At 39.6% G+C, this 51,243-nt stretch overlaps 1 protein-coding gene across 1 annotated transcript; it reads left to right on the forward strand.

Moving 5' to 3' along the window:
• Positions 1 to 440: 440 nt before the first annotated feature.
• wars2 (tryptophanyl tRNA synthetase 2, mitochondrial) lies at positions 441 to 45,707 on the forward strand. Its single transcript, XM_031755554.2, has 7 exons — positions 441 to 478; positions 17,915 to 18,047; positions 33,496 to 33,756; positions 36,285 to 36,365; positions 38,948 to 39,030; positions 41,547 to 41,665; positions 44,909 to 45,707. The coding sequence occupies exons 2-7, from the start codon at positions 17,943 to 17,945 to the stop codon at positions 45,355 to 45,357; spliced, it is 1,098 nt and encodes a 365-aa protein (XP_031611414.1). The 5' UTR covers positions 441 to 478; positions 17,915 to 17,942; the 3' UTR covers positions 45,358 to 45,707.
• Positions 45,708 to 51,243: the final 5,536 nt, after the last annotated feature.

A 51,243-nucleotide genomic window follows, 5' to 3' on the forward strand; every position in this document is an offset into this window, starting at 1 on the left:
TTTTTGCTCCTCAGCCTTGATTAGCGCAGAATCCAGAGATGCAAGAGTATGCTGCTGATGCACAGATGTGGTGTCACTCCAACGCACCTTCTCTAGAGGATAAACCTCCTGCCTCTCGTCTCTCCCCATATGGATTTCCTTATGATATTCAATCCTCAGGCTGGGAACCCATTATGGGCTGATCAGCGCGCATCATTTCCATTAATGTAGCTTGCTCTCTTTCGTTCACCCGTAAACTGTGGTGCGATCTTTGGGAGTCATTACCCCCTAGCTCTTGCAGGGAAGTTATGGATAGTTAACCTCATTCATGGACCTTAATTGTGTCTTCTTGTCTTTTTAGCTTAGAGTGGGCGACGATGTTCGCTGCAAGATCTCTCCGGCAGGCGGCGACCTCTGCATGAGGAAAAAAAATTGTTGGTGTTTTGGAATTTAAGATCAGCTCTCCCTCTGTGTCCCATTTTCATCACTGTAGCAATCAGTAAGTATGTATATATATATGTATATATATGTATGTATAGAGCTAGAGAGATAAATTGTGCAGAGGAAAAAACAAGATGACATTTGCAGCAGGGACAAAAGGTTCTTATGGTTAGTGGTTAGAGGACACATGGTCGATAGAGGTTTCATGGCTATCTGGTAGCAAGGAGATGACTCAGCTGGGAGAAGAGTCTCCTGCTTGTTTATGAAAGGTTAGGCAGCTCTGGAATCTGCATCCAGAAGCTTCAAAATTCAAAAACAGCATAATCATTAATGCCCCGTGAGGTTTGTTCAAAGCAAATGTGTTATTTCCCAGTGTATGTACTAGAAAACTACAGTACCTTAATATGAGTAGAGAATACAACACAATACTCACCAATCCTTGTTTTTGCAATTATAAGCTGTGTAAAACATGTTGTGGTTAGCACCGAACAGCAGAAAGCCAGTTAGTGAGTATTTAGCAGCTTAAACATCCAATTGTCTCCGGGATTGTGTTGAGCAAATACAGACTTTAAAGCCAAATCAGTACTGGACTTGCCATTTGGTCCGAAGCATCACTCTGAATAACGGCTAACGGCCTTGTTATGCGTGTATTAAAAAGCAGCTAGTCAGACTTTTATCTTGTGAAATTAGGTTATTTTGAATTTTTCATTTGCAGCTCATTTTTTGCTGCCCCCTTGTGGAAACAGCATAAAGCTTACGGGTTTAAATAAAACTGTTGCTTCTAAAGTTAAATAAAAGTTGTCTTTTATTTTTAATTTATGCAAGTAATAGGAATGTTAATTTAATGTTAGGGTTTTAGTAGAAAACAGGGCAAAAAATTTGGGGGTAATTTTTCTTCGTCGAGCTAAAGTTATATGAAAACACCTGCGGCTTCAGAGCAGTCACACCATGTTGACTACTGACAGATTTGTAGATGAACATGTGTTTGCAGTTTTCTGATATACAAATGTGCAGCTAAATGCAAAAGCAAACGTGCATCACTGGTGACTTTGTAGCTGGAATTTTGCAACTATTTACAAGGACCACTTAGGAGCCAGTGAAGTCTCCGGTCATTCAGTCATTCCAAACTTGACCACACAAGTGTCCTCTGCCCGACTCGCGCCTGGAAAAATACACTCCAGCAACATGTGCTCGATTCCTGTCTTGACCTGATTCCTGTCAAATTTCTTTCACTCCTCGTGTTCTTCTCTTTGTGGCAATAAAAACTCATAAAATGTTGCAGAGAATGGGCTGCCCGCTGTCACTTTTCCAAAAGACTTAATTAAAATAAAACTATGAGGAGTTAGTGCACATTTTTCATTCTCCTGCTCCCAGGCAGGAATAAATCATTGTCTTTAATGACAGATTGGTGTATGATTTAGGCAAATATATGATGTGACAGTGAGCTGTTTTGAACCTACAGTACGTGAGCTGAAGCACAGGAGGATGAAGCTGGAAATATAATTATGATTAATGCGAGTGGGTGCGAGACCGGTGAGTTTGGACAGTAAGCAGAGGCTCGTCAGTCTGCCCCCGGATGGTTGCGGGTGTGAATCCCTTGTTGCTGAGGCCGGTGAAGGCAGATGAATAAACCCAGCGGAGGAATGTTGTGGCTGGACACAGGCAGCAGAATATCTCATTAGAAGAAAGATCTGCAGTTTTGAACATGTGGAATTATGTGGAATGGACATTTTAGAAGGTTTAGAAAGTGCACTTGTTATGACCATCAGATTTTAAGTGACAGTAGTGAAAGGTGCTTACTTGCGCCTTCATCTGCAGTCATATTCACATTTTTCACGTCCATTATTCCAGTGCAAGCTTAATTATGCCACTGGTAACTGTAAAATAAGTAAGCAGAAAATTGAATGCTCTAGCTCTAATTATAGACCGCAGCTACATTTTCTGTCTTGTCTTCTGGGGTCTGTGGGTCATTAGGGAGGACGAACTGAAGAGATTTTTTTAAAATTTACTCTACTGTTTACTGAGTGCAAAGGCATGCATGTTTAAATGGTGTTTGACAAAACTGCCGTATACACTCACTGCTCATGAAATATAGCTTGCTAGTACCAGGTTGGAACCTTAATTCTTCATGGCACACTCCCAACAAGGTGCTGGTGCTTCCTCTGAGATTTTGGTGTTTTTTATTGTTATTTTGAAGCCTCTGATTGCACACACAACTTTTCATTATCCCTTAAATATGGTGGCCCTGAGAGGCCAAACGGACTGCAAGTTAAGAAAACACTAGCAGTAAGAAAAACGCTGCAAAAGCACACGAAACACAGCGGAAATAGGAACAAAGAAAACAGAAATAGGAAAAACAAATACATAAATAGGAAAAATGAAAACGGAAAAAGAAAAAACAGATTTCCAAAAGCACAAGGGAAGTGTTTCTGGGGAGACAATAACCCGACGGACCAGTTGCAGGAACCAAAATATGCTAAGAATTGCGCTGGGAGAGACTTAAAAGAAGTGGAGGATCGATCGGTTTTGTGAGGAAAGAAAAGATGAGAGGTCAGTGTGTTAGCCTGACTATTAGCCTAAAAATCCGTCATCAGTATTATATGAATCATGAGGTTAAAACACACTTACCTGGCATATTTTGGTTCCTGCACCTGGTCCGTCGGGTTATTGTCTCCCCAGAAACACTTCCCTTGTGCTTTTGGAAATCTGTTTTTTCCTATTTCTGTCTTCTTTTTTCCTATTTCCATTTTCATTTTTCCTATTTCCGCTGTGTTTTTTGTGCTTTTGCAGCGTTTTTCGTATTGCTGGTGTTTTCTTAAGTTGCAGTCCGTTTGGCCTCTCAGGGCCACCATACTAAAATAACAAAGAAATGTACGAGATTACAGAAAAGTTTCCCTTTTCACTGGAACTTTTCAGTCATTTAATTGTATTTAACTATTACGTAATTATCTTGGGACGTCAATAAGAAAAGTTAGAAAACTTGTGAAAATACTTAAAAGATCAAAATTTTTTGATCTCCAATCCAGAGGTTGGATTGGAGTCTGGGCAGGTTCTTGACACCCCTGCTCGAGACTTCACTTTCATGGGCTTCACTTTTTCTAAGATCATGAGGAATTGTATTCTTCTCTTACTCTACTGTGTATTGTTAAGCAGCTATTGTTATTCTGCAGACATTGGTTTTGGTTGCATACAACAATAGCTGATCTACAACAGTCACTCAGAAAAGTAAAAAAGAAAAACCCAAACAAAACATAAAAAGAGGATGACACTAACTCAAAGTTCAGGATGAAGGTCTGCAATTGAGAAGCTGCTTGAGAGAGAATAGAGAGACAAATGCGAGGAGGTTCCTGGTGACTGACCTATAATTTTACAGATGAGGAACATCTTCCTGTCACACCATCTCTTCTTAATCATGTATCTGCTCATAAACATGTCAGCTGAGAGGCACTCGTGTCTCCGGTCATGGCAGCAAGACATTACTCAGGTCTTTTCAAGTCTTTGGATGTTGTTTCCAGATGAGACCACGAAGATAATGCCACAGACTCAAAAATAATGCTATATTACATCTGTAATTGCTAGTTGGCAGATGCGATCTAAATGCTGAAAATCTTTCTTTGTGCACATGTTTTGCTCGCTCCTGTGCTCGCCGCGCAACAGCTGGAGCCAGGAGCGAGATACACAGGCTGTAATAACTATAACACTGAAGAGTCATTTATCATTTATTTATCATTAATTGGCACTAAGGAGGATACTGATTCAGATGAGGTGATATCCTTTGTGTGTCAGTTACTCTTAAGAGTGCTTTTTACTGACTGTGGTGTGAAGAGGTTGATCCCATCTTGCAAAATAAAGGTCCTTAACTTGTTTTGTTTTTTATATCTATGACTATAAAATCGTACAGAACACCTTAGCCCTAGTCAGTAGCCAGTTTTTTCATTTTAAATGTGGCGTTTAAAGGAGTAAACTTTCAAAAGTCTAAAAAGTCATTTCTCCCGATTAGCAAATGCCGTGTTACAAACCATAATAATCTTAGTCCATCCAGTCATCTATTGGTAAAACCCCAACATACAGGCAATGAGCTGGGGCATACAAGTAGTATGAGGTACCATGAGGTACTGTTGGTTTGCAGTAACTAACAGTACCTCATGGATGGTAAATCTATCAAAGCATACGATGCACAAGCATGTTTGCAAAATTGCTTTCTGCACAATTTTCATTCCCCATTACCTATATTTAGGTACCGGAAGAAACAGAGATTTTATTAGCATCAAATAAACACAACATTGCTCTGTAAACTCTATAAAAAAATCTTTATAATATTAATAGAAGTTTTTATTATTTCTTTTTTCATGTCTTGGGCTTTTAGAGCTCTCATTCATGCATTTATCACCTCTTGGCTTGACTACTGCTGCTCGCCTCTTTCTGTCATAAACCAAATGTCACTCTCTCACCTCGTGCTAGTTTAGAAAAGCAGCAGTTAAGCTTCTCACTGGTTTTAGCAGATGCCATCACATCATCAAAATCCTGGCTACTCCCCATCCGCTCCCTGTTGGTTTAAGAATTAATTTTAAGATTTTACTGATCACTTTTAAAGCACATCTGGGTCTGGTCCTAAGCTATGTAACAGAAGTGTTGTTGAGCCAGTTCACAGCCTTACGTCCTCAGGTGGGGCTCTTCTGGCTGTTCCATAGTGGAGGTGTAAATCTAAAGGTGAGTGTGCTTTTGCCATCAGCTTTAAAAGAACCTGTCTGAGGAGATCCAGTCATGTGAAAATAAAGTTTCCCCAGGACTCTGCACAGTTTTTAGAAATGTACACCTTTATTGTTTATAGGAATTAAGAGGGAAAGTAGCATCCACGTGCTGCTAATCACATGCACTGACTCATGAGCAGTGTGAGCACCTCTGTAAAAGCAGAAATTTTGACAGTTTGTTGGTCTACAGCAACGTGGGTGGATGTCCCAGTAAATTCACCACAAGGTCAGACTGAGCACAGAAAGCCCGAGAGCTACAGCTCAGACTGTACAGGCCTCAGATAGCATGTTAAAAGTTAAAGTTTATGACAGCACAAGTATGTGTTGCTTGGAAGGGTTGCCAAGGGAAAGGTTGTTCTTTCTACAAAGAGTATGGCAACATGTATAAGTTTTGTGAAAAACTTGTGAATTTTTGAGACAGTGTCCTTGGGATGGAGATCTTTGACCATACTGCACAGCGTCACGTTTGAAGAAGGCTAAACACAGCATATCAGCACGAACACTTCTTACCAGCTGTCAAGCACAGCGGTGGAGAAGTGATGATCTGATCTCATTTTGCAGCCACAGGAACCGGGCACCTTGGAGTGATTGAGTCTAGCTGTGAATGCCAAAGTATTCTGGAGTCCAAGTATTTGAGTCATGCAACAGGACAATGATCTCAAGCACAGCAGCTAATAAATAAGCTATTGAATCATAGAGTGTACATAGTTTTTCAGAGGAATACATGAGTTCTGTGAGAACTTTCTTTTTCGCATGACTTTAATGCTCGCAGTATTTTAGTGGTACTAATACTTTACTGACATTTTGCTATTTATTTAATTTTTGGCCTCGCTCTTTGACTTTCTGTTATAATTTATCCAGCTGTCACTTTGTAAACCCAGTTTTTTAAGTATGCAATCCAAATAATGTTAATAATATTTAGGCTCTTCAAGCTTGTTGCTTATTTCATACTAGTAAAACCTGACCCAAAATTAATTTTGGCTGGATCCCTGGGAATAATACAAATCATACATGCTTTACTACATTCTGTACCTACACACCACACACACAATCAGAGGCTTAAGGCTGATATACAGCAGTTGGAACATGCGGATACACATTTATATTTTTCTCATTTCACTATCCTTACAAATCTTACCATTACACAAACACTCATTGTTTTCAGCACAGTTTTTTGAGTCCTGAGTCCATATTAATAAAATATAAACGTCAACCTCACAGGAAACTTGAACTGTTTTGCATTACACTTCCAACAATTTTAATGGTGTAGATGCACATTAAACATATTACATGAATGAGTTTCCAATACAGGAACCTGTTTGGAGGCACCTTTCATGCTTGATGTTTGATATACAGCCTCAAATGAGGAAGTAATACTTTCCCAGCCGTTTAACTATAAAATTTTAAGTCTCCCACAGAGCAACTGAAGTGATGTAACTAGTAGTAACAGTAGTTCTCACCAAGACAAGTAAATTTATTTGACATTTCAAAGATCTCTGCACTGCAGCTTCTTTAGTTGTAGAGCACCGGTCTGGCTTCAGTTTGTAAAATGACACATTTAGAGCTTATTTCCTGAACTATATGGGGCAAATATTCACACATCGTCATGACACTATTTTTACAGCATGCTTCCATACTGACATTAGAAACATTACTCAAATGTGGTTTCACGTTTGGATTCCCTAAAATTTTTTCAGAAAAAAAGCCCTCCTTTCCCTTGGGAATTCTATAGGAGCCCTGGAATATCTCATTGGATATCAGCACTCAAACACAGTTCAGTGCACAATCAGAGGCAAACACACTCCCAGATGAGCGCACTGACTGCCGTATTGCGGCAAAGTTTCTGTTTTGCACAGTGAACGCGATAGCGGTCGGGCTGAAATGCAAATGAAAATGAGCGGCTACGGGGAGACAACGGGTGCTTCCAGCTGTATGTAAAACAATCCTCCGTCACACATGCTGGAGATCTGACTTGCTGACAGCGGTGATGAGGCTTTGGAACAGATATTACACATCTATTACACATGTGAGCAGACCCATATACATGCATTAAAGCACGCACATACATATGTGGTATCACTGCGCCCGTCCTCACATATGCACACACACATGTGAGCAGACGTATATAGTGCAGGGAGGGCAGATTTGGGGATAAATAGAGAGCTGAGCTACAAACTGAGCACCACCACTACATGAAAGTATTCAACTTAAAAATTTAAATTATGTTTATTTTCTCCGCACTTGTCCTGAAAAAATCCAGTCAGTGGTACTTTTACGTTTTTGTGTGATTGCTAAGTGACTGTTAGGGAAACTCATGCATTTCCTGTCCAGATGTTTAACATTAAAAGTCTTAAAAAGTTAAACAGCAGCACAATCTGCCACACCTGGTTAACAACTAAATAAATAAAACCCTTGGAAAAAATAATGGAGGAAGATTATTCTTCAAAAGAACCCTTTTCCAACTGTATTTCTCCTTTATTGGTTTCACGAGACCCTTGACTTTTTACACAGAAAGTGAGTTCTCTGTGGCCACACAGACAACACTTGTCAGCAGGATGGATTTATTAGTTCAAGTGTCTTCAGGGAAAATTGTAAAACAATATTGGGCTTGTTTTGTATTATTTTATTGGTAGGGTTTATTACATAAATCATATCAAGGCTGCTTTCATAATCCACTGGCCATTATATTGTCACACTTGAGGTTTTAATAGCCATATTGCAACCTCTCATCATAAAAAGAAAGCAGCTGAAACAAAAGTAAATACACTGAACCCCTCTTTGCTTATGGCATAAAAATACTGAAATACATTTATGGTTATTACATTTGTGTATGCAAATACACATGTGTGCGTATCATGTATACCAGTGTGCACTCAGTTTTCTATGTTTTAATTTAATATTTGGTATCTTACAAATTTAAAAAAAGAGCCTTTTTAGTTCACATTACTACACTTACACATTTTCTTTTTTCCTTACACAGGTATTTGTATATATACACATATATATTTCCAGAATAATACTCTGTATACACTTGTATATTGGATTTTCATCAGGTTTTAGTGTACTTTCCTGCAAGAGCAAAAGCCCGCCTACAGGGCAAAACAAGGCATTCTTCCTCAGCCTGCCAGTAATTTTGTTTCCCTGCCAGGTTTGTTTAGCCAAATTGCCAGATAGTAGTCAGATGCACTAACAACTGGCCACAGATTAACGTGTGTCACTGCATGTTGGCGCACTTCTCCTGACCGTGTTATACAAGTAGGTTGGTTAAACCAAACCGTCCTCTACAGCAACTCAGATTAAAGTATTATGGTGGAAGTATGTTTTGATTAGATTTGATTCACTCAGACGTCACAGTGCAGTCTTCACATTACACATGTAAGATTCCTTACAACCCAGATAACTCAAAAACGTGGATCAGTTCACTGTGGTGACCCTGTGGGAAATATGGTAGTGACTGGAAGTGCTTTTAGATTTGATAAAAATAAAGACTTTAGTGTATCTCACACATCTAGATTACACATTTATAGAAGTGTGCATTTGTATGGTTTGATCACGACCACACTTAAAAAGATAGTGAATATTGCTAAAGTTGAGCATCATTCATTTTAGTTCAGTTTTATTTAAATAGAGCCAAATCATGACAACAGTCGCCTAAAGGTGCTTTATATCGTAAAGACCCTACAACAATAGAGAAAACCCCAACAATCAGACGCCGTGTTCTGAGTAAACAAAGCAATATTAAGACCTTTTTTTCTTTTCCTAAATATTTTCTAACCTGACAGTCCTGTGCTGCAGCTCTATTTCTACCCACCCCCCCAAAATTCTTTGACTTACCTTCAGCTCTTGCTAACCTGCACTGACTCTGAATTAAAGTTTAAAGTGTCACAAATATAAACAATCTCCCCCCAAAGGCCAGTTTTACAAACAGCAGTGTGCGAGCTGTAAATTTCTTGCATCTATTAGTTCATGTGAAGCAGCTCTCTGATCCAACGTACAGACTGTTTGACATCTGTATGTAGAGCAAATACCATTGACCTTTCCTTCGCTCTTTCCTGCGTTTAAATGAGAGTAAATTAGGTGTCATAATGTTGCGGCTGCTTTTAGTGGCTGCTGAGAAAACACCCAGACAGACGCAGGCACAAAGACAAACACACATATTTGTACACACATGTGTGCTATTATTATTAGGGCAGACAGTTTATTCAGCACTCCAACTGTTAATCAGTCATTAAGTTCAAGGGGAAGCAGGCTATGCATGCGCACAACTACATGAATAACAACGTCACATTTAGATATCTGGATTTTTTTTTCTTTTGCCAAGTATGACTTTATCCTTTTAGCCAACTGCTGATGTTTATGTGTGTTAGTTTCACACCTTTCCTAAATGACGTCATTCAAACGTGGTTATATTGCACAAACAAACAGATGTATTTTAAATGGCTGAGATGGGGGTTTTTTTGCACACAGAGGGGCATCCCACTGACAAATGATGCAATTTAACTTCATGTTGTGAAGGAAGGAAAAGATGACAAAAAGCCGAGGCATCTGATTTTGGGATCAGTCTTGAGGAATTACACTGCCGGGAAAACAAGGAACTGTCATTTAAATTGACTTTGTCTGCCTGAGTTGCATTTTCTTTGGTGGGCTGTTTTGAAAAAATGGGGAGGGGGGTCATATCCAAAGAAACCATCATTATTTTTCACTTCATACGGAATAAATGAGCGCTGTCAGGCTGACTAATGACTGGGTCTCTGCTGCGGTGGAATCAAGAGAAGATCTCATCGTACCGGTGTCAGTCATTCTGTGATCGAGTCCAGCGCTGATGGATTGTAGGATCTGGCTCTGATTTTATGCTACACTGGCATCCACTCATCCCCTGATCCCTTTGTTATTTTGGAAACGGGTAATAAACACACATGCAAGTAGACGCTGTATGCCAACTCACACTCGTGCACTCGTTCCTGCTCTGCACTCTACATCATTTTCTATATTTTTCTACAATCTCAGCTCAGTCAGACTTCTCGAAACTCAAAAACAATAAATAAATAATAACATCAAGAAGGGCTAAAATGGCATGAAGTATGAATGCATGTATGCTCTGCCTCCTGAAATGGTCACTGTTCAGACAGAGCAGATGCTTTTTGTTGTGACTTTTATTTTGTGCGACTTGGCTATGATCACTTTTAATGGAAGGAAGATCTTCCATATGAGAAAAAGCAAATCCCATATGGGAAATGTGGCTATAATTCTGAGAAGCATTTATAAAAGCACTCGTGGGGGATTTGTTTTATTCAGCAGTGTCAAATATGGGTGCCTCTAGTATTCATTTATTTATCAGTTGATTGATAAATACCAAATTCTGCTTTTTCATGGTAGAAAATTGCAAAAAATAAACACCTGATGTAGCAAATATTTTATTTTATTTTACCTGCAAAATAAGGAGTAAAGATGTCAAAAAGAAAAATTAAGTAAACTTGTAGTATTTGCCTCAAATCAGAAGTAGCAAGAAACTAAAATAAAGTACAGGTACCTCAACTTATGATTTAATTTTTTTTCCCTTTATTTTTTAATGGACACTTTATGCTCATTTTTTCAACATCATTTTATCCATGGATATGACTTGAGTCACCTTGCATGATACACAATTAAATATATTTTATCTCAAACTGAGCCTGAGCTGCTGTCTGAAGCTGCTGTTTTTAGCCCCTGCCTCTCCTGACTGGATGCCCCTTTGCAAACACAAGGTTTGAGCTTTACAGCGCAGAACTTGATTAAATGTATTTACTTTTCATCACTGTCTTACAGAGTTGTCTGTTTACAGAGTGTTGCTTTCAATATATTGCAGTTTATGTATACTCAAACACCTACTCTAAAATTTGAATTCAATAAGTAATTAACACTAACTCTATGTCAGCAAATGTTTATGATCAGCTTAGGTACACGAGCAAATTAAAACTCACACATGAACATGGAGATTAGTTTCAGGTGTGATTTACTCAAGTGAAAGACTTGTTTAGGGTATTTGGATTTGGACAAACAAACAAAAAACTCTAAAAGTACCTCTGAATATTCTGATAATATTCAGATCATTGCCAACCTTTTCCTCTGTCTTACTTGCGTACTTTACTGAGACGCCCTTTGATCTCATTCAGTTCTGTGTTTCACCCCGTCTGCCCCCCTGCTCCTGTCCTGTCAGCGCTACAACAGGCAGCGAGAAAAGGTGCTGAAACAGACTGCCTCCCTGTGGGACCTCGACACCCCCACTACAACACACACACACACACACACACACACACACACACACACACACACACACACACACACACACACACACACACACACCTAATTGTACAATTAACAGGGATGACAGTAAAATTATTCAACACATATATCTTGTCATTTATTTTGATGGTGATTCACAATTCCCTCATATGTGATTTCATATGTGACTAGTGTTTCTCTGTACAGCTTTTAAGATAGTAAACAGGCAGGCTTTTATTTTTTAAATTTTATTTAGCACGTTTGTACTCTCCCTGAACTTTATACAACTTGGATGCATCGGAGAGCAACTTGGGTTTAGTTTCTTGCCCAAGGATATTTGGCATGCAGACCGGAGGGATCAAACCACCAACCTTCCGATTAGTAGATGCCTGCTGAACATTCCTCTGGTACCCTATTTAAGTAAGTCTCAGTGCATGTGCGTGATCAGAACATTTTATTCTGCTTTCTAGTTTATCGTGTGTGTTTTCTTCATGTGTGGGATATGCCAGTTTTTAATTTTCGAAAAGTTCCTTATCTTTGCTTCTTCCCTTGCATCTCTTTTGCACTGACATCACGTAAGCATTTCGGACACCTGGACTCTTTCTGCACTGTGTGCTGTTATTCAAGAATGTTCAGAACAGTTTTTTTTCCTTCGAACAAGCTGAATTAAATCAAGTCTGACAGTCAAAGCTACTTTTTTATAGTGATTATGAAGGGTTACTATAAATACTTTTTTTTTGAGTGACAACATTGTGTTAAATAATCTTATCAACCTCATGGAAAAGTGCTGATAGTTTACTGTCCACATTTTTTTTCCAGGGGGAGGGTGGGTCACTGTATAGAGAAAGAGAGAGAGAATGCAGAGAGCTGACAAATGCTCCCTCTTTCTCATATGCACAGTCACACAGAATGGTAATGAAATCCAGATCCTCCTTAGGGAAGCAAACATTGCTTTACACAAAATACTTTGTCCTGAATGTTTATTATGCTTGCCGAGGCTTCCCACTCGGAGCCGGTGAGGGAAGGACGCTGCAGGCTGTGTGCGGTCAGGCCGACATTTCAATCACTGACACATTCTCTGTGCTTCTTATTATTGTGCTTAGTTATTATTATTATTATAATCCCTCCAGCCAAATTCTATCATTCCAGTGTTCAGCCAGTGCTGTAGCTGATTCTCATCCATCTCTCTGCTTGCTCTTTTCTTCTTTTTTTTCTAAGTTTGTAATTCTGCCCAATAGTCATCTGTCCCTAAAGTGTTGGCCTGCTCAACTTTTGTTTGTCATTTTGTCGTCCATTTCTCTATTTGTCCATCCATCCATCCATCCTTCCACCCACTTGGGTGGTGGACATCCTGTGGACTCTAAATACCTATAATGTCAGAGGGGAGATCCTGTCTTTCAGCGTCAGGTTCACAAGCCCAGGGAACACACACACACACACACACACACACACACACACACACACACACACACACACACACACACACACACACACACACACACACATCTTGTGCCGCTCACTCAGCAGCCCACCACCCTCCAATCACGCCTTGCCCTGCTGTATTATTACAGGTGGAGTGTCGGTCGCCACCAGCTGGACTTTCCTACCGACATCTCTCCTCAGCTCAGGGTGGCTGCTGCTGAGAGGAGTGTGTGTGTGTGTGTGTGTGTGTGTGTGATAGACGTTGTACCATTTGTTTACATGTTCAGTAATGAATAGATGCTGTATGTATCCCAAAGACTCTCCTTACAAGCGTGGCCTTTCTTTAACGAGACACGAGTATAAAATACGGAGAAATCAAGAAGGTGAAGATAGGGAGCAGGAGGAGAAGAGATAGTGAGATTAGAAAAAAGTGAAGAGGATGTGCGCACAACATTAAACAAAAAAAAAAGAAAAATGATTTAAGATGTGAAGTTAAGGTGGCAGAAAACCAGCAACAGCAGGAGGTGCAGGGAACCAGGCAAGAATGAAAAATGAATTGTGATGATTTGTGATGAAAGCACAAAGTCTTCACTCGTCACCTGGACAGCTTCCCTTCTGAAGATCAGACTGCAGATTTACTTTCCCCCCCTCTGCTTTGATTTAAGTAACACATACACACTAAACACAGTATGAAGTGATTAATATCTATGGGTTGGATGATTAATGCTCAGGCCTCAAAAAATGTGTTATTGTCAAACAAATGCTACAGATTCAGGTTGTCTGATACCAGGCTGAAGCAGTAACTCTAGCTGCAGGAACACAATGTGTCTCTAGCCTCTATTTACACAATTTTTATTTTTTAAATATGAATACAAATATTAAAAAGACAATATAAACAAAATTAGAAAATGAGAGATTATCTATAGGTTGAAAGTGCAACTCACTCCGATCCTTGCATTTCTTTTCAGGCAAAAACTATTTGCTAGAAGAAAAATGTAAACAACTGAATAAAAACCTAGAGTGGCTTTAAATTGTCATTTTACATTCATAAATATTTTGTCTCATTTGTATGATATTCGTTTTTTAAAATTAAAATCAATTCCATAACTCCATTTGTTTTTATTTAAATCAGGGGTATCAAACATAAGGCCTGGGGGCCATTTTGGTCTGGCAAAGACTCCAATCTGTCCCACTAGGGGGCTTTGCGAAATGTGGTGGATGGGATACATTTTGGCCTAATTTCATGTGTTTTACAGCTTTTTCCCACTGATAAAGACCTCCCCTTTATTCATTCATACCACAACAAAGTAATTAAGTACAGTAGCAGGGTCATTAAATTGTTTATCTATCTACAAGTGCAATTTCTTTATTTACAGTAGGCGGGGGAAAGATATTCTAGTCCGGCCCAGGTAAGATCACAGTGGGCTGCATGTGGCCCAGACTGTAAAACGAGTTTGACATCCCTGATTTAAACTGTTGAATGAAATGTAATTCATATAATTAAATGCAATTTAGTTTCCGTCGTATTACACGTACAATGTCTTTGTGCTACAGAAAGCAACAGTTTATTAGTTGATGATTTAGTCCAAAGTGCAAAGCAGACCACAGATTGGCTACCTGAGTCAGCATGTGACCTGAGGAGGGTCTTGATGCGCTGTCAGTCCAGCTTTAGTGTCCAGTCTGCAGGCACTGTTGCTTTATCCAGTTTTATGACTCGTGCTATTTCAATTTTCTACTTACATGCTTAACGATCAAATTAAAACACAACAAATGTGGATCCATTTTTTCTTACCCCGAGGGCCCCAGAATAGGCTAATCTGACCTTCAAAGACTATGCTGCTAGGATTTATTATTATTGACTTCTGCAGGCATTAAATGTGTGTCAGTTTATCTCTACCATGCTGATTAGCGCTACATGTGGTTTTACCCAGATAATTTATTTATGAGAGTCAAAGAAGCAAAAAAACCAGAGGAACTCCCTTTTAAAGAGAAAAAAGTGGAGGAGGCAGAGAGAAGGAAGAGAGGATAGACCTCTACTGGGTGGCCATGAAACAGGAGCTGAAGTTTTCTGCACAAATACACACACACACACACACACACACACACCCACACACCAGCAGGCATGCAAACCCATCTCAGTGTTTGCTCCGCCAAGCCAGATCTCCCATCGCCTAGGTATGAGAGAAAACAAAGACCCATGTCCGTAAATCTGATGGACCAAAGAGCTCGGCCTCAGCGCCTCGGGAAATAATAATGAATATGGAATGATAGTCTGTATTTTGTACTGCAAATGCAACCAGATGCAAAAGGTGGATGGGAAAAAAAATCAAGAGCAGATGTTTGAGAAATAAGAGGTCTCAGCGACTGTGAGCAGCCAGTGTGCCCTGCAAACATAATGTAACCTTAGCCAGCGTGCAGAATAATCACTTATAGTATGTGTATCACCACTTTGTAATGAGGGAAGCTATAGAGGAGTTCTGCAGCTGCTCCCTGCAGTTGTTACAGAAGCAGGCAGACACAACAGCACCCAATTAACATAGAGATGTCAGACAATGAGGAAAGCACATATGTCTGTCACATTTCTATAGCCTACTGTATATGTGGTGGTGGGAAAGGTTGTAATTGCATATCTTTCTCTTCCATAAGCTGCAAAGGCACAGACATGCAAATACTGTAGCTCTGCACAGGCAGCTGGTGCACACAGGAAGGTCTTGTGTTGTTCTCAGTTGGAAGACTCAGTGATTTTCTCATATATTGTAATTTTTTTTTGTTTTTTAAAAATGTCTGTTAGATCTCTGTTTTATTAGAGGTAAGAGCGAATGAGCTTTTTCATTCAAGAAACAGGCCTCAAGTGAAAAAGCTGAACTCTGATGATATGGTTATACCTCTCAGTGATACAGTCTGATTTCTGAAATGAAACTGGTTGATAATAATAACAAAATTTCTTTTTTTCTAAGGGAAGGAAACTGTAGTTTTTTAATAAGTAAGAGATTCCTGATATGTTGAGTAATTGGATGCACACTTACTCCCTTCAAACCAACAGCTAATTACATGAAGTCCTCTTTCATTGCTTTGTTGGCTGTCAGACAAACATTTAGTAATGAGAAGTAGTGTTAAGAAATGAAAGTGTTTTTGAGAAAAAAAGAACAATATAAAGTTAAAAACAGATGGTGGAAAGATGATGCTTTAAAATTAAAAACTGCTGGAATTTAAATGAAAAGCATAAAAAGGCAGCATGAAATAATATCACAATGAACTGCACTGAAATATTTCACTATTCTTTTTTAGGTAACACTTTAGAAAACATCTAGGGGCGTAGCTCCCCTGCAGTTAAATCGAATTGAAGTTTATTTGAAATTACAATGTAACTTTATTTACCTGCTCATAGTTAAAGGTAACTACACTAGAATATGGGGCTAACAAACAAAGAATTAATTATACTGCAAGTAACTTTAAGTAATGTGTAAATAATTTTAGGTAGTGCACTTTTAATGGTGTAATTTTAAGTAGTGTTTAGTTTCAAACAAACTATATATCCCCATCTTACATTGTAAATATGATGTAGTTTTCAGAGCAGGGACCTTGTTATCATGTGGAGTATAATGAAGTCTTTGTTCATATCTCATGTCAAGCCATAAGCACATGGTATTTATTTTTCTTCTAAATTGGAAAGCAGTCCTTATCACATTTATATTGGTAAAATAAAAGGACAGTTGAACAGCAAAGCATCTGTCATGCACATGAACATAATAAATATTGGCTAAAGATGTGAAAAATAATAATGTAAAGACTTCATAACATGGCCCACACTCCAAGAAGTACCCTATACATAAGATGCAAGATGGGGAAATATTGTTTATGTTTCCACAAAATTACCATGAAATTTTGCATAATTAAAATTACTTACGCAGTACTTGAAATGACTTACAGTATCATTTCTGTCTCCTCTCCTGTGAAATACCCAGAAGTTGGGCACTGCTCATATTACTCGTGCACTAGTTAAATTTACATACACTGCTACTTAAAATGACTAATGTTACACCTAAAATTGCTCACAGAATAATTTGTGTTACACTGCAGTTATTTCATTTTTATAATTGTTTCATTTTACGTACCTTTTTAGGTTCAATGAAACAGTACATAGTAATAAAAAAATTAATTAGGGGAATTATAACCTTAGATGTCGGCCATATTATAACATGTTACCATTTATATAATAGTGAAAATTTTGGGTTCTGCTAACTTGGCCACTGTTGTGTGGAGAAACCCTCAAGCAGTACTCAGTAATGGAAATATGCACATGCACTTTCCCCACTGGTATCACTGGACAAGAGTCTTATTTACCTTAAAATGCCCAATGTCACAGGATCAGACTATGGATGCTGCAGTGACTAAACTCAGTTGGGTACATTTGCTCAAGTAATTGGTAAAGTGTAGTTTTAATTTAGTATACTTTATTTAAGCATTTCTATGTTATGCTGGTTTCTTCTGCTATGCCCCTATGTATTCTTTTTGTTGTTGTTGTTGTTGTTTTTTACTTAATAAGGTATTATAAATATATTTTGATGATAAAACCTCTGCAAGCTTACTATTACTGAAGTAGTATGATTATGGCTTTTACCACAAATGCTTGCAGCCGATGGCTGCCCTCTCTGAACCTGGTTCTGTAAAAGCTCCCTTTTTGTTAAAAGGGAGCTTTTCCTTCCCACTGTTGACAATTGCTTGCTCAATAGAAAGTGTCTTAAGGCAACTGTTGTGATTTGGCAACGTATAAATTAAAGCAACACATCTTAAAACGTTGCTCAGTGGAAAATGAAGTTTAAACTCTTGCTGGTGCCACTTTTCGTATAATACAGTGAGGACACAGGGCTGCATATGAGCCTTAGGTTGTGCTGAGTGTTTTCCAAACCAGTTCTGATCTCTGTTTACTTCTGATCAAATATTAGGCTCTCATATGGGCTCCACCTTCCTCCCTGGGCCGCCCGTCCTGCCACCCAATTTCAAAACTCTTATAAACGCCCTGACTCTGAATTGCCACTGTCCCTTTTGTCCTTTCACAGCCGCCGTAGTTGGAAGCTGCAATCAAAGATGGCGCTCCCCATGCGGAATAACTTGAAACATTTCCCCAGATTCATTCAGAAGTTAAACTCGCCGAAAAGGTTGCTTTGCGTAGGACTTCGTCCGGAAAACAAGGTATGCTTTGCAAGAAAGCTGTTGTAGTTATTCACGAGCTTCGTGGGTGAAAAATTCATATGCAATAAACGCTGTTCTGAGAAGAGTTTCGTTGAAAGCGATGCTTTCGGTGTTTATTTCGTGTTGAGAACTCAAAGAAGGTCAGCTAATAAATGAGTAATGCACATTAACAGGTGCATTACGCTTTGAAGCAGTTTAGATGTGCCCTAGGTGTTATGTCTGTTTCTAATAAACTCATGCACACAGTAAACATGCTCTGGTTGCTGCAGCAACACACTTGACGTGTAGTTCTTTACAAGGAAGGTGGAAAAATTCAATAGAGGTGTATTATGGCAGAGACTAGAATTTGCAGATTAGTCAGCCTCGCATATGTCCTATTTCGATCCAGTCCGTCTCATGCATGTGCACCATGAAGTGCTGTTTTGCAGACTAAAGGATGTATTCACAAATCTAACTGACATAATGCATCGAACTATGTTGGGTCACATTATCACCATTGTTTCCGTCATCAGAGATATGTCTGTGACGTTAGTCAGGTGCTTCTTATTTCTTCTTTTATTCCCGTTAAAAACACTTTCTTATTAGGTAAACTACCATAAGCTCATTAGAACCTAAACATCACTCTGATACATTGTTTTTATTATTTTTTCCTGTAGCCATGTCACTGATTTCTAAAAACTAAAAGAGAAGTATCAAAATCTGGCAATAAAACGCCAGATTCTTTATTGTGTTTACTTTATGATTAGGTGTTTGCCTATATTAAGAATTTTCTTTAGACAGGGTTCTTTTCAGGGCCTGGCAAATTTATCTTTCTAAGAGTGGAGTTCTCAGAGTCTGCTGATTATCCTGTGGTCAAAGCTTATTTCATAAGGAGCTCATGCCTTTGCTGTTGTTGCACCAAAACTCTGTAATAACCTCATAAGGGACCTGAGATAAGCTTCAACTGTGGCTGTTTTTAAATTTGAAATTAATTTGGGTTATTTCATGTAAACACTGTGAGTGAATGTAGTGTCAGATTTTTGGAACCTGTTTATTCTGTTTTATATTAATGTAAAGCTCTTTGGCTTTAAATCTGGTTTAGGAATAACATTTTCTTACTTATTTAAACAATTGAAAACAACGTGTTCAGCTACTGACAGAAGGTACAAATAATGACCTGTAAATGAGTGGCTGGACACCCACCTTTACCTGATGTATTACCGAACAAAAGCAGGTGCAGCAGACTTGTGTAACAAAGCTAATGTCAGTAACTACATCATCTTCTAGCATGTTTATAACCCATTTCTCTTTTTCACTCGTCTCCATAATCTTCCTGTAGCCACTTTGATCTTTTGCTTATACCGAGGCTGCTGGCTTGCAGCTGGCCCTGAGCTCTGGTTAGCTTTAGCCACCTTTCCTTTGTTAGCTTCTTTAAAATACCCACGTTCAGCTGGGTCGGGCTGATTTGAGTATATGATTAGGTTTGTTGTTAGCAATATTTTTGTGGTGGATTACTTTGCCAAGCTGTGTGTCTTTACTTACAGCGGAGAGCTTTCATGCTAATGACATACTACTGTGTCACTGTACACAGTATGAAGTATGAAAAGTACTGACACTCGTTTTGGCACAATGATTATATGACACTCTTTAGTCGGCGCTATCAGATTTCTTCTTGTTCAAAAGAAGAAAAATACTCGTACTTTTTGTTGCACTCAGGATGAAAATAAAGACAGATGATATTAAATTCAGGTTCCACACCCTGGAAATGCATATTCTCACTGAAGCCTCATGAATACATGTTAAAAAAAACAACTATTCTTTAAACTGCTGAAATGTAAAGTTTGTAGCAATTTTCCATGGCACTGACCAATAGATTCAACTTAATAAGTTTATCATTATTATTATTGTTGTTGTGTTTTGTTTTTTAAGTTGATTAATTCAACTAGTTTTAGAATTTCCAAATTCAGAATTAGACCCATTCTGGAAAAATTACGGGAATTCTGGAAATCAATCTAAAGTGATTAAAATGATGTGCAGTGTGACTATAACTGGCTGGGATGAAGCTAATGTGCATCTGGAAAACTGCTGACGATGTGGGAAAATGTTCTGATCTCTTCTGAACCTGGAACGCCTCATTACACCTTATGTTTATTTTTATTCTGTGCAAGAATTCAATCATCCAATATTCTTCCTTTGGCTGGAGGAATATTGGAGGCTGGGGCCGTAGTTTGGAACTTATGGGTGTAGCCAGCTGACATTTGATCCTAGACTTTCTTTTTCTTTGAGTCAGTTTACAGTCAGGCTGTTAATGCATGCAAATGAAGATAATTTAAATGATCATGTGACAATTGCTGATGGTTTTTACACTGCATTTTAATTTTTTGCTGTCCACATTCACTGTTTATCTGAATTGGTGGTATATAAATAGAATAAAAGTGAATTGTATTGAATGTAACTATGATTGATTCAGTCCAAGACTTCAGCCATAAATCAGACAGTTTATGTAAAGATTTAAAATATAGATCAAACTAGAACAAAACATAGTTTCACCCAGTCCCTGTTGGAAAGGCATTCTGGGAAATGGAGGAAGTAAACTGAGATCGAATTAAGCAAGCAAAACATGGTTTCACAGTTATATAAACTAATGGTGTCACAGTTTTTTTTTTCTTTTTTCTTATGAAGAGTCATTTAGTGTGATTTTGGTTTCTGCATGAGTTTGAAGATTTATTCTGTGATGTAACACGTCGTATTTGTTCACTATTTTAGTAGTTTTCATTTGCTCGTCTGGCTTGAGTTTGTTTTGCGGAGTTTATTTTCCTAGTCTGGCATGTGACATCACATCCTCAGTAGCACTCCTTAAGTGTACCTTTTTGACTTCAGTGGATTCGAGAAACACGCCTAATATAAGTCAGCTTAGGGTTTCTATCATTGTGCAGCTGCCCTTGCGAAGCAAATGATGTGTTAAGGCAAACGATGAGTCCCTTGGCACACGTAAAAACAACCAGTTTGTTTCAGAGTAACAACAATGCTAAATATTGAGTTGTTCTGGCATGACTGTGCACCTCCAAACTTCACCCATCTGCTCAAAACTCCACTGCTGGTTGATGTACGAGCTGTAACACAGAATCTGCGTTCACTGCCATCTCGTCTGTATTTTGTTAAGCCAAAGTCTCTGGAGGGGCCGGAGAAGGTGTGCGACGAGAGGGGAGGAAGGGGTGGAAAGCTGGGGGGGAACTCTGAAAGCATCACAGCAGTGCTTCATTACCAGCAATAACATCAGAAATGAAGTGTTGGTTTTCATTTGTTTTAATTTTCTCCAAATGTGGACGGCCGAGTGCAAACACGAGCGTGCTCACAATGCTCCGAGGTGTGATGTGCGTCAAACAAGATGCTCTTTTAGAGGTTTTTCTGCACTGTAAAAAGTCAGTGAGCCTCAACGGACTGACACAAAGATGAAGTGTGACCGTTTGTCAGATGCTTTTGATTTGGAGAGAAATGTTTGTCGGCTGTGGTTTGCTTTTAAATATTGGTCTCCTAGTTAGAATTCACTCTTGATGCCTGTTTGGGAAAGCAAATATCAGCGAGGAAACATCAACTTGCCAACACCAAGGCCTAAAATTAAAATGTGTTTTTGTTTTGCTTTGTTTTTTGCAGTCCTGGCTGGCTGGATGAACGAGTTAGAAATGCATGTTTTTCCCAGCTTTTTTTGGTGGTGAGAGACATTGCAGCTGAAAGGTATAAAATGTCTTAGAATGCAGTTGTGATGTCTGATTAGTGCATCAATTCCAAAATTATTTCACGAATTTTGCAGATGAACTTCTTTTTTTGTTTTAAGTCTTGAGATCAAAACTCTAGTTGTTGTCACTGCGTTGGACTGGAGCCTAACACCAGTCTTCAGAGGGAAGAGGAAACTACACAGCCTGTGTCTGGGACAGCGTGGTGATGAATTGGATGCCCATCACAGAGGCTGCGTACAAAAGGGGAAGAGCAGGGCTGTAGTTTCTAAAGAAGCTGAGATCCTTCAGTGTGTGCAACAGTCAGTACTAGGCTGTGCTGGCAGAGTAGCATTGGAGCTGTGCGATGACTGAACTGAATAAACTCATCGGGATGACTGGCTCTGCGATTGGCTGCAAACTGGACACTTTAGCAAGGTCACTTAACAAACTGTAATCCATCATGGATAATCCTGACCAACCTCTCACCGCTTGCTGGACATGCAGCAGAGAAGCTTTCTAAAGGGCTCAAGCTACATCTGTACAGTGTAACACATCTAACAGGGAATCATCTGTTTCCTCATTATAATCACTTATTTCAACTTTGCACTGTTACAACTCTTAAAACATTGTTACACTAAACCACTTTAATGCCATCGTTGTTTTTTTTCCATTACTACTTCTTCTTCATTTTTTTTTTTTTTTTACAAGAACTTTTGCAGTAAGTAAAGTATATCTATATTTTGTTTTTGTTTTTTAAATTTCATCTTGTGAGTTCCTTAACCAGGAGTCTTTCTCATTACAAGCACATGAGACGAGGTATTAGTCTTAAAAGATTTTTAAGACCGATACAGGTATTTGATGATTTAAAAATCCAAGATATTGGCCGATATTTTTTTCTTTTCTTTTCAGACATAGGAAACAAACAAATTTCCCAAATATTTGTAATGCATAATTATTTATGAGACCTTAATAAAAAATATTTTAAAATGCAGTTTAAAAATAACTAACTCGTTTACGCTTCAGGCTCTTGGATTAGCTCGTTGTCGTGTTTGTGGCGTTCCAAACACAGGGAAGCTTCAGAGCGCCCTCTGTTGGAGGAACTATGCAACATCAACAGTCATAACATGAATAAATAGTTTTCGTCCTGCATCTTTACTTTTTAATTACATTTTTTCTGTTATTGGCTGTTTTAAAAACTCAATATCGTTAATATCGGATAGCTGGTACATCAGTGGAGCTCTGTCAAACTCGATATATTTACTGTTTAGTTTTTATGTGTCTAAATTAAATAAAAAAGAGGCATTAGGTCATTTTTAATATAGTATTTATTGTCTTACACTAGCTTTTAGAGGTACTGTGATAGCTTTTTTTGTCCTCAAGAAAATAAAAACAAAAATAAAAAACAGTTCTCAGTTAAAAATAAGCAAATCTTTATATAGAAATCTTTGTATCTTTGCACTTGAGAAACTGCAGATTTGTTTGGATAGCACTGAAATATTTCTACTCTAACTCTACAGCATTATAATTACCTCACATCCTCACATCACTTGTAAATATATTTCTCCCCCATCCAGGCATCCCCAGCCTGTGCTCCCGTTATTGGTTGATATCAGTCATGTCAGCCTCCAGCTCCAGGAAAGAGGAAGTGACTTCTAATTTTTCTCTCCGTTCTCCTCGACTCCACGTTCACTTACTCGAGTGTCAGCTAAAACCATTAGAGCTGTTCCCACACCACACGGGAGGGGCCTGCGAGAGCGCGGAAACACAGTCTCTCCTTTGAGGATGTTCATTAACTGCCCTATTTATTTTCAACTGTCAGAAAAGCCCGCTAATTCTCAGCAGTCCCTCCTGTGTAATTAGGTCTGTCGTAATCATTCTGCAGCCGGGGCCCTCACTCAGATGCCGCGCACATTACCCGTTTCTTAAAGCAATCCCATATGTCAGCGTATTCGTTTGGATAATTTCATATAGCCAAGTCGAATTACAGAGTCGCTCCACAGGCGTGCCCACAGTGGTACCTGACAAATCTTACTAGTTCTTCCATGCTTCAGCTTGTGCTGAATGCAGCACTTTTTCCCAAGCTTCTGACATTTTTAATTAAAACCAAACGAGTATCTGATATTGTGCCTTCTGAGTTGCACTCAAATCGAGAGACACTGCCTTTGGAGACGGAAATGACTGCACTCTTCAGAGGTGGAGGTTCACCCTGAGTGTTACTTTAATTACATATTGTCAAATTTATGACGTGTGCGCTGGCTAGGTTTTTGCTGTCTTGTGACGCTTGCGTGTTTTTCTTTTTGAGTTCCTGTCAGTCATTTGTTTCCAGCAAGTGAAATGAAATGAAATTAAACATATCCATTGTCAACATTGAAAGGGAAGGAAATGGTTTAATGAAGCTATTTCAAATGGCTTGAACAGAGCCAAAGCATGGCAGTAAGTAGCTCTGGTATAAATGTGTTTATCTAAGAGTGAAAAAATTGCATTATAAACGAAGTTTTCCAGCTGTGCACAGCTGCTGTTCTTTGGATCGTTTTTGTAGGCAAACTGGTTTGGCTCTAGCAGAGCTGAACTTGAGCTGGGTTGTAGTCAGTGATCCTGCTTTTGGATTGATTCAACTTTTGTGAGAAGGATAAACCTTTATGATATTAAAATTAGGATGCTAAATAGTTTGCTGTGAATGGTTAGTTGGTTAAAGTGAAAGGTGAGCTGAACTTCCCCCTCCAAAAAACTGCATTGGTGTGTTTGTCTGATGCTGCCTAATTATTTGATAAATACTAATACAAAGCTGCTTTGCATTTCTAGTATTTGATTGGTCCATGAAGTTCATGGGCCCACTGTTTAGTCTGAAAGATTTGTGAACACTGTTGCATGAAAAACAGTGCTTTATGATGTCTTTACAACAGCTTCAATGTCATCTTACTCTGATTGTAGATTATTTAGTATATATGTCTGTATGTGTGTATGTGTGCTCTCTTTAATTATGGGGTGACCAGTCTGAATGAAACTTTTTCAAACACCATCACACATAAAATGATTATTAACATCTATATATTTTTAGAAAAGATGTATTATAAAAGATCATTTTTTTATTTTTGTAAATATTATGCTAATTTCCTCATCCACAGGATGGCTAGTTGAAATTACTATCTGCAGTGGAGATTTGGTTTCTACCTCTTGGTCATATAGCTGTAGATGTTACATACATCCAAGAGATGGAAGGGTTGGCGATGCAGTGGTTAGCACCATCATGTCAGAGAAAAAAGTTCTTGGGTTCAAATTTACTAGCGAGCCAGTAAATTTGGAGTTTGCGTATTCTCCCAGCTTTTTCCCACGGTCCAAAGACATACACTTAAGGTTAATTGGTGTTAGTAAATTGGCTGTAGGTGTGAAGGTGAATGTGAATTGCCTCTGTGTGTGAGGCTTGTGATAGACTAATGCCCTGTCAAGGGTGTACCCTGCCTCTCATCTCATAATAGCTAGAATGGGCTCCAACACCCCCTCCGCTATCCTGAATTGTATAAACAGAAGGAATAGATGCCTGATGACTAATTTTCATCACAAATTATCATCCCTTCAATCTTAATTTCAATTACTGCTAATCAGCTATCCCCAACCCTTCCCATTTTTTTGAGTTTCAGTGAAGTAGACGTTGTTCTGCTCTGCAGATGTGCTGTGAACTGGAGGGGAATCTAAACAGAACCTGCAGCAGCTGCAGAACTGGTTTATGTGCCATTGGCCCAAGTTCAACAAGGCTACAGAGCTATTCAGATGTCCTAGCTAACTGCTATCCAAAGCTGTGAATTGGGCATCTCATTAGAGAGGCAGCTGATCATTTCTGTGTTGTTTATTTGTCACAAAATATCTGTACTTACATTTGCGAAAGAAAACTGTTTAATTTTTTATTAATTATTTTAAGGAAGTGTGATTGTGCCCAAAAGATGCGTCCACCTGTGCATGCATCCTTCCCTCCCCTGCTGCCAACAAATCAAATGGAAGTCTGTGGGAAACACTGAGATGTGGTTAAAAATACTAAAGTATTCAAAAGTAGTCTTTTAAATTTTCGTTAGGAAGATGTTTTATTATGAGCCTTAATGTTAAATGGTGTGAAGTTTCTGCTTCTTTGGATTAACCATCTTTCACACGTGTTATGTATAATAACATCAGCACCTAATAGGACACTGTCATTGATACACTATCGGTTGTCAGTGTTTGTCACATCCCATAAACTAGAAAAGTCATTAAATGTTTAGTTTCTAATGAGCCAGATCCAAGTTTCCTGTCTTAAGTAGGCACCGGTCCTCTTGATGATCTCCCCCCAGGCTGTACAGAAGTCTGGTTTCTTCAGAAGCTGCAGACATTTAGGACTGGAGGCCGGAGCTGCCTCTGCTGCCTGGTTATTTTTGGAGCACTGTTGAGCCCTGTCTGCGGGGAGTGCTGTTTTTGAAGGGCCTCCAGTCCCATTAATCAGCCAAGGGACCCCACGGCGCGAGCGGGCCCCGAGCCCTGGCCTGCCACACTGCAGCGTTCTGTTCCTGTACCCCCGCTCTCTGCACAGTGTGAAGCTCAGAGGAACCTCATCAATCTCACCTGTCCCACACGTCAACCGCAGATTTAATCAATTGCTCCTTTTGGGCCTTCTCTTCTGCTGCCCCTCCAATCCACTCTATGGGGGGAAAAAAGGAAAAAAATGCCTTTGACTGGACTATAGTCACAGCCTGATTTTTTTTTTTTTTTTTTTTTTTTTATCATATTCCTTCCTCTAATATTTTTTCCTGTTCTTCTGTCCCCTGCTTTATCCAGCGCTCCATTTACTTTTCTTCAGTTAATTTCATCAATACACGTTCATGGTGTGTGCACATTTTCTCTGTGGTCATATGGACTTTGTTTCACGTTTGAGTGTATCCTCACATTGGCTAAACACACACATGCTTTTAAGAATAAAGGGGTGAGGATGGTGGGGAGTACAGTAAGCCCTATTTCCTGTTTGATACCTGACTGAAGTGCAGCTCTGTCGGTTGCCTGCTTTAACAGGTCCCTAAGTGAGCGAAAGACAGAGATGAAGAAAGATATGTGGGTAAAGAGGGGGGCTCTGTGTCAAAGTGTATTTCAGCATGTTGGCGTTAATGGGGTGCCTGCAGTGCCCAGGACAGAATAAGAACACTGGATCCAATGTGCAAGACACTCAGCAGGAGCGCAGCGAAAATCCTCCATCCGTGGGCCCATCTCTGTGCTCCGCAGACAGGGTTAGATCTGGGGTGCTTTGCTTGCCCACAAAGAGCTGATGGTAATTCACAGCAGGGAAAGCAGCGATGCTCCCAGAGGTGTTTTTTCTTTTTTTCAGACGTGCTGAAATTGGCGTAGTAAAAAGGTGGTGACTGTCGTACCTCCTCCTGAGCTCCACGGTGAGAGAGATATCAGTGGACCACGCCAGGACACTGAGGCTCTGATATGATGTATGAGCTCTGAAAAGCGGTCTAGAGGAGATCTGAGAAGAGAAATGAGGTGTTATGCAAGTTTTAGCTCAACCAAAACCATGGCTGTGATTAATAACATAACTAGTTCGAGACTGTCGGGTCACACTAGCTGGAAGCTACAACTGCTTGATAGCAGCAGTAGTAGTAATAATAATAATAATGATGATGATGATGATGAAGCTGTGGTCTGTTTGGGTTTTTTTATCAGATTACATAGCAGCTTTAGTGAACAAAAGTAACAAAAGCATAAATTCTGCACAGTTGGCCATTCTCACATGTAGCACAAAAGGAAATGGTCTGCGTGAAGTTCTCGCAACTGGAAATTGGTTTAGAAATTGAAGTTTGCACTCTTATGTGCGTCTGCAATGATTAATGTCTAGATAAAATAAAGGAGTGCTGGGGATGTGTAAAAACACGACTAACGTAAGACCTCAGAGAATTAGGAAATCCCAGCTTGACATGATGTGTAAAAGAGTGGGTGCTTTTCTCAGAGACTTCAGATGAGGTGTACATTTATTCTACGTTTCGAAGGTAAACAAAGTGTGATAGTATCAGCTGGAAATGTAAAAAAACAAAACAAAAAACAACGTTGCATTGCTCTCTAAGTAGGCAACCATGAAGGAGGTTTTCCACAGTGAAAACTTTTCGATCGCACTTTGTCCAGTTCAGCCTAAATGTGAGTTGGAAGCATCCAAATGTATGGCCTTTAATCTAGCAGAGGGAAATCATATATATGATTTTTTTATTTAGTGTAGATTCAAGCCCAGAGTCTGTGTATCCACTTTTATGCATCTGCTCCCACTGCTATCTGTCATTTTACACATTCCTCGTTAAGGACGTAATTTCATTGTAGCTCGCACTCAGTCAAATGATGAATCCAATATTTGTCATTTCCCAATATGCAGTTGTTCCAGTGCTGCGGAATACTTTGGAGAGAAGACGGAAATTTTCCTGGAATGAGACTTTCTATTAAACTGTGGGAAAGCAATCACTGATTTCTCCTCGTCTTCAAATGATTGGAATGAAGTGGCGCCAGTGACAGTTGTTTTCCATTTAATAATGCAGCTTGCGCGTGGGATCTAAGTCATGTTACTGTTTTTGATAGGCTGGCTGTTAGTGTTCTTTCCACTTGATGCGAGCTGTCAAATTCACATGGACAGACACCTTCACAGCTTCACTGATGTTGATGTAGGCATAGACTACACGTGCGGACATATGTCTGTTTGCACATGATCGCTATCCCTACGGATAATACCACACACGCGGACAAATGAACACATATTCCCGGAAAGGTAGTGCAAGTGTGAAAGCATGGCCTTTTTAGTGTATGTAACCTTCTAGCTGTTGGCGTTAATGTCACACACACATGGTGCGTAATGCATTTAGCATATGGCAGACGTGGATGAAGAAAGCTTTCGTCGCCTTTGCGACGGTGCGGTCTGAAAGCACCACGCTCCTGTCGGTGTAAAAATATGAGGCGAGAATGGCCAGCCTTTTCCGTGTCTGCTCCGTGTCATCAGCAGGTATTCAGCAACTATGAGAATGAGGCAGAAAGAGACAGAAATGGAAAGACAATAGAAGAAGACCGATAACACTGCTCAACAGAGGTTTGCTTGTATAAAACGGAAACTGGACAAGAAGGAAGTGTTTTATTTGTTAACTAAGAATTAACGTCTGCTGTTACTCAGACTTTTGTCTCAGTTATTTTTCTTTTTGTTTTTTGTTTTTTCTTGAATTGAGAATATGTGAGCCAGACACCATCTGTCATACTCCAGGGAGGGCGGTGTTGTAAGGCCAGCTGGCCAGAGTTCCTTCACTTTGGTGGCTGAAAGTGTTTTTTAGTTTTGTTTTTGGAATATTTCAACCCACAGAGAGTGTCTGTTCTGTTCTCAAATAAAGGAATAAACACAACACATTTGGTCCAAAATATTATTTACCTCAGAAAAAAATGATCAAAGAACACAACAAGAAGCACCCCAAGAGTGCAAAACCTCTGCCAAGGCTGCTCACTCTCTGGGCAGTATTTAGTTTTAAGGGAATGGTATTGTACATACCATACATACCATACCATACCATACCATACCACCTTTATTTATAAAGCAATTGAAGTGGACCCTTCATTTTATTTTCTTTGGTCTTCTTAAATGTACTTTGAAAAGTTTGTAGTGCAGTAAAAACAATTGCAAATTGCAGCTTTTATTATTTCCCCTGTTGAAACATATTTTAACATACAAAATGTTGAATATAAATATTTTTTAACATTTTTTCTTTGTAGATATAATACATGTATCTATTTTCAGTGTTTAGTGCAATTGCTTTAATTATTTAATAATAAATATGTGAATAAGTAAAAAAAGGTTTTGATCCCAAGTTTAATTTAATTAAAAAATTATTCAGCGAAGGCACATTGCACATGTATTTAAATGATTAAAACCTGTTACTGTAATGTACATAACAAAATTTATATTATTATTACAATCATAAGAATCATATTCTTATAAGCTGGGTACGGATCATTGTAGGGTCTACCTTACACTATAAAGCACCTTGAGGTGACTGTTGTTGTGATTTGGTGCTGTATAAATAGAACTGAATTGCTTCAGTTCTATCTATTGACTTTGTTGGAGGGGTAAAATGTGACATCATATTGTAAGAATCATAGTTTCTGAGTTTTAAGGCTTTTTCCAGTTTAGACCAATAAAATATTAAACTGACCTTGAAGGCCATTGGTGGATGTAAGATTGTAAACACGATCCCACTCTACACCCCTACAAAGTTTTATCATAATTCATTCAAAACTTTTCGAGCTACTGTGATTACAGACAGAAATACACGCTGGTAAACTCTATGAAACACATAAGCTCCGTGGCAGAGGTGATATTGTAAAATAGAATAACTTGTGATTTCTAGCATTTTGTAAATGGCCAAACTTTAGCACTATTTTATGATGGTTTCAGGTCTTTATTAATATGTTTAAATCTGGTTTAGAGTAAGAAATATATTTGATTTATCTTACTGGAAATTGTCTAACATACCACTGGGAGTCATTTAAAGATGTAAGGTCAAGCACTATACAAGTATTTCACAAGTTATTGAATTAGCTCAGGTTTAATATAGTGCGTGGCAAAAGTGTGCTTGTTGATAATATTTTATTACTGTTGGCTTTGCAGTGCAGTATTCATTACAAACATTAATTGCTTTACAGCATTTGCTGTCGCCTCTGTCATCGTGCTCCAGTTGATTTACTTACTTGCGTAGGTTACTTTCTCCTCCAAGAGCTATAGTGGCATGTGTTTAAAGACACTTTCCTCAGACCAAAAGTAACACAGAGGTGTCTGGCGAAGTGGCTTAAAGCGCGATAGCCCATGATTGCCCAGTGGCTAGTTAGCTGTGGCGTTGACTCTCTTTTGACACTCGATTGGCTCAAATGACACCATTACCATGTCTGCATGGCTAATGGCCTCCCCTGGGGGCCGGAGCAGAAGGGGGGGAACATGCGTTTGGCATGTCAGCTCGAGGTGAGAACACACATGAGCCAGACTCCGGGTCCCGTCCGCACCCAAATCAATCCTGACACCTCTTAAGAGGCTCTCAGCATCAATGGCACTCCAGCGCAATTACCCTGTCGGTAATGACATAAGCACCCAGTTCCTTCCTGCCTCTCTCTCGCTGGGTGGAAAGCTGCTCCCTCAGGCCAGTAGATGGAGACTTTGTGGACCAACGCTGGCCTCCCAGCAGTTGTTATTCGATCCCTCAGGGTTTAAAGATGTAGAACCTCTGGGCTACGCCGGTGAGAGAGCAACTGTTATCTGATCTCAGATGCTGTGGTGAGCCTGTCCCTCAGTCAGATTGAATGTGATTTAGTTCAGCAAGCTGTCAAGATAACTGATTTCTGAGCGGTGACTGAAGAGGATATCCTCTGAAAACTTCAGGTTTTAATGATTAGTTATAATAACCTTGAAAAGTGCAGCTGGGGAACATATGATCGCCAGTCAGATTTTGAGGCGATAACACAGAGATCCTGTGGGCTTTGTGGGGTTGGGGGGAGTTTTAAAATGGGCTCTTCAGTCAAAACGTCCAGGTGTTGCTGTTTACAACCCATCAGTGCTATCTCATATAAAGCTTAACATATTTTCTTTGAAAATGACTGTGAGGTTATTACATAAAATCTGACAGTTTAGCACAAGTTTCGTTTTCAGAGGTTTTGGATAGACATAACTTGGAGCATACAGAGGTAGTAATAAGTGGGGAAAATCCAGTCCGTGGTACAGAACTGAAAACTATTGAGCACCTTCTAAATGGATGTTGTGGTAAGATTGATTTGTCAGCTGCTGACTCTCTTCCTTTGCTTCTTGCCAGCATATTCAAAGCATATTCGTAGGATAATTTTTTATCTTGAACGCTGCATTAAAAGTACAGCCTCCACTTTCCATCCAATAAGACCCCTACATGTTGGTATAGTGGTGGGATCCTACAACTAAAACAATGCAGGTTCTTAAACTGTTCTGAAACTTACACAATTTGAGATCATCTAGCAACTTTAATGCACAGACTGTTCATTAAACACACGTTCTTAATATATTGCAGTGATACTGGTACTGGCTCACAGTTATCTACTATTTGTGGATTGAGGTGCTTGAGCCATACACAACACCTTGTGTAAAGTCCTGTAAATTGCCATACTATCTTTAAATTCATGGATCCATGTAGTTATTTAAAACTACACTTCCAGATTTGTATTCCATTGTATTTTGGTACACCGGTAATAACACACCTGTAACAATGCAGCCCATGAACCTTCCTTTTTTTCTAAAGCAGGCAATTGGCAGGTATTTCTGGCCACGCAGTCATCCTGCAGACCTCAAAGGTCTAGTCCTCAGGCATGCGGTGGTTCTTTTTATCTACCTTGAGCATTCATCCAAGCCACTTCTGCCGGGAACTGAATCCTTGTCTCCACTGTGGGCTGTTATGTGTATTACCCAAGCGCCAAAGATTTTGTCTTTCTGCCAGACCAACAAAAACAGTTCCAGTCTGTGTTCATGTGTCTTTCTGCTCTGTTGAAGCCCTAATCTACTGTGTAACGGCTTTGGTTGAAAAGCCCTAGTTTGGGATGCCAGCGTGGTTTCATGTGTCATAACAGGTGCCGCTCTGCTTGCCCTCTAATTGTATCGTGTGGTGCCACAAGCAGAGGTTAAGACTCTTGCCTAGCAAGGCTAATTGAAAGCCAAGGTTCAGTGAAGCCGACTGATGCCAGGAGAAATGGGGTGTTTGGCCCCAGTCAGACTCTGCAGGAAGAGAAATATAGTTTTAGTCCAGTGGTACAACCACCAATACTGATCTCCCTTTTTCAATTGGTGAATGTTGAGAGCCTGCTGCTGTCTCTAAAATAAGGTCCTTGTTTTAATTATAGAAAAAACCCCTAACTCTATGGTGGGCTGCTGTTGTTATATGTGATGTATTTATGCTGTTTTTTTATCCCCGTTTTTTGTGCTGCTTTCTGTTGCGGTAATGAAAGGCTCTGAAGCTGGTTGGATGGTTGTAAGTGATATTGTTGGCCAATGAGGTGATGCATTCTTTGTGCTGGATGTGTTTGGGAGAGAACAGAGGTGCTAGCCATGGAGTTAGCATCTTAGTAATACAAGCATGACTGCTAATGGCCCCCAACCTGCCAATAGTTTAACACTGACACTTCGGCCTCTACAGGCTTCTTTCTAGTTGTAACTTTCTCCCTTTTGAAGGATCTTTTGTCTTGGCCTTAGCTTTGACTTTTAGAGTCAACCAAGCATTGCTGCGCTAATTTGGAGACATTGATGTTATAGGCACTGTTTTAAGAACATAAGTTAATGTGCTTAAAAAGGGATGATATTAAACTTTGGCTCTATTTCTTTCCCCTCACTGGTCTCAGCTTCCTCCTGAGCCTGGTTCTGCCAGAGATTACTTCCTGCGATTAGGGAGTTTTTCCTTCCCATTGTCACCAAGTGCTTGCTCTAGGGGGTCGTCTGATTGTTGAGGTTTTTTGCACCTTGCGGCCACTGTTGTTGTGATTTAGTGAAACTAAAATAAAATTGAATTGAATAAGATGTGCTTCATAGGTATATGTTCTTTATTTTAAGAGAGACTAGTGTTCAGAGGTGTGATGAAGACAGTGGAACATCTTTGATTGCTCGTGGTGATTATACATGACACTATTTGTAATTACATTTCCATGATGTTATTTCATTATCAAATCCAAAGTGCTATAGAGCCAACTCGAGCATATTCCTTCTTCTTTTTCCCCAGGAGGCTCCAAGAAGTGGCCGTGTATTCTCAGGGATTCAGCCTACTGGAGTGCCCCACCTGGGAAATTACCTGGGTGCTCTGGAGAACTGGGTGTCCCTGCAGCACCAGTACCCCTCAGTCCTCTACAGCATTGTGGATCTGCACTCCATCACCCAGCCCCAGGATCCGACGCAGCTCAAGAGTAACATACTGGACATGGCTGCCAGCTTGTTGGCCTGCGGTATCAACCCAGAGAAAGCGATACTCTTCCAGCAGTCTCAGGTGAGTTGGGCATGTTTGATTGATGCCGTTTATAAATATATATGATGTGTTATCCTTGCTGTGTAGTTCCCTGCATAGTGTGTTGGATGCATATACACTTCTATCTATAAATGAATACTCACAGGTGCAGAAAGTACTATTTATATGTGATAAACACTGCAAGCTTACATGTGCTTTGCATGTATATATAATTCAGATTTCACACTCATGTCTGCAGATTAATTTTCACATTTCATGTGGTTATCACGTAGAGAGCACATCAGTGTTTGTTTATGAATAGAAGTGCCCTTTTTTGTCTTTTTGTTTTGTTTTTTTAAAGCCGGGCAGCTTCTGCTCTCATTTCTGGTTTTTCAAAGAAGAAAATCGGTTTATTTTCGTGATGTCGACTCTCATATTTACCTTCCTACATGCTGACAGACCCCAAAATGTTTATTTCCTTGCTCCTGATTCTTATCTCCAATGTGTGCTCAGCCAATTCACAGAGCCTGTAAAAACACAAACTGACACAAACCACCGTTAAGTCCTTCTTTAGGCCACGTGAAGAAACTGAGAAGGATAACGACAAGTCTTAACATTTGCAGCACTTCAGCACATCAACCCCGAATTTAGGCTTGAGCTCACACTGACGATGGAGAGAGAGAAATCAGAACAGCTGTTTGCTTCTCCCCTGACACCACATGTGTATTTTTCTTTTCTTACTCACAAGTTAAGTTGGGTGGGTGCGTGTGTATGTGTGGATAGTTCAGTCCATCTGTGTTTCTTTGCCACCCACTCCTCACACACACACACAAACACAGAGTCCTATTTTTATTCTTGTTTAGCTTCATGCCACATAACTTGGCAGCAAGGCGACCCCCGTGTTGAACACGCCCGCTCCACATGTAAAAATACGATGGCCGCCCAAAGAAAATACTGGACTTAATTGAAAAAATGCAAAGAGCTGGTGACGAGCTGAACTCGGAGGATTTGCGGATCTGCTGATTCATTGACTTCATTTTTTAATACCACTGAGTTTTATAGAAGTATTGAGCAGAAAAGTGGATTTACTGTGTTGGGACAACTGTTAGCTGTTCTCTAAAATCCCTTCTTTGCAGTCCTAAGGAGCTGCTGCCATGGCTGTTACTGTCAGTCTAATGCCGATATGATCCGCAACATTAGCATATCTCTCGTTGCGGGGCTTTCTTACGATACAGCATGAATGGAGGCTGTGTTTTTACTAAGCCTTTTAAATATCAGCGTTTTATTGCACTGTTCAAACCATATCCTTGCCCTCTCTTTGTTGTCATCGACATCTGTCCCATCTCTTGTCTGTCTGCAGTGTGTAATGCATACCGGCCCCCTACATGCTAGCCTGAAATCCTGCTTTATGTCCCTGCTGTCTGCTGTTGACATCATGCTCCCCAGAATGCTTTTCAAGCTGCAAGAGACGGAGAGGATGGCAATATAGTCAGCGTCCATAAACTTTAATTTGCTGAAGCACAAGGATATTTCCTGCATCCACACACACTGGCTGTTAGACACAGAAGCATTTTTTTTCACATCGGGTTAATTTACTGCTACCAGATGCATCAGCTACACTGCATTAACATTCACCTCTTTGTGTTGTGGGTTATTTGTCCACATGTAAAAACTATTTCCTTAATCCTCTAATTGAATAACCAACCTACCTCCGCTGAGAGTGAATGGTTATCTGTGTGTATGTGTTAGCCTGGCGAGCTGTGCAGGGTGTACGCTGCCTCTGGCCCTACGGCAGCTTTGATAGATTTTGAATTAAAAGATTTCAGTTATGAGCTTCTGAGAAAGCGCTGCTGTCCATATATACAAAGTTCTTTTCACAGTAGCTGTAATTTGCTCCCAGGATTATTAAAAAAAATGATGGATAAAGGTATAGAAATCCAGTGTATGAAGTTTAGGCTGGGTCAGTTTTTAGTCTGCCAGTATTTATTTGTTAATATCCCGCTTATTAAAGACATTAAAAAAGACTGATAAAATGAGTATAAGCCTACAGGTGAGAGTGGGTGCACCTGTGTGACAGATGGAGGTGTAGAAAGGCAGTATTCTTCTCTTCCACTTAGAGGCGCCAGGGAGTTACCCTCCTTTTCCTCCACCCCAGCTGTCCCGTGGATGACTTTTAATCCATCCGTCTGTGTTTGTTTAATCTGCCTGCGTAATTTATTTCTTCTGTTTATCTCTTTGGTGCCTCCCTGAGGTTATAGGCTCTCTTCTTTAATTAACTGGACTAAGCGGTGCAGTGAGTTCAACGTGCTTGGGAGTTTGCATGTATACAGCAGCAGGAGGCTGGCTCTTGTACACATGTAACAAACAGTGTTGGTTTCTGTTAGATTTCATGTAAAGAAATCTCGTCATGACTTCAGCTTATAAGGTACCGACTGGTGAGCCAACAAGTTCGTAGATATTTGTGATTCAGCCATATTAATATGTAGTGGTAATATTATTAATATTGCAGCCTGATGAGCGATTGAAAGGTGTATGCTGACGTTTGGATGTGTCCCCACTCGTCACTGCAGGTGTCCGAGCACGCTGAGCTCTCCTGGATCCTCGGCTGCCTCACCAGTATGCCTCGGCTCCGCCACCTACCACAATGGAAGGTGAGACTCTCAGATCTTCTCCAGCAGACACTCGTGCATAAAATGATCACGCACAAGTCTTCATTTGTGTTGTTTGTATCGGTGCTCATTTTAAAATAACAATTATAATTAAAAAAAAATTACTGTGTACTGTGGTACAGATTTCACTCATACAGCACCAGCATGTGGACATGAGTAAAGAAAACTATGTCCTTCTGTACCCATCTGTACTCCTCTGAGCCTGGACCTTCTTGAGAGGTCTTCCTGTTAAAAGGGAGTTCTTCCTCCCCATTGTTGTTGCTTAGTATGTATATGTCTATAAGTGTTATCTTTATCATGTTAAAGATGTCTTGCATGTATCCACAATCAACAAAATGTCATAAAACATTCAGAATTATTAAAAAATAATAAAATACAATGCAAATGCAAACAACCAGTTAGCCTATTGGAACCTTTAGAGATGTAGAAAAGTTGTTACTATGAGACATTCATGTCATTGTTGTTTACGGACTGAGTAATATTTGTGATGCATTATATTTTTATATGTTTTCATAATCTTGTCTCTTTTGTCTTTTACTGTGCAAACTGAATTGATTTACTGACACATAAATGTGATGATAAATAAGAAAATGCTATATTGTCTTTGCTAAACGAGCTTGATTTATTTAAATGTGGCCTGTTAAAAATGCAGTAATGCTTTACTACGAGCATCTGTCAAAATTTAAAGCAATTCATTCAAACATTTAAACGTTGAACGGCTGAGAAGGAGCAAGTGCCGCGGTGGTCGGGCGAGCTAGTGAATAATGACAGAAGGGCGTCGGTGAGAAGAAAATCGTTAATCAGAGCAATAAAATAATTTTTATTTTCTGATCGTTTCACGCTACGCTTCTGAACACTATTACACGCAACCACACCCCCGCACAATGCAGGAAAAGGGCTTCTCGGTTGGATTTCGCATGGTCTCTCTGCTCTCCGTGTGTGGGTGTGTATGCTAGCACTGCTATCGGTCAAACAGACACACATCTGCAGCTCTTTACACATCAGTGACAGACGGAGAGCCAGAGTTGTAACCTGGTCAGTGTGATTTTAGAGACTTGGGATCTATGCACAGCCTGCATGTAGAGGCTTCAGCCCAGAAACTTTCCAAACAAATGGCAAAATGAGGACATACACTAATATAAGCTGGATGTTTCTGGCAAAGCGATGACTCGGAGGTATAACTTCTGTATATATTTATACAATATCTACAATATCTTTTAAAGCAAAAATGGTGTACCTGCAAAGGAGTATTTATTTTTGATATCAGTTAATTAATAATGATACATAAAAACACAAAAACACAGTCATATTTAGCTTTTAAGCTGCAAAGGGAGTTTGTAATGTTATATCTATTTGCCCTCATGGCTACATTTGTTAGTGTGTTATAACTATGTTATTACACATAACATTATGCAGGGATGCTTAAATTATTACCATGTAAAAATTGATCCAGTATGTTTTCTTCAGTTCATGTGAAACTGGAATAAAAAAATGTTTATTCACCAATAAAAATAACATTTTATGTTTTAAATGAACCTTTTCTTGGTGTTGTAATTTCCTTTGCTGCTCGGTGCAAGCAGTTCAATGCAAAAGTTAAAAAGCTTTATGTAGCACACATTGAAAGTTTTTCATTATGTCCCCAGTTTGCTGCTACTGTTTCTGGATGATATAGATTGTGAGCGTTTTATAAATGAACAACGGTTCACTTTTATATATATCTTCGTGCAATTTGTATGCATATTTCTGTACATTGTTACCTGTATATACGAAATTCAGTTGCTTATGTATATATAGGACCACTTTGTGTCTTCCTTCTATATTTTATATTCCCTTTGCGATAAGAGCTGTGCACTACCCAAAAACATAATAAAGGTTAAATCACTTCCTGGCATTTGGAGGAAATACTGGTAAACATTTAGTGGCTAAATCCTTCAAATTGTTGTACTCTTATAGACTGCAAGTAGATGCAGTGGAAAAACTATAATTTCATTGTGCAATAAATTTAAAATTGTGACACAACTTCAGCACAAAAAAATAAATCTGGATTTTTGTAACTGAAGTGATATTTCGAACCATAAATCCCACTGTATCAGTTCTTACCTTCAGTGGAACACTTACAAATTATATTAATTCCTCTGTTTTCTCTTAAGTTTCATCATGCCTGTGCATTTTTATTTTGTTTTTCTGCAGCATTTCCCACATTTTTAATTCATATAATTTTTCCCCCCACCTGCATGCAGTTTTAATACAGGACGAGCGAGGATCAACAGAGCTCACGTCTCTCTGCTCTTGTTCTCTGTTGCTCTTTAGAAAACACCTTCGTTTACCCAACAGATGAGTTGATTTCAAAAATGGTGGAAAACGCCGTGCAAATTCATCCGTACCCCGTTTGTCTCAGTCGATGAGTCGTGAAAGTGAAAATGGCTCTTTATGGGGAAAAGGAAAAAAGTCAGCTTGAGTCCATCTTTCTCCTGTCTGCTTCTATTTCTGGTTGCTTTTAGTGTTTCTGTCTCATCGTTGTTCTTTTTCTGCTTCAACTTGCTTCCCTCCGTCTTTTCCTCCAGATGAAGAGCAAAGTGAAGAACGAAGGCAGTGTTGGTCTCTACACATATCCCGTCCTCCAGGCTGCCGATATTCTTCTCTACAAGTGAGATTTTCATTCAAGTAGCGTACAGTTATAGTGTGTGTGTGTGTGTGTGTGTGTGTGTGTGTGTGTGTGTGTGTGTGTGTGTGTGTGTGTGTGTGTGTGTGTGTGTGTGTGTGTGTGTGTGTGTGTGTGTGTGTGTGTGTGTGTGTGTGTGTGTGTGTGTGTGTGTGTGTGTGTGTGTGTGACAGTCAGATAAATGTTGCTATGCTTGCATAAGCACCAAACTTTCAACTCGTATTTCTTAGGCTGTGTACCCTACGCATTCACGGCTTTTCAAAAGACACTCATTAGCCATTCCTTCTGTGAATAACTGATTTTTATATTCCAAACTCTGTTAAAGAATTTTAAAAACTAATTTTTCCTCTATCATTTACAACTTCTTCATGTAAAGATTGACTGTTACAGTGTTTTCTGTCAGGCTTCCTTATTTTACTTGATGGAGATGAAGGTACGAAACCATGAAGGGGGATACATCCCTGCTGAAAGCATGGCTTGCAGCCTTTTGCAGACATGTGCGACCATCCTGTGCTCATAAGCGCATTAATCTTAGCAGCTGGAGCACAAAACAAACAAACAAAGGAACTGCAAAAGAGGTCTTGCTTAAGTATCGGCCCATAAATGACAGTATACAGTATCTCTCACTGAGGTATTACTTTAACAGCAGTTTCCTCTTAATGTTGTAGTTTCTTGTGACTGTTAAGTTTTATATTTTTACTTATGGTGCTGATAATTTATCGGGGTGGAGGTGGATCAGCAGGTAGAGCAGGTCATCTACAGATCGGAACGTTGGTGGTTTGATGCCTGGCTGCTCCAATCTGCTCCAGACTGTAAGATACTGAACGCTGAGTTGCTCCCGTTGCCTTCATCTGAGTGTGAATGTGTGTGAATGTTTGCTAGAAAGCACTTGTATGTAGTAAAACGTTCTTGCATAAATGCATGTGTGAGTGAGACATGGAGAAAGTAGAATTGAAAAGCGCTATTTAAGAACCACTGCAGTTTACAAACCCCAAACAAAGTCCCAACTTTTAAACGGACCCTTTGTGTTTTGCCTCAGAGAGATTTGTGTTTTTAGCATCAAACCCTGATGTAGTTTGTGTAAATGTCTGGGTCATAATGTATCTTCATCACTGGTTGTCCAGCAGCGTGGAGCAAAGTAGCAAAAAGCTAAGCTAATCTTTTTTCACTGTGTTTTTAGTGCATCTTTAAAGTAACCAGTTAAACTTCTGCTTCATCTTTGCATTCTTCTGCAGTGTTGGGGCAACGCTGATGTTTTTACATTTATTCAAAGATAGTGCCTTTTCCTTGTTTTGCATTCCAGTCCATAATGTGTGCTAAATATGAACCTGGAAGCTAAAATCACCTCCACTAACATAAGAAAGAATGAAGTGCGTGAATTAAAACAGTAACTGCAATGAAAAAGGAGCAGAGCCAGTAATCCACATAACAAATACCAAACACTGAGCCTACTAACTTATACTGATCGTGAGCAGTGCGCTAATCTAAATATTTTTATCATTTGATTTATTTTTGCAAGCTCAAATTTGACGTCTTCTGACAAATATTCACTGCACAGAGCCTACAAAATACTGTTTAGCAGAGAAGTTTGCCCATAATACAAAAGAACAGCAACATTTTTGGATACTTTTGGTTTTATTTTTGAGATCTCCGCCTCTAAGTTTAGTACTTTTTTTCTCCTTATTATTCACAACACAGAAAATCAATTCCACAGCATCTTTTTTTCATTTTTATTTCTTTTTTTTATTACAGAGGCAATGTTCCTTTTAATCCACAGCACATGCCAGCTGCTCTCAGAGGCCATTTCTCCAGCAGAAAATAATTCCAGTGCAAAGTGTTCACAGTGCGATCTGTAATTTATCACGAGTAACAGGGACGGCGTGTCTGGCAACGAAGACTGCTGGTGAAAATTTGTTGTTTTTAATATCTCACCTCTGCTGCGTGGGGGTGGAAAGAGAAATATAACGTGCAGATATCTCCAGATAAAACCTCAAAGTAGAGATTATAAAGAGGAAAAAAATGCATTCTGTAATTTCTTTGCCTCTGACGTGTTCGTATAAATATCAGTGTCACGATTTCTGGTGGAAATTTGTCTGAGACAAAGAGTTTTGTGTGTGATCTGTGAGGTGCAGCCTGCTGATGAGGCGTCAGTGGGCTTTCACGTGAGATGAGTTGGTTGGGTTATTGTCTCGTAGCGTTTCCAAATTCGCATTTAGAAGGCATCTCTTCAGCTGTTTCTGGTTCAGCAGCCATATATCCAAAAGCTCATTTCCTGTGGAGAAACTGTGATGTAGCAAAGTCTCATCTCTAAAGAGAAAATTAATGAACTGCTTCCTCCTCCAGTTACAGAGTTGCCAAACACATGCTGAAAAAGTCTCCTGCAGTGACTCCAAGTGTCTCCAATTTGTCCTTGCGTCTCGCTGTGTATTTTAAACTCTGTGCTGTCACAGTGCTGCACGGATCACGTCTCTAATGTGCTGCTGTGGAATCGTCTCTCTCAGGTCCACTCACGTCCCCGTCGGAGAAGATCAGGTCCAACATTTGGAGCTGGCTCAGGATCTTGCTCGCATCTTCAACAACCGCTACGGAGAGCTGTTCCCTGAACCCTGCGCCCTGCTCAGTAAGAATACATGGCATGATGGCGTGTGTACACACTCATGATTTTAGCTTTTTAAGGTCAGCTTCTTAAAATCACGTAGCTCTCTGGTAGCAGCAGCTTTACGTTCTTATGTAGAGAATGTCATCATGTGACATTAAAGTCGCCTGTTTTAGTCTCTTTAGTCTTTAGCTCTGTAAGTGAGGCCTCACTTGTTCGATGGCCTTACACTGCATATACCAAGTGTTTATATTTTCAAATGTGCTTGTTGCATTTTTTGAAAGCGTTTTTTTATTTGCTAAGGGTTGCACATTTTAGTTGATTTCTATTAAATCTCCATCTTTATGAAGTCTTCTGCTTAGATATTTTTTTTTATATAAAGTCTTCTAACTGCCTCTAACTGAAACAAGCTGAGTGCTATAACTGAAGTGAGTGTTTTTGGAAACTAGAAAGTTTTTCTGTATTAGAAGTGAAGCTTTCTTTCTGCCTTTCCGTCCTTTTTTTTTCTTGAATTATTGTTTCCTCTGTTGGGAAAGTTTGTGATTGATTGGTTCAGTTTCTCTTTCTCTTTTTTTATTTATTTATTTTTTATTGTTGTTCCTGATCTTGAGCCAGGAATTTTTGGAAGTGTATTTTGCATCACATAAAGAGCAAAACTGGCAAATGAAACTTAACTTAAATAGCTGAAGAAAAGGCGGTAGTAAGATGCTTGTGGGCCTAAAGCCTTCTCTAAAAGACAGTCATGGCTGGTTTAATCTTCCTGGAGGATTAACATCAACAGACAGGGTTTCCTCATTGCGACTTTATTTCTTTTTTTGTTTATCTGCATAAATAGATATCACATTCAAATGAGAAAACTGGGAGAAACTGTCTCGGTTTTATAAAAAAAAAGTATCAGGAACTAATCCAGATCCACGTGTCCGTCTGTATCCAGGGAATTTTCAGCCTCGGAGGATATGTGCCGTCTCTGGCCGCTCGTGTTAAACAAAGTCCCAACGTTTGAATGGACCCTTTGTGTTTTGCTCAAAGAGATTTCTATCACTGAAGTCATTTTTAGCATCAAACCCTGATGTAGTTTGTGTAAATATCTGGGTCATAATGTATCTTCATCACTGGCTGTCCAGCAGCGCCGAGCAAAGTAGCAAAAAGCTAAGCTAAACTTTTTTCCAGTGTTTTTAGTGCATTTTTAAGTAACCGGTTAAACTTCTGCTTCATCAGCAACGCTGATGTTTTTAAATCCATTCAAAGATATATTGCCTTTTCCATGTTTTGTAAACTAAGTCGGAGTGGGACATGCTGTTTAGCTAAAGCTAAAAACCACCAACTGCAGAGCAGCCAATCAGAAATTAGAGCGAGGTTCAGGGGAATAAAACTGACAAGATTTGAAATACAATGTGACGCCGTTATTATTAATATTTTCTTTTGAAACGTTTCCCAAAATGTACCAACCAAATGTTTTTATACATGAGGCCAACGTTTTGAAAGATCCCACCCTCCTCTACTTTCTTTCCTCATGATTAGCAGTATGGTGGAAGCACGGGATGGAGTCAGTCATGTGTGCATTAGAGCTTTGATTAAAGAAATATTGTCTTCCTCTTGTATAATAATTAGGGAGGTAGATTTGGGGTGGATGTCATCAAGATGAGTTTAGAGATGTGTGTATGCGTATATGTGTGTGTCCGAGTGTGTATGCACTCTTGCGTGTAATCAGTCGGCAGTATATAGCCGGTGGACCCCACCCTCGTTTCTTGTCTTCGCCATAGCAGAGTTGGCAGTCAGTGTCTTCCCTTTGAAACGAACCAGAGTCTTTTAATTTGCTTGAGATAAAGACATCTTGGCGTTGATGAACAGCGCACATGTGGCCTGCTTGTACAGGACCAAACAAAGAACTGGAGCTTGGAAGATGGTGGAAGTATGGGGATGATTTTAAGAGTGAAAGAAAGAATGAAAGGAAATACCGGCTCCCGTCGTCTGCTGATCACTTCACACTCGCATACGTCTGTTTCACACCGGGATATTTTTACAAGCACACACAAACGTGCCAGGCAATCATAATTCAGCCATCTGAACTTAGAGGAATAAATGAAAAATTACACCTAGCACCTGAAATCTCCCCAAAATGCAGATATTTTAATAATTAGACGTTTAAGTCATATTTAAAGGGGCCTGACTGAAACCTACGCCTTTTGACCATTTAACAAAATAAAGAAGAAACTAAGTCAGATTCTCTCAAAAAGCTGGGGCTCGCTTACATTGCTTTTAGCTGTCAGCTTGGACTTGAAGACAGGAGCAGAAATCTGCACTCTGGACTTTTTTTGACTTTGTTTTTCATCGTTTGGCTGACCTACAGTTTGATTAGCAGAGGCTGTTAAAGTTAAACAGCCTGAGACGAGAATGTGTCGACACTGCTCAGGCTTCTGTGTCCACCTTCTATCTCGATGTAGATTTAGTGCAGGGTGTATTAAAACAAATCTCAAAAGGCGTTATTTTTAAAGCAATAGATTTCTCACGTGTTTGGATCTTTACTGGTGAACAGCTGTGGAATTAAAGCACTTTGAAGTCAAAATATTCTTTTTGGTACTCCCCTGTATTTCCAAACAAAGATGCTGGAATTGAGGAAAAAATGAAAGTCAGGCTTTAGTAAATATGTATTTGTGTTTTTTTGTTGTTTTGACGGCAGACCTTTACCCGTGTTGCTTGGAGGTTATGGTTTTTGGTAGTGTTTGCATGCATATTATTGTGTCTGTAAACATGATTGGTTGAAAAGTTTTGAATGAATTCTTGTGAAACTTTGTAGGAGTGTAGAGAGGGGTCATACTAACGATCCGTTTAAATTTGGCTCTCATCCACCAAGGTCCACTTAATGATTTCTTTATTAAACAATGAGAAAAATCCTCATAACTTTGAAATTATGATTCTTACAAATGTGATGTGTATTGTCAGTATATAGAAAATGCATTAAAAGTGTGTTTAAAAGATGAAAAAAAGATTCTGTATACGAGTACATAGATAATAAATTCCCTTAAAAGTAAATACTGCCCAACGATTGAGCTGCTTTGGTAGACGTTTGCACTCTCGTGCTTCTTGTCTTCCTCTGGGACCAGTGATGCTCAGCCTCACCTCAAACATCATAGAAAGCAAATGCTTTCTGATTTAATCAGAACCTAACCTTTTGAATTTTTCCACTCTTACGCGTCTCCTTTAGAAATGAATGTGTTGTTTATTACACTGACAGGTTTTCCTGATCCTTCTCCTTTCTATCTGCAGGCTCAACACAAAAAGTCAAATCCCTCCGCGACCCCTCGGCCAAAATGTCCAAGTCAGACCCCCAAACGATGGCAACCGTTTCTGTCACAGACACTCCTGACGACATCGCCCTCAAGATCCGACGAGCCGTCACCGACTTCACCTCTGAAGTTACCTTTGACCCAGAGACGCGTCCTGGTGTTTCCAACCTAGTAAACATTCACGCTGCCGTGGCAATGATAAGCGTGCAGGAGGCTGTGTCTCAGGCAAGAGGATTGGACACTGGAGCCTACAAGAAGCTTGTAAGCGATGCTGTGATCCAAAGGTTGACCCCCATCAGAGAGGAAATCGAGAGGCTGAGGTCGGACCGGGCTCACTTGGAGCGAGTGCTGGCTCAGGGGACGTGCAGGGCGCGGGAACTTGCAGCACCTGTGCTCGCAGAGGTCCGACAGAGAGTGGGCTTCTGCTGAGAGACAAGAAAATGACTCTACACTGTGAGCCTCTCAGTAAATTACTGCAGCTGGTGGAAAAAGACTCAACTACAGAGTGATACTGGTCAGACTTTACAAGGGTGACTTCTTATTTTGCTCCGTGTATGTCCGCAGTGAAATCAAATTGGAAGCTCGTCTTTCGATGCAGTTGTTACATCCTATTTGCTTTTGCTCATGTTTTACATAATCATTCGCAGCCTGTTTATTTGCCTTCTGATTCTGGCTGTATGCATTTCCTCACAAACCATCATTTTGATTTTATTATTATTATTTTTACAACATTTTATCTTCTTGTTGCTAACGTGTCCAAATAAAGATTTAAAAGTTGTGAAAAATGCTTCTCATTTAAAGCGTCTTCACTTACAAAAGTGAGCCAAGTGTGCTTTCACAACTAAAGCTGCAGGATTAAATACTTAAAAAATAAACAATGACATAATAAAAGGATCCATTCTAGATTAAACATGTGGAAGAGTAGCTGCAGACAAACAAATGCAACTCTTTAAAAGTTCCAGTGGAATCTGCGAGTGCAGCTTAGTGTTTTGTAGATCGTTTATGGGCAGTGAACTATTTAAATCCAGCTTTTTCCAAGTTCAGCGGGAACAAGAGGAAGAGGTCCTGCTGCCTGACATTGAAAAGTTCTGTGTTTAGTTGGGAGAAAAAAGCTGAGTGAGAAAGATTTTTGAAATGTAAATATATTCGTCAGTATCATTTAAACATTTGCAGCTCAGCCGCTGTTTGTTCTTTTACCCTGGGTGTCTTATTGACACACACACGCACAATGTGATTGCACAAATTGAATGAATCTATTGTAACATTCCTTTTTGATTAGCAGCCACATGTAACGTGCACGTAATTACACATTCCCCACGCACACACACTTGTTTGAAGTCCCTTTATTTATTTATTTGTTTCATTTCTGCACTTTGCCATAAAGTGTCTGCTTACACAAACAAACACTGAGTTAGTCACTCAGGTTTTACACGCGGTCCATTAAACGCATTTATCTAGTTTACTGTTAACGAGGCTGTCCAATAGGAGGAACCGTTATAGTCCTGTAATACTTCAGCAGAGATGTGAGATGTAACTTTAATATTTCAGCAGGAGCAGTGACTTTAAACATGCTCATTTTCGCCCCACGTCCCTCCCTTCTTTTCTTTCTTCTCTGTTTTCTTTCCCGTGTTCCCTCTGCTTTTATTTCTCCTCTTTCCTGTTTTCTATTCTTTCTACAAGTGGTTATTTCACCAATTCTGCTCTCTCCCGCTGTTATTATTCCTTCTTCATTATACCCACTATTTTATTTTATTTTCTACTCTCTGTAATCAGCTTTCTGTTCTTCTGCAGGGGCATCCTTCGGGGCCTGCACACACACGCACATTATGAAGCTGGACTGCGCTGTCGTTTTTCCATCCCGGTGTTTACCTGGGAACAGACCACATCCCTGCATGGTTCACTTCCCTTTTGCTGTTCCCCTCCTTTCCCCCCCTCATGTTGGCATAAGGAGCTGATGGAATATAAATAAAAATATATAGGCTGCATTTATACAGAGGAGCAGGCTATAAATCCCAGCGACCTGCAATGGGACCGCAGCACTGTGGCAAATACCTGTTTCTGTTTCAGATATAGTGATATAGTTGCGCTGTAATAAGTAGTGCGTTTTAATGTTAAGGCGACACTGCAGCTCACCCGTTTTACGCACGGGGGTAAAAACTTTAACAGAGTCGTAATAAATGCGCATTTTTTTTTAAAGAAATCCCCGTAAATCGAAATCGTGTCGCGTGGAAACAGCCACGGACCTGAAAAATATTTAAAAAACGAGACATTTTTACTGATGTTGATCTAACAGGGTGTCCACGCAGTGAGCTAAAGAGGAAGCTGGTAAACCTTAAACCTCGGACAATATGGCCTTTTTTCCTCCTTAAATTAATGAACATGTTGCTCAGTGTTGTGTGCTGACACGTGATTAATTACCAAAGAAAACACGTGACACTGTTTCTCTTGCGCCTTTACCCAACGCGACGGCAATTAATTTACCACGCAGGCTTAATGTTACACGTTTTGATTCTAATTTGATGAAATTTTGGATATACGCATGCGCTGTTCATCAGCGTTATTCGAGCTTTGGGCTAATTGCTGGAAGAGACGACGAGCTGTGAGAGTCCAAATGTGCGTGTACGCGTGTGCGTGCGCGCGCTGGCGACTACAATTGTCTTTTCCGACTTTCTGCTGATCGTGGCTACACCGCCTCTTCTGTAAAGACTTCAAATTATTTTAAAAACTTTTTTTAAATTTAAAAACAGAACAGAGAATTTGTCCCGATTTTATGATTTTTATTTAGCTGCTGATTAAAGTATTTTATCTATGAAGGTATGACTACAGTTGACTACATGACTACAGGTATAACACGCAGCCCCATTCACTATATATACATTCCCTATTCGCCTTGTTCACTCAGGCTATTTTTTCGCCATTCATAAGTGCTTTATATCTAACATCCACACTCTGTGGGATGCATCGAAGAGGAGCTTGGAGTTAATATTTGACATGCAGACTGTATGCCAAATATCCACCAAGCCTCTGATTAGGAGATGACCTTCTTTACTACCCCCCTCCCCCAATTTATACAATCGGCATAGCATTACATTAAAATAGGTTCCACTGGGGAAGTATTCGCTTCACCAGATACATTCACATTATGGACTTTTTAAATTGACCATTACTGCAAATGAGCCCCCGAACTTTTTTAAATTTTCAACTAGTGTCCAGTTTTAATTATGACCTATATATCTTTATCAAAATACCCTAAAGGCCAAGGCCGTGGGACCTAGGAGTGCTGGGGGTTGAAAAAGGCAGACATGACAAATAAATAAAGGTTTAAACACTTACTGCGAAATGTGTCATTTTTAGAATTGTGTTAAATAAGTTACACCCCCCCCTCCGCCCCTGACAAAATGACGTTACATACTAGTGAGCAGTAGAAGTGGTGGATTAAAATGTCTGTGAGTTAAATGTCCTCACAGATATCACAGATACACGTCGGAACAGCAAGTCACATTTGGACCATTATGACCTGCACCCAAATGAAGGTAACGCTTTGGTTTATTATGATACGCAGTTTGACATTATAATTATTCAGTAATTTCACAGTCCTGCCTTTGTTGCAGAAGGGTAGGCTACTTCACAATCCGTATAAATTTTGCATTAGGGCCGAGTATGAAAATATCCATATTTGGAAAGGTTCTGGTCAGCTATGCACAAATATTTTATTTTATGTGTATTTATATCATGACTTGTAGTTGACCGACTGGTACACTGGTGTTTGTGCCTGACTTGTGTGTACGCGCGCACACGCGCGCGCGCGCGCACTTGAGCATCTTCAGCTTCAAGTCTTTAGCTCTGCTAAAGACAATCAACAAAATTAATCACTGCAGGGTGATTTCGTCTTGTAGTCTACCCAAGCGTCACTGGATCCAGAGTGTAATGGTTTGCATATATTCGCCTTAAAAACGGAAGGTTTCCGGGACATAATTCCCTCTGGGGTTGTGCAGGGCATCCGGATCGTGCCAAAAACTGATTTCCGGTTTTCATTATTAAAAACAAAAACTTGTCAAACCTATGTAATTAATGACATCAATTAATTTTAAGCCAGAAACGATATTTAAGTCAGAGGGCAGAAACTGAAATCGGCTTTTGGTAAAATGCCTTTTTATAGATCCTCCGTGATCCAGGCAAAGGAGCTGACATTAAAAAAGGATTTCTTTAGAGTGATCTGGCCAAGAGTGCAGCAGAAATTGCGACACATATAACATAATAGTTCTATAAAGATATTTTATTAAGTATCCAAAAATGACTGGATTGTTTCTAATATAGGTACAGTAACACAGAGTCATAAATATACTAGTATTTCTTTATTTTAAATATAACAATATAATAATATTGACTATGTACCAACATAAGCAAATACATTACACATAAAGAAAAAACAATAAAATTCGCAGTCATTTTCTGGCAGATGGTCACTTTTTGGACAAAAAAAGGAAAAAATTAAATAAAAAAAATCTGCCAAAAAAAGTCCTTCGTGTGTGTGTGTGTGTGTGTGTGTGTGTGTGTGTGTGTGTGTGTGTGTGTGTGAGAGAGAGAGAGAGAGAGAGAGAGAGATTTTACAGCTCAGGCGGAAGGTGCTTAAAAAATCCGAGAGTTGCTGTCAGATTGCACGCTCCATTGCTCGCTTCGTCTCTCGAGGTCAGGCGGGGTCGAAGCCTTCTTTTACTAATTGAATATTAACAGCACGTTTGACCGTTTCCGCCCACCACCCTCCGCGTGTCGATCCCGCGGGGTCACGCCGGATTTCATCTCTAGAGTTCACGAAAACCTCACTGGGGTCGACGTGGTATACCTAAATCCGATTACTAAAGAAATCTAAAAGGGGAAAGAATTTTTAAGGAAACGGATTTATTCATACTGCCCACTCCTGTCAAACGGAGAAATGTTTGACAAGCTCGCTTGCTTCACTTTTTGGGTGAATGAAATGCCATCAGGGCTATAATTGGGATCTAAATGGCAAACAGTTGGTTTTAGTTTTTATTGCTTGTGTTTAACGAGTTTCCTCCCACGGGGATTCAACGTCCCCCACCCCACACCAGTGCGCACACAATATTTACTTGTTTACTTTTGGAAGAAGTTTACGCACAAACATTTTTCTTCTTTCTTTCACAAAACATCAAGAATGAATAAAAAGAACCCGTGATTTAGAGTCACATCGACTGCCACAGTTTGTTATAATATTTACATCTAACACAGAAGTCCGTATTCCTCTTTTATCTAAGTAATTAGTTCAAATATGTGCGTAAACGTTTTGCGCGCACATTACCATAAAGACCGTAGCGCAAGTAATTTCCTTTTAAGCCGCCACAAGTTCACATATTAGTATACCTGCTGCGTTGATCTCTGTACAGGATAATGAAACTACCCACCTCTATTTCTTTTTTGCGATGTACTCACCGTTTTTCTTCGGTTTCCTGCGAGCCATCCTCGTGCGCGCGCAGTTTTTATTTTAAGATGACAGATGCACAGCAATAACCTCTGGAAAGCTCCTTTTTCAAGAGCGGCACTCTGACTTCGGGCCTGCCCGGTACAGACAGACGCGTTTGTGTTGACTGATCACACAGGCAGCGATCATCTGCGGCTCTTCCCCACCCCTGACACTTTTCGACCCGCAGCTGATGAAAAATGTGTAAATTATTTCCCCCCGCAGGAACTGATCATCCCCGAACAGAGCATCAGGCCTGCAGACCGATCACGTGCAGCTCTGCCGCTCAAAACAGTCTCAGCAAAGGGCCGCCGATTTTTTTAAAAGAGGGATTTGATTCCAAGAAACCGATCATCTTTCGGCTGTATAATATTATAACGCTGAACGTGGGATTTCTTTTTTCATGCTTGTATCAATATTCAATTTTTAATATTTGGTTGCAAAGGGGGGGCAGTGTTCTATAAAAGCTTTTCTACCTGCCGGTAAAACATGTTTGGAAATACGCTTCTGCATCAGCCAAAATATTACAAATAGTACATTTTTACTTTTGCAACTCAAAATCAGACAAAGTTTCTATTTTCCAATCGTTTAATTAGCTGGAATAAATAATCGTTTAGTCAGATTTATTTCAGCCTGATATTATTCCATTATTGGTTTTATATGTGTCGGAAATTTAAATGCGGATTGTTTGAGGATAATTCATCCCCAAATTAGACAGTAATTAACATAAATATGAAACAAAACAATAAAATAATCAGACGAAAATTTGTTGGCAGTGTTTTTTTTCTCTCCTTTTCAAGCAAAATGATCTCATCTGAAAAAAGATGTCTCTAATCCCT

Source organism: Oreochromis aureus, linkage group 16 (genome assembly GCF_013358895.1).
Source record: "Oreochromis aureus strain Israel breed Guangdong linkage group 16, ZZ_aureus, whole genome shotgun sequence".
NCBI lineage: Eukaryota > Metazoa > Chordata > Actinopteri > Cichliformes > Cichlidae > Oreochromis > Oreochromis aureus.

What these genes read in the sequence shown, in the direction of transcription:
- wars2 (XM_031755554.2), top strand. Translation starts at nt 17,943, where the DNA reads ATGGCGCTCCCCATGCGGAATAACTTGAAACATTTCCCCAGATTCATT. An exon ending in GCCACCTACCACAATGGAAG is followed by an intron (nt 36,366 to 38,947) that starts GTGAGACTCTCA and finishes CTTTTCCTCCAG; the next exon opens with ATGAAGAGCAAAGTGAAGAA. An exon ending in GCCGATATTCTTCTCTACAA is followed by an intron (nt 39,031 to 41,546) that starts GTGAGATTTTCA and finishes CGTCTCTCTCAG; the next exon opens with GTCCACTCACGTCCCCGTCG.